Raw genomic sequence first — 54,718 nt, 5'->3', positions numbered from 1 at the left:
ACCCTTGACTGCTCTCCCATCCTCTCCTCAAACTCTGAACTGATACAATTGTAACTGAGATCAAGCTGCACTTGTGCGTACTGCACAAATGTGTTACTTTTAAGGGTTCAACTTTTTCTACCACCTCTACTCTTTCTCATCTGAAAAACGAGGCTGTATGGGAAGGTCTTGTGAACACTTTGGATGCCTTTATTGAACAAAATCCATGTGTGTGTGTGTTGACCAGCAGTCTTCTGCATGTTTACCATTGTCTTTTTTATTGTTTTTCCTTTTTGCAAATTCTCACCCATGAAACAGTGTTAAAGATGAAGGCAACCAAATACATTTGAGATACTGATTATGTCAATTTTAAACGTTTGTGAGGGGTCATGTGGTCCACACTGAAAAAACTAAATGTATTCTTGTTTTATATGCAGTCTCCAAAAATAGCTGAGAATTAGATCAAGCTGCTCCTTTTTACAACAGCTTGATGTGTTCTGAGCTAAACTTGGCAGAAAAACAGCAAAGTTTACTGGGTCAAAGTACAGTAAAGGCCTATAGAGGCAAATATACAATCTCTGTACAACTAGCAAAAAGGGCAGGCAAAAAAAGGTATGAATATCCAGGAGGTGTGACACTGCTAATGTTAAAGATATATAACTAATGACCCGGCTACAGTGTGGTGACATCAGTGGATACAGGAAACCAGCCACCCACACAGCAGAGATATGTTTCACAGCCAGAGCACATAAGTGTGATGAACACATTTACACCTCCCCCACCGAAGTTCACACAAAGTCTACAACATGAGAAAACTAAATGGACAAAATGGTGGACTTAAATGGGAAGTTCTGTCTACTCCACAAACAACACGATGTTGGGCTTGCAAATTTCAAGTTTTGTCTAGTATAATATGTCTGGAGACATCAATTATATAATCAACTTTGGAAAATATGCTACATCTAGTGGTTGTAGAAACAACTGCACGTGTAGCGTGAAAATGGCCACCATGACGACGACAGTTCCACTGTAAAAAGATTGCTTTCCTGCCCTAACCATGACTGTTTTCTAACCCTACTCAAGTAGTTTGATCTCCAACACTAAGTGTTGTTATCTTTCTACAGCCAACCAAGAAGTGACAGAAGTTATCATGTTACTGACTGAGTTGATAACTGCTGGCTTAGTCAATAACATGATAAGCGTCAGAAGTGAAAAAACATTTTCTTATGGTGGTCCCAATATCACAAGACACCAAGTGATATGTTTGAAAGTGCACTATCCGCCCCTCTTATGAGAACTTTGTGCTTTCTTAAATTAATGACTTGAAAATGAAGTCTGCTTCAATGTGGACCCCTCATATAAGTTCTATTTCTCTCTTCCCATTGGTCGAGAGAAAGATGTTATATATATATATATGTATATAGGTTATGTTATTTAAAGTTATGAACAAATTATATACGTATATGAAGATTCAATTGGAGAACAACATACGTTTTAGAATGACACTGCAGGTGGCAACCAATTGCAAATTTTGTCACAAATTATTATTATTTGGATAAATTATTGGGGATCCGGGGATCCTAGGGTCAGCTGCAGGGGGCAATAAGGGGGTATCCCTACCACTCCTCCACCATTCCAAGGTGTTCAGGGATTAAATGTGTGAAACACCAGAAATGGGTGGCGCCCAGCTGAGGTCCATGCAGTTGGCCCAAATTATGACAAAGAACAATAAATTATCTTTTTTATGTTCTTTTTCTTAGAAATTTTGAGCCTTTTTTCTGTTTAATGCAGACAAGCTGAAGAGGAGCGGTCTTGGAAGCAGGGCTGGAGCAAAATTAACTGAGGAGGGCATTTGAGCCCTTTCTATTCTTGATCGTCATCATTAATGTGAGGCACCAAACAGATTAAATGATGATGTCTTGCATGCTGACGAGGATACAAAGACAATGTTGGGAATGCAATGATTTACAAATTATATGGATGGAGAGCACAGACAGAATGGTAACAGCAAATAAGGAGTAACTGCTGTGCTTTTTCACAACAGATTGTATGATTTTAGACATGTCACTGTAAAGAAGCTCCCATGCAACCAAGATGTTTAACTATTGGTTGTGAGCTTCTTTTCATGCTGTCATTTAGAAGTTCACCTGTATAAGTGCCTGCTTTCAGTTCAGAAAAAAAGCAACCAAATGCATTCAGCGCCTCTCTGCCCAGCAGTTTGTCAGCTGTTTGTTTTTGTTGTTTATTCATTTTTATTTCATTAATTAATCTTGTTAGTTGTTTTTCCATGGTTTACATTGCAATGACATATTTTCTCTTTAGGGATTAAGAAAAGCATCATTCAGTCTCTGTCCTCCACTTGTCGCTCCCTCATACCGCTCAGTGCAACAGGCCCGCCTTTCCACCTTGACAGTATGAGGCAATGTTGCGTAATTGTGGCACGCCACGAGACATTTCCGACGTGTCAGCACTACTGTACAGAGAGTAGACCAAACCGAGGCTCACCGTCGCCGGGAGGCACATTTAGAACGGCCGTCGCACAGAAAGTTGTAAGTGTATGTCGCTGATCCTCCATCTTTTCTGCAGCTGACAGCTGACGGCATCTGACATCTTTATGCAGTGTTATTGCACAGAAAGCGAGGAAGCCCGTACTCTGATAGTCTGCAAACCGTTATCTCTGTATAATTATTCATGTTAATCCCCTCCCCTGGCCTCGTATTGGACGCATCCTAATGGGCAGATTCCTACCTGACGACCACCTCCTCCGCGCGCCACCGTTATTTAAATAGCGCCCACTCATGATGAAATTAGAAAGAGGGCAGTAAAAGTAAAGGTCGTAACTAAGGCGACCATTCATTTCCAGTTTGAGTGGGAATTGAAGATTGATTTTAGGCTGCAATAATCAACCAAAGATCACCATGGAAAAAGGTATGAGCAGAATAAGAATGTTTGACCAATGTTATGTTAAACTTTGATTGTGGGGATTTTTGAAGACTGGAGCATATGATGATGCCAAAGTTTGGATTTTGTGGAACCTACCAGTGCTGTTTAGTTGTAATTGTTCACTCAGCTGGTGGAAGTAATCCTACTGTAAGCACTGGGCTGGGTTGTGTCAGTGATGTGACTGAAGCTGCATGACCCTTGTAGCTTTGTCAGCTTCAGTATTGCCCTCCAGTTATCCCTTTTCTTTGTGTGTAACTAAGCAATGGGCTATGAGTTCAGCTCTTTTCTCTGGTTTATCACTTTTTCTTCTAAGTTTAGAGCCTCACTTTCAGCACATCATAAAATGATGTGTACTTGGATGTAAAGCAACAGAAAATCCTGGACTTTTAGAGAAAAAAAAAGTTCATTTTTGTCTCATTTATGTTACACTTGTGTTGTTTTTCTTCTCCTTAATGTGAAGTGTGCACTTCTTTTCTTATTTACTAGAAAACGACTCTTAGATATGAAAAGATATGAAGGTTCAGAGGTCTCACCACGTTTACAAAACAATTTCTGCTTAATCTCCTCCTTTTTTTAAGAGCAAATCTAAATGTGTTGAGGCAATCACAATATTGCCAAAAGCATACAAATCTTCCCATCTGTGACACAGGACATGTGTATGGTGACACTTAATCTTGGCAAATGTTTACATCACAGCGTTGTTGTAGGATTACTTAAGCAGGTCTGACTAATGATTCACTTGACTGCTTGATGACTTTTTCTATGGGGATTTACTTTTGAGGAATTATAGCGCAAAAGTTTTGTAATTATTCCTCTGCTCACGCTATTTTTAAAACGTCCTTTTAAAACCGAAGGACAGTAAAAGGAATCACTAGAGTAAACACAACCGCTAAGTTTTTACACAAAACAGTGTTTTTTACAGCTTTGATAATAGATGATTTACAGCCAGGTGATAGTTCAGTAGTTCAGATTACTCAATCATTTACAATCCATTATTCCTTCATTGTAAAGTGACATTGTCATTTAGAAGCTTAGAGTGCCATTATTTTATGTGTTATTTGCTATTTATTACTTGTTTTGTTTTGTTTGACCAGTCCGTTAAAAAGTTGCTCCGGTTTGTCGTCATCCTTAGATGGTGTTTAAATCAGAATGTGTTGATACTGGTATCCACCTCAACCATATACTTGTGTTTTTACAGTTCGTTGCAACATGACAGAGTTCTGGAAGGAGCATTCCCAGCTCGCCACAGTGGAGGAGATGATGCTGGATTCTCGTGCCAGCGAGCTGACTGAGCACGAGCTCCCAGAGATCCTCTCCATGCTGCCTCCTTTGGCTGGATACAGAGTGCTGGAGCTGGGAGCTGGGATTGGGTGAGCTACATTGGTTTTGCCTTTGACAAAATGCGGGCAAATAACAAGTGTCTAAAACAAACTGTAATCTGGACATACAAACTGTATTTCTATAAAAAAAAAAAATGAAAAAATGAAAAAACATCAAAAAAAGAAAGAAAAAGCCCACATAGTGTTTTGATCGACAGTAAAAAATAATTTAAAAATCATGTGGTGAGATGTTGTTATATAAAAAGCTTTCCATTCACATCTGCCTTTCATAGATTTAAGTTTTTTTGGTTTTTTTTACTTAAACTATTTTACATATATCAAAACTGCCATCTTTCTCTACAGTCGTTACACCAGACACCTGCTGACCAAGGCTGCCCATGTGACAGCTGTGGACTTTATGGAAAGCTTTGTGGCGAAGAACAGGCAGAACAATGGTCACCACAGCAACGCTACCTTCATCCAAGCTGATGTTACAAAGCTGGACGTCCCCGAACACAGGTGTGTGTGTGTGAAGAACTTATGAGCATGTTAAAAGTGAAGCAGTATAGTTTTTGAATGTTATAGCTGTTTTATGAATGAATGAAAACTTCAAAAAGAAGATGAAGCTGGTTCTGTTGATCCTGTTACTTTTTCCGTTGTTCCACTAACTGCATTTATTTCAGAGTATTCAACTGCTTCCTTTATTCCTCAACTGCCTTTGCTTAACCCAATCCCTCCTAATCGCAGACAATCGGGTCTACAAAAGTTGTTTTTATTAATGTCTGGTTACAATGATATATTCAAGTTAAAGTAATGAAATAAAAGAAAACTTTAGGAGCATACAATTAAATTAAATTTCAAGGTATTCACAGAAAATATCAACAAACATAAATAGACTGCTGCTGCGTCTTTGTTTTGTCATTTCAACAATAAAACCTGCCACTTAACTACCTCCACACATATTAAGGGTGATGTGGCTTCGTGACTTCTTCAAACTTTTTTCTCACTCTCATCCAGGTTAATCTGTTATAGGATTTTGTTCCAAGAGCTTATCTGTTCTGGTTGTTCTATCCTTGAGATTTATGAGCAGTTTTTAGCCTGAAAGGCTTCTAACTCAAATAGTTACTGTAGAAGAAAATAAATCCTACAGGTGTTTCCTCTCAATCACTTCGCATTAAGACACTTATTTATTATCTCCTTAGCATCGACTTCATCTTCTCTAATTGGCTGCTGATGTACCTGAGCGACGAGGAGTTGAAGTCCTGCATGGAGAAAATGCTCAATTGGCTGCAGCCTGGCGGCTTTCTCTTTTTCAGAGAGTCCTGTAACCACCGGTCAGGTAGTGGGCTTCTCCCTGTCATCGATTTCTCTGGTTGATCACTTATTTATCACAATTAAATCTGACATCAGAAGGTTTTAAGAAAGATTGATGGTATATAAAATTCAGTTTGATCAATTTTCAGTACAAATTCAGTTTCTGCTGTCTATGTGAACCATATATTGTTCTGTTTCTTAAATGTTTATAGATATTTAGCCACAGAAATCAGTGTAACTAATGTTTGATTTTTACTCTCTTTGAAGGTGACAGCAAGAGGGACTTCAACCCCACTTTATACCGCAGTGAGGCACAGTACAGTCATATGGTATCTTCAGTACAAATGGAGGCGCCAGATCGGAAACAACAGTTTGGTTTCGAAATCGTGTTGAGAAAGAAAGTCCAGACCTACGTTGAGGTACTGTAAGAGTCAGCCTGTGGTATACACAACCATGTGTCCTCGTCCCACCTGTCAACTCCTCATCCTCCTCCTGTTTCAGATGAAGAAAAATCCAAACCAAATCTGTTGGCTGCTGCAGAAGGTTCCCCGCTCCTCAAACACTCAGAATGGCTTCAGCACCTTCCAGCAGTTTCTGGACAACCAGCAGTACACACGACGAGGCATCCTACGCTACGAGAAGATGTTTGGGGCTGGTTACGTCAGCACAGGTGGCCCCAGTACCACCAAGGTAGGAAAAGAAGTCTGGTAGACACAGAAGAAAATGCCTGAAAGGAATCAAGTATTTGTATAAAAAGATGCAACAAAAATACAAACCAAATCCTTCAGATTTTCATATTGATGTTTTTCAGGGAAAGTCCTCACATCTGTGGTTGATTCCAATGAACTTTTCGATGTCCATCAGTCTGCAAAAATAGTGGCTTTTCCAGATGCCTCAGAGTCATGCATTTGGTAGCCCTGTTGTTGGAAAAACAGTTGCTGTATACTATGTCACGTACAAATGAAGTGGCCTTTATCGTGTCAGCTTGATCTCAGGAAGCTCTTTGACCCTTCTGCTTTCTCCATTCTCTTTGAACTATCTACTATATTTGTGTTTGACAAGCTGCCCTGTCTTTCTGTATGGCTCTTTCTCTTCGTTCCAAACAAATAGGCATGAGCCAGAAGAAACTTTTGACCTCGGAGAGATTTTTCCAACATTATTATCTAAATGTTTACAGAAATGTCAGGGTTGAATATTGATCTTTTTCAAAAGCAGCAAAAAAAAAAAAAAAACTGCCAGTGAGCCAACACTAACACAAAATAAGTAAACTCTTAAAATGTACTGGATGGAATGCCAAAACAAACACACATGTTAGTGTAGTCTCTCATCCATGTTTTTCTCAGCTGTACACTTTGTTTAGCTGCTTCAGAGGGTGTTCAGACCTGGTCACTCTGCATGCTCTGTAATGACATAGATTATATTTCAACTGAATAAAATCTGTAAATTTCCTACTTGCTCCCCTCAATCTGGCCAGGTTTATGTTGCAGGCTTATGATTGATCTTGAGACGTGTATAAAACCTGGCAGCTGTCCTGCTGTGGGAAATCAAGTGAATTTGGATGCATAAAAGGAGATATATCTACAGGTGGAATCCACAAGACAAACAGCAAGTCAGAATCAAAACCATCTTCTGAAATCCTCTTTAGACCTCGACAATGAAAATGTAAAGGGGCATAAATCAGGGCAAGAGTATGACACCATATCACCTGAAAAGTCAGATGGAAGTTTGAGTTAGCTGAGCAAGAAGGGTATTGGTCAAATAGCTAACTCATCAGTCACTCTGAGTGAGTGAGCGTTTGTGCTGGTTAGTTGCTGTAAATTCTCCTTTTTCCAGACCTGTTTGCAGTTTTCCACTTTCTTCTTGCTGTTGCAGATAGGCTGAGTTGAATGCGGTATTGATTATCAACTCATTAGAGAGAACACAGCAATTTCCACAGTGTACTTTTTGAATCACATTTCTATATGATTAACAGGCTTGTTCATAACTTCAGGACTAGATGGTGAGGAGAGCCTTTATGTTTGAATCTGGTTTGTTGGAACAGGGCAGAGACTCATTATGAATGCAGCAAAGCAGAGTATTTTTTTTTTGTTTTAATTTATTTAAAAACCTTCTGCTTAATCTGGAACTGGAACAGTGTTTCTCTTTTAGACATAACAGTAACTCGAAAAGAGTCAAGACAAATCAAGAGTGGTTAAGTGGTTAAACATAAACCAAGATATTAACTCAACAAAACTTCTCTGGAGCTTCCTGTCCATTGTGATTGTGTAATTTAGAATGAAATCAGAACAGAAAAATGCACAAAAAGTATAGCTTTAATGGAATCTGATGATTAAGAAAACTAATTGTTTATGCTACCAGGAGTTTGTGGATCTACTGAACCTAAAACCTGGACAGAAGGTTCTAGATGTTGGTTGTGGCATCGGTGGAGGAGACTTCTTCATGGCAAAGGTAACAAAATCTGAGCTAGCTGGCTCCCTGCTAATGCTAACAACACTGAGATTATACATCATATATTAAACATAACAATTACAAGAATCAAATGTAGTTAAGGATTACATTATTTTTCAGACATTTGGAGTGGAAGTGCTTGGCCTGGATCTGTCCGACAACATGGTGGAAATTGCCATGGAGAGGGCAATAGCTGAGAAACTGCCATCAGTATGTATCTTGTTATGTATGATCCCTCATCATGTTGGTTTTAACACCAGTCCTTTTGATTTCATGGAATCATTTCTCTGTTAGTTTGTCAGAAAGATCTGTAAAGACATTTGCTTAACTTCAGGTGCAGTTTGAGGTGGCTGATGCCACCAAGAGGACGTTTCCTGAAGGTTCATTTGATGTGATCTACAGCAGAGACACAATCCTGCACATAGATGACAAACTGGCCCTGTTTAAACGCTTCCATGTGAGAGGTTTCTCCATGATTTTTACTGTAGCATTGAGTTTAACTTCTCATTTCATAGACATTTCATCCAGAATTTGTTGTGGAGTAAAAGTATATAAAAACTTATTGTAGGCCATTTTTTATTTAATTTTATTTATTCATTTGTCACTTTATCACTTTCTTTGCATCCAGTCATGGTTAAGACCAGGTGGTCAGCTGCTTATCACAGACTACTGCTGTGGGAAGAAGCCCTGGACACCAGCGTTTGAGGCTTATGTCAAACAGAGAGGCTACGTCCTCTATACACCATCAGAGTACGGCAAGGTAAACCTACAGTAGATCTTGATCATTTCTGAACAACAGTGACTCATTGAAGTTCAGAGATTTGTTCATCTTTAACCCTTTCATGCTAATGCAAACCCATGTTGACAATTTTTAGTTAATTCTTAATAGCCAATTCTGTGTAAACAGTGCTAAATGCTTTGCTTGTGTTATTGTTACGTTTGTTGGAGGCGTTCAATGCACCAAAGCGTCAGCTTGCTTAAAAACCACAAATGAAAGGTGAACAAGTGAGTGAAGAGGCTCCCCTTCAGCTAAAAGTTCAACTCTGTTGATTTGCTCAAATTTAGAAACAATGGGATCCAGGTAATACAACTCTCCTGAATTCTTCTAATTCATAAATGCCAAAAATGTCTTCAATTACAAAAACTAACCTGATGAATCCACATCAGGTGAAACTTCATTCCATCCTTTTTATCACCTTCTTGTTTGCCTTTCTTTTCATGATGTAAACCTCACAGAAAGTTTCAGTATTTATTTATCTCATTATAAACTGAAAGTATCAGTGAAAGGTGGAGTTGAGGAATGATAAGAATAGGAGAAACATTAGATCATTTCAATTTCAACCTGTGAAAATTTGGAGAAAAAGTTTTAGTAAATTGGCTGCCAGACCACGTCCTCAATAATATCGAAAAAATCATTAAACTGGAGTATTCCATTTTTCACCCCCAACAGAATTAAATGACAGACTTAAAAGCTTCATATTAAATTAACCAAAACAAATCAACCTGAAATAAACCATGTCACGTAAAAATAAAAGACGATTAAGAACCGTTCTGAGTATCACCAATAACAGAATTAGGAGTGAATATGTTTTTTTGTTGCTAATGATGAGTAAGTTTTTACAACCTTTCTAATGTGCTGCTGATATAAATTAGATTTTACTCATTAAAAAAAGGATTACGTTCAAATGATGTGGTTCTATCACTATGGTCGCAATTTGACTTTAAATATGAAGCTATTAAACTTTGCAGAGTCGTTGCAGAGGTACTTTTTATTGATTGAGCATGGGTAATCAATGTCAACTTGATAATAACTTGTCAATTATTATGTCAACTTAAAATATCTCTGCATCTGCAAAAAATAAGTCACGGCACCTCTCGCCTTTTTCGTCGAGTGACTCCATACATGGCCTTGGACTAAACTGAGTTGGATTAGGCAGGTATAAAAAAGGGAGTTTAACAATGACACAAGCAGCTCGTGTGAATTGCATTGTTCGCAGGCAAAGCATTTAAAAATGTAGGCGGCATTGGATGTTCAACATACATTTTGTTTAGCACATACAGAACGGTATAAAACAATGCCATTAGGCCGTACTATTAAAGTTGCATTTTTATTTACACAACTGATTGCAGATGTACGATACATCATGCAGTCAATCATGCAGTGTCTTCATTAACTTGTTTGTGCACCTCGTGTTTGCACTGGAACCTGTTTTATCTCGTTCCCCATCACTTCCTTGCACGTGTGCTTCCAAAAATATAGCAAACTGTGATTGTTTTACTGTTTGGCAATCCTGTTAAAACTAATATAAATCCACAGAGAGTAATTGAGTTTGGCAGATTTTGTTCCTTTGAAAATTATGTGCTTTTTGCTGAGTCTTTACTGTCGTTTGCCAAGCCCTCAAATAAGCCTGACATGTTGGAATGGGTGTAAAAACTGAAAAAGCTGTGAGACATCTATCATTCAGCTTGCCGGACAGATATGTCAAGGGCTGACTCCTTTACGGTGTCGATGAAATGACAACTTTGTGATTTACATTACTGAGTGACTCCATAGGACAGAACAGAGAGCCCTGCTCTGTAAAGGTGCTGCTGATGCATTACTACGACCCATCAGGAGGTGGTGCTGTTTCCACTCTGACTCATCCTCAATCTGTCTGTCCATGTAGTTCATTCAGGAGGCTGGTTTCTCCAATGTTCGAGCCGAGGATCGGACTGCCCAGTTCATCCAAGTGATTAAGACAGAGCTGCAGAGAGCAGAGGCCATTAAGGATGAATTTATTAAGGTTAGCATGCACAAGTGCACATACCTTCACAGACAGATCATTTGTACCATAAATGGTCATTAAACATAGCATGTCGCTGAGACAGAACTTTTCCTTGAAATCTTGTTTCTGTTCCCTTCAGGAATTCTCTGAGGAGGACTATTCAGCGATAGTTAATGGATGGAAAGAAAAACTGGAACGTTCCAACAGTGGAGACCAGCGATGGGGACTTTTTCATGCAAGAAGAAATTGAGTGTTGTTTTTTTTTTTTTTTCAAAGAATGAAGGAGATAATAAAAGGATGGAAATGTTTTCTTTATCTATACTTATCTTAGATAACAAACGTTTGTTTGTGTCGGTTTGCTCTGGGACTGAAATTAAAGATGCTCAATTTCTCTTAAGTCAGATGATTTGCAAAAGATGTTTATCTCAAAACAAAATATTTCTTTTAGCAGAACATTAGTTGTTCGTATAAAAGCGAGAGAGATCCCTTAGCATTTAGGTCCAGACTTAGGGCAGGTCATAGAGTAACTCAGTGTTGTTTCTTGCGAGATTTTCCCATGAGATCTGAGCTACAATGCTCTGGCATTGTCACCCTGGACAACGGAACCTCATCCAATTTGCTAAATGAAGAATTAAATAGCTGGAACCGGCTTTTCATTGCGGTATCTCTTTCCATTGCTGTTTGCAGGCAACAGTAAATATTTCATTCTGTCCTTGGGACACACGAGTCTGACCACGGCCAGACCCCGAAACGACCTCTGAGTTTCAGTGTGATTCAGTCAGATGTGGTCCTATGTAGACACGTGTGCAAGATTTCATTTGAAGCGTCCTTTCATAGCCGTGGACACCCAAATCTGTTGGAGAGTCAAAGGATTTCTCAAATCTCTTAAGGACTGGGCTCTCTATATATATCTTGAGACAAAATGAATGTTTTCCACAGAAGTGAAGCAGAGGGTGGAAAATCACCTTATGTTTATTACACTTTTTCCTTTATCAAGATATCAAAACATTGATATTTAAAATATGAACCTTTTGATTCTTTTATTTCAAAAACTCCAGTTGCATGTATTTAGAGTGAGATCTGAATGTACAAAGTCTAGTCTGCGGGCGCAGTGGAAAAGTTCAAAACTTGTCCGTCTTGTACCTCCAGCGAGCGCAGTGCTTTTGGTCCCACCCACCGACACACAACCACCACCACTTTCCATAAACACGCCTCCTTGTAAGTTACACAGCAGCACAGTGTGAAAAAACCCTGCTTGCGAATCATAGTGCATCTCACATGCCATGTCCTGTTTAAACTAACGTGTGCCTTTGGACTTGCTGTCTCCATTCTTTTAATCGATACATGATGTCACTGTGAAAACGTGTCACAGGTCTTAAGCAATGATTTGACAGGGAACTCACTATAAAATGTATTCTTTGTTTCTCTGTTTGCAGCCTGAACATGGTCAGCAGCTCATAATTTGTAATATTAAATGGAATGAGTCACTGACTTTGCTCTGAGTCTTGCATTTTTTGTTTGTTTTCTTTTCAAATAAAGTGAACACGTGTGTGACGTGCAACCATGATGTAGTGAACTGGTTACACATCGTGTGTATGGCGTGTATATGTGTGTGGTTGTTTGTCTGTGTTGGCCTTGTGGTAGACCTGTCCAAAGTGTTTCCTGCCTCTCACCCAACAACAGAAGGAGATGGGCTCCAACCTGACTCAAAAATGGTATAAAGCGGGTATAACATGGGTGGGTGGGTGGCCATGTAACCTTTAGGGCTCTCTATCTTTTTATTATTATTATTATAATATTTCTGAGTCTGTAAGACCGCTCCCCTGTTGTTTCCAATGTGGCAAACAAATTAGTGAATGACCTTTATCTTTTCTAAGCAATACAAAGACATATCTCATTACACAGAAGTCTTTGTTTACTACTGTTTAAGGAACTAACTGAAATAAATCCACAGTCCCAGTTATTAAGGTGAGGATCCATTCTGTGTTAACAAACTCTACCAAAACCTTGCATGTATTTCTGTAGATTTCCTCAATTCCGGATTAATTTTATCATTATTATGCTTCTGGCCAGCACTGAAGCAGTGGAGGTCATTCTTATCATTTGATTTTGAACAGCTCATTTGTATAGACTATTTATCACATAAAGTGGATGGCTGAGAATCAGACACAGTCTGTGTGTTAGGGTTTCTTTTGAGACCTTTCTTACCAGAAATCGGAAAACACGCGTGTCAGAGAGAGCTGTATATGTCGCTGATCGGATAAATCCACCGATTTGGTTTGTCCTCTCCGAAACATGCTGTCAGCTTTAAGCCCTGCAGCCGCGTCTAAGTTTCAGTGCTCTCACTGCAGACTCAGTCTGACTTCCTCTGGCTGTGACCCACAGGACGCACCCACTGCTCAGATCTGAGTAGTTACGTACCTGCGCTGTCTGAGCAGACACTACATGAGGCAAAAAATATTCAGCGACAAAACATGGCGAGGTTAAGCGAGCATGGGATTCGCCTGAGTTCCGTAAGTTTTTCAAATCTTATACAACTTGGGAGTGCTTTCAGCCACACTTAGTTGCTTTAAAAATGTATTTTTCTTAAACTTAACAGAATGACACGGAAACATTGCCTACTGGTTATTTCTGATTGCTTTTACAGATGAGTCCGTCCTTCCTGAACAGCAACTCCACAAGTCACACCTGGCCGTTCAGCGCGGTGGCAGAGTTAATAGGTGAGTGCGCATTAATAAGGAGATCCCATGAAAATAATGCGTGGTCTGGTGGTGCACCTGCACTCTGTTGTCGTACGCGTGCACCTTTTCATGGTTTCATTTCGCTCGCTCTTCCGCTATCGCACACCAACTGAGCGGAGGGTTAAAACAAGACTTTGTGATTGTGCTAAAATGGACCGATGGACTTCCTCTTTCGCACTCGCAAACGGCTTCACCGCCGCACGCCTGAAACAGTCTCTTATGGCTCCTTAACTGCGTGGAAGACTTTTTAAAGCTGCCCAAACTATGTTGTGACGTATGAACAAGTGGGTTTTTTTGGGGGGGCTTAATGTTGTTCTCTAGCTCCCTTCACTCAAAAGAGTTTCTCAGCGCTTCCGTCTTCTGTCCACGCGCCACAACATTCCTCCCTTGTGTTGAACTGTATGTTGAAACCAATCAATCAGTTTGATCTGCACATAGATAACCCGAGCTTCCACGTGACATAAACCGTCAGTGTCTGTGCTGTCATTACTGCTGTTCCTCCACTCTGTGCGCTCTCATTGGCTCAGGAGTGACTGCCTTTGTTGCCTGATGGGTTTGAGCAGGAACTGACTGTACAGAAGATGCATCACTGAATGCCAAAGCTCTGCTGGCTTGTGTTTTCAAACCTACGTTCCCACATTCTCGTGCGTCACCTCGCAGAGTTGTGGAGAGAGCATATGTGGAACGGTGTCAAATCATATCCAGGCCCGATTGAGAAGCGTCGCTGGCATTTTTTTTATTCCCAAATTCTGCACGTTTTCGAAGTAGCACGTGCAGTAGTTCGTTATCTCCTGCGATCATTTATCCAAAGCAACGTTCCAGAGAGGCACAGATTTGGGAGTTATTCCAGGTTGTGTCTTGCCCGGTGACACTTTGACTGGGGGAAGTAGGGGGTCAAATCATCAACCTTTTTATTGAAGCTTAATATCTCTACCTCCCGAGTCACAGCCGCCTGTGTGACGCATTCAAACTAACAGAAAAACAGTGATTCTGAAAGCAAAAGCTCTGAAACCCACCAGACAATAATGTCTTAGCAGAAATTTTGAGCATAGTATTCCTTCCAGTGTTCTTTTTTGGTTAAACACGGCACACTATTTGGTCTGAGCATCAGTATGTCACCAATATTTCAATTCGTTAACTCAATAGTTTTCATTTTTTTCAGCTCAGGGTTGAAAAAGAGACAATTTTAATTTGGATTTGTGTGTTTTGGAGGTTGATACAAAGAGCTCATTTCAAAGCATTTAATGTTTGACACTAGGTGCCATCAAGGAGAAAATAAATAGGCTTTGTGCTAACACCAACAAGCTTCTAGGACTTTGTAATGAGAAACGTTTCATACATTCCCAGAATATTCAAATCTGTACTTACTGCTGTATTGCACATGCACAATCACATAGGATTTACAGCACCAGCTGCTCCAAAGGTCTAATTTCCCCTTTGCCCATCTAATATCTGCAGTTGCCACAGGTTTTTATCGAGGATCAGGGTTAACAGCAATGTAAATACTGTGTACACTATATACAGTGCAACAAAATGTAGCTGTTGCCACTGTGTTGTTAGGTATTCAAGATTTTCTGCAACACATCATTTGTGATGACATAGTTCTGCCCAATATTGGTAAGAATTCGCTACATACGTTTGAATATAAAATGTTTTACATGGAAAGTATCACAAACAAAACTGTCTTTCCTTCTTGTGCCTTCCTGACTTTAACATTTTTTCTGTCCATCGTGTTCCAGACAACGCCTCAGACCCCGGTGTGTCTGCCAAACAGATCTGGATAGATGTTCTACATGAAAACGATCAACTCTGTCTGACTTTCACTGATAATGGCAGCGGTATGACCCCCAGCAAACTGCACAAGATGCTCAGGTGAGTCACAAGCATGCAACCGTGAAGTGCTCACATAAGAGAAGAGCCAAGACAAATGTCATGGCATGTCACACGCCAAAGACATTTTCCCAACCTCAGAAAATTCTGGAAGAGTTTTTCTCTTTTTCTGAACATTTAATGTTCTGATCAACAGTTGATTAGTGAGTCGTAAGAAAGTGGATTCTATAGTAAAAGTAGTTACTATCAAAACAGACACACGGATGCTATTTCAATGATTATTCACCTTTGTGTGCAGCTTCGGCTTTACAGAGAAGGGCTCGGGTAAGGCCAGCCTGCAGGCCATAGGCGTTTACGGGAATGGCTTCAAGTCGGGCTCCATGCGCCTGGGCCGCGACGCGCTCATCTTCACCAAGAACGGCGGGTGTCAGACTGTGGGAATGCTGTCTCAGACCTACCTGGAAAATATCAAAGCTCAGGCCGTCATCGTTCCCATAGTTCCCTTCAACCAGCAAACCAATATCCTAAGCAAATGGAGAGTGAAAAGAACAGGAATATTTAGACATCCTACGTAGTTGTGTGTGTTTGTCCTCCAGTGTTAGTCTGTCAGAGTGTGAATGACTTGAATGTAAATGAGCAAATCAAGTTTGAAGGCTGTGACGGGAGGTGTGTGCAGGTTCTGTTATGTTCTGACCTTAATTTGGCATCACAGTCACTGGTTGTGACTGAGGACTCAGAGGCCAGCCTGGCAGCCATCTTCGAGCACTCCATCATCAACTCCCAGGAGCAGATACATGCTCACTTCGACTCCATTCCATCCAAAAAAGGCACCAAGATATTAATCTGGAATGTCCGCAGGTAAGAAACATTTGCTCATGCTGCATTTTAGCTGATAAATTTATGATTAAATCATCTTCTAATGACTGAAAACAGGCTTTAAAAATACTTCTTCTGGAGAGTGAGGTGTTTATTTAGTTGTAGTTCATTCCAAACGTCTTGGTTTAAGTGTTGGATCCGTGTAGAGCTCAGTTTAAATGCACCCGGTGACATTGGTGAGCATGTAGTCACAGACAAACAGTCAGGAGCAGACTCACATTTGTTTAGGCATTGGTTTAAGCAAATCAGGGGAGAGCAACACATATTCAAAATCAAACCTACGTGATTATTTGACACTTTACATCTGAACAACTGAAGTTTTTTCTTTCTCATTTGGTCAGAAAAAAAAACTGGTCTCCAGTGAAATTGTTCAAGTTTCTCATACCTTTTTGTTTCACTTCCTCTTCACCCTGGAGACTAAAAAAAAGCCACCGTGTGATCATAATTACCTAGTACTGCAAAATGCACTTCTAAACATGAAGAGTAAAACATTATTTTGTGATCCAAACGTGTTTCCAATAAGCTTTTAAATATCTATTTGAATATCTGGCAGAGTTTCACTCTTTTGAAGTAGCCTGAAGTAGCGCATGCAGACAATGTGTCGCGACCTGTTCTCACAACCGTTTTCTTTTCCTTATCCTGAAGAGCCAAAGACGGTAATACGGAGATCGACTTTGAGAGTGATGACGTTGACTTTCGTTTGCCTGAGATTCAGTTTGAGGACCTTAAGAAGGGTCTGAGGAACAGTGGATCCTTGAGACCGGAGCAGAATATCCCAGACATGTATTACAGTCTCAGGGTGAGTTGGTAAAATAAATATAATCTCAGCCTTCTTATATCCCACCGTCTTCCTGTAAAAATGAAGTTTGCTAAGTTGTTGTAAAGGTGTGAATGTTCGTATTTCTACTTGTCTGATTAAGAAACATTTATCTGAAATGGCCCAGTTTCCATCCAAGCATTTTGACATGACTGAACAGATTTTAAAACTGTTAATTTAGTCGAACAAATGAGAGATTTTAACAACCTCCTCAAGACAAAACGTAATCCTTCAAGTCGCTGAAAAGCTCAAAACCAATGATCTATCTAATGTTTTGGCTCATTAGGAGACTATTCTACAGTGAGAAGTTAAAGGAGCTATATTTAAGTGCTGCGGATTAAAACAGAATATGACTTTGTTCCTCACGAGGCAGTGGTGAGTCAGTTGGATTGTCATCAAGAATGCGTATATGCTGCGTTTGTCACTGTCCAGCAAAATATGCAACGTGAGATTTTTATGAGAATTCAGCCTCCAGGTCAGTCTGCAGAGACAGTATAACAAATCACATTCTTTGTACACTCAAAGACTCGGTTGTTTCAGCCTCCATTTTTAGACTGCAGTGCAGAATCCATCAGACTCACTAAACTGCGGCAAAGTTCTTCTCATAGGTCTTTAATGGAAGTGTGGACCTGCAACAACACCGATGGGGGTCGAGATGGGTGCTGCACTGACGTTTATTCTGTCATCCTGTATGAAAAGATACATGTTTTTGTGGTGACATTGGAGGAAAAAAAGCAGCCTGCTGTACTTCCTCATCGTGCTTTCTTGCTGCCTGTTTTTTATTTAAAGAAAAAAAAGTGCATATCACAAACTGTCCTAAAAGAGGCCCTATAGAAAAACCTGAAGCTGACATCATGTACCAATTCGCATAGACACCAAAATGTATTCCCGCTTACTCTGAGGGCGTGCACATACTTCAAATTCTGACTTCAGGCGATGTCTCTTCACTCAAGCGGTAGGATAAACCTCTGAACATACCTCAGTCCATAACTACTGCTCATTACAAATGATATCTCTCCACTGTAACTTAAGAAAATAAGAATTCTATCCATTTTTAAGATTTAAATTCGTCGTTGTGATCAATATAGTGACTTATAAATACACTGCATTAGACTTATACACTTAGCACACTGTTGAATGTATTTAGAAAGTATCACAATTCGTTTACAGTGAATGGAAGTCCAGTGGCCGAAGGAAAAAGGGGTCGGATTTGGCGGGGCATGAGATTTTGGAACAAAATGGGCTTATTGCTACCTTCTCTTTTGGGACAAAAAATAACCAGGCAACAATAGCAGTGGGCAAGATGTCGCTCCTGACAGAGGAAGCAACAGGACGGTACGCACTTTTACAGTCTCTGTGGGGGAACTGTCCACAGTCGGAATATACACAAAGGCTGGATTTGCTCTTGAACATCTTGCTTGTTCCTGCTTGTTCCTGAAAGCAAATTGTTAGCGACAATGATCCATTTTTAATAGTCTAAATAGGTAAGTCGTCCTACCTTGTTTGCGAGTAGCCCTGCCTCTTCTTATCCTTATGCTGGACTGACTAGCATAAGGTCAGTCTAAACAGGACGGGTTGAAGCCTGTTGGTCTCTGCGACATAAGACATAGACGTTCAGAGCATAATGTCAAAGATTATATTTCACAGTATTTTGAACATCTCAGTGTATTTTTGAATGTTTCAAACAAGCCAAATAAAAGCGCTCTCATATAGCTCCTTTAAGATTAGGTGAATTGCACACGCAGACAGTAACGGATGCAGTGGTTGTGGTTTGGTCAGGGTAAGCCCTAAAAGTGCTGCATGTGGGGGGGAGGTGAGTGTAGCTTGAGCTCCAGTCTCGAGCACAAACCGAAAATCTCTCCACCACTGCAAAACTTCTGTGGTTTTGTAGTAACACCGTACGACTTTCTCTTCAAAAGCAATGCTTAGTGGCTCGTTAAGTGTTTAAACTTCTCATTGTAAGAATCGATTTGTGTGTTTTTTTTTCTGCGTTACAGAATGTACCTTCAGGTTATTAACGATGGTGTCACGCCTAAAAGTATATCAACTGTAGAAATTTTGCGTGCAAAATGTGTCACTTCTCTCGTTTGGTTTTTGTTCATCTCAGGCCTACCTCAGTATCTTGTACCTGAAGCCAAGGACACAGGTCATACTGAGAGGGAAGAAGATTCTGGCCAAGCTTGTTGCAAAGAGGCTTATTCACATTGAGCACGACGTGTACAAGCCCCAGTTCAGTGTATCCTTACACTTGCTGCACATGTACTGGAGTATACTGAAATAGAATTAGGAATTGAGAACCAAGTGACTTTTTTGGGATGAATTAAGCTATGCAACTCACTGGAATCGAACAAGGCAACAGATGTTCGAGGCTGAAAATAAGAACATACAAAAAACTGTTTTTGTTGATTTTTGTTACCATTTTTAAGAATGGACTTTTATCGTGGACTTTTATTCCACAGCATACATTAAAAATGTTAATACCCACCAAATGCAAGATGGTGATGAGGCAGAAAAGACTTGCATTTGCAAACTGTTTCAACAGCTAACGTTAATGCTGAAAAATGTTAAGTTTATGGAAAGATGATGAGACATTCTCCTCATTGTTAGAGTGGTGCTGAAAGCTGCCAAGTGACAAAAGATAGTTTTTAAGTCTTCATTTCAATGTTAGCGTTTTGTAAAGGAGTATTCTACTCAGAGATAATGTGATCTCTTTCTGATTAACCTCGCAACATCTAGTGCTGCTTTCCTTATCTGCCCGTCAGAAAGAGAAGGTGAAGGTGACTTTTGGGTTAAACCCTAAAAACAAGGACCACTATGGCATCATGATGTACCACAAGAACCGACTCATTAAAGCATACGAGAAAGTGGGCTGCCAGCTTAAGGTAAAGTAAAAGACTCGTACTGCGCGCGCTCGACCCTGGCAGGTGTCTGTATTGCCTCTGCTCATATGTCGTTCCTCGCAACCCTGCAGACCTCGGGTCAACGAGTCGGGATCGGGGTCATCGGCATCATCGAGTGCAACTTTCTCAAGCCGGCTCATAACAAGCAGGACTTTGAGTACACCAAAGAATACAGGTTCAGCACACACACACACACACACAACAAATCTGACACACACCTCTGACTTCCACAGCTCTCGTCACCAAACATTAGCTTTTTTTTGACAGAGGTTGATCCCAGCCAGACAAAAATGATGAACGCTATTAACTGCCGTTTGCCTTTTTCTGCTCTCAAGACTCACCCTCGGCGCTTTGGGCTTAAAACTGAACGACTACTGGAAGGAAGTGACGGAGAAGAAAGCCAGAGAGCGCGAGTTTCAGGCTGTAGACAAAGATGACAATGAAGACGAGCAAGAAGCCGACGAGTGAGTAACAGACATAATAGACATTCTTCTCCTCGCTTGCAAGTGTCGTCATAACTTGGCTCCGGCGTGCCTCGGCGATCTCTCTGTCTACACTCTGCGCTCAGACAGTAGAATCATTCCAGAGTGTGTGTTGTGTGGGACAGAGGATTCACTGCTGCAGCTTTCTGCAGCCCAGCTCTGGACTTGAGACCAATCTTTTTAGCGATCATGTAATAAAATTTGTAATTTGAAAGAATTTGAAAAAACATCCTTGAAAATCTGTAAAAGAAAAGTATGTTTTACTGTTGTGCTATTAGTGTTCAAACGATGTCATCATTGATAGTAAATGAAAAGGAGGAATTCTGGTTCGGCTGAAACACTGACATGTCCACATTCTGCTTCCCTGTAACGGTACCGATACCGGAAGATGTGGGTCACTCCCTGTTGTGCAAAAACGTTTTTTTTTTTTTTTCAAAAATTGGTCAATTTATCTTTTCAAAGCTTGAAATCAGAGACTTAAGACTCTTTGTTTAGCGTAACTTGAACTACTGAGACGATAGATCATCATTGATGATTGAAGATCTGCTTTAATTCTCCTACTTACGGTCAGCTGTCATATGGTCGCGTTTACAGGGGCCCCATGTGGTTACAGTGCGAAGAGTGTCTGAAATGGCGAAGCGTTCCCACAAACCATTATAAAGTCACTCCTGAAAGTTGGAACTGCAGCCAGAACCCCAATCCACGTCACAGGTTCGTCTTTGTGTTTTTCTGTTGTTTTCTCTATTTTTCTTAAGTAACACCATTTGGGGGCAATGTTTATGTGAAAAAATGCAGACGTATGTTCACCACCATCACAGCAGGCAGCAGTGTTACGGTGTTTTAACTGGGAAAAATGAATGATTACAGGACATTTAATGTGTTTTTTTTTTCTTTATTTGTATCTGAAGTCCTTCGGCTCTTTATTGCTACACTTTGGAATGTACTTTCTTTTTGAGGTCACGGCAGCAAACATGACCTTTTTGTCCTTATAATGAGCAAGAGGTCGCACATGTCTGATTGAGCTGTGAAAACCTCAGTATCTTAAGCTATGGCTTGAATCAGTGTGGGTGTGTTTTGGTGGCTGCACTGTACCTAAGCTGTAGCTGACTGGCTAAGTCGGGCGTCTTTATCTTTGCAGAAGCTGTTCATCACCAGAGGAAGTAGAGGAGAGAGAAGAGCAGTTAACACCGAGCTACCAGAAAAACCACAAGAAGCTGTAAATTCCCATTTCTCTACACCTCTCACATTTTGAGTTTTTTACAAGCGCTCATATGGACGAATGTTTCCTTCAGCTTTTCTTCCTCTTTGCCTGTTTGTGTCCGTATACATGGCACGCTGTGGTTTCCATCTGTCAGTTTCATGCACTTATTTCTGGTTGTTGTCCATGTGACAGAGCATGTTTGTGACATAGAGAGACTTTTTTTGCTCGCACTATTGGCCATAGGTGTTGAGTTGGACTGAAAAGAGTCAGTTTTTCACGACATCTTTACCCGTGAATGAATGAGTTTTCATATTGTTGATATCAATGTTTTTGCACATTCTGAAAAAAGGCTGTTAATGTATCAGTTAGAAATTACTGAGTTACTACTAAGCTTGATTTACATAAAGCTTTTATGTGATATGGTGAGCATATGTTAAAATGATCTGCTTCAGACTGCTCCAAATAATAGATATCCAATTTTTTTTTTCTGCCTTCATGAGCTGAAAAACACAGCATGCCCATGACATACGGGCACAGACGGCTGTAGGAGAACATGCATTGATTTATGGACTACTGCTTTTGAAGCCTTGACATTTGATTGTCACAATTGCTTTTGTTTTGGTTTTGTATTTTTGGAGCCAGAAGTGAGGGACGAGAGCTTCAGCTCATGCCATGAGGTCGGGTAAAGGCGTGAGGGAGAGTACATGAGACCGAGAAAAAACTATTGCATTAAGCATGCTTACGTGACACCAGAACAAAAACCAATGATCGCGTTTGTCCAACCAAAACCAGACGTTTAAAATGCATGTGAACATGTTGGTCCAGTGGAAGTCATACAAAATCAAAGCTCTCAAAGCCGGACGAGCACACCAAAAATGATGTTGTTGGGGATCAAATCACTCCTGCATGTAAATACTAAACAAGACTCACATGGGCCAGGGTGTCCCGCTCATGCTCAAGTGTTCCATCCTTTCAGTATCTTTTTAACAGTGTAAAAGTGCAAGTGTATGTTCATTCAGCCATATCAAGCCATAACAGTAGCTCCGCTCAGCTGTGCATGTAACCGTGCTCAGTGTTGATGAGAGTCCGACTGCACTTATATGATAATACATGGGAGTGCTCCGGTAAAATAGATAAATAAAATGATAATGATAGATGATACCAAAACAGAGCACCAGTTATTTGATTCTTGGAGAACGCTTGTGAACACGAAGTCTTAATAGATCACTTTTCAGACCCATTTTTACATTTCGAAAAAAAAGTGAATAAGAGCAGCTTTTTTTGTATTTGGCCGTATTAAATAACAGTGCACGTGAGAGTTGAAGAGAAGCAAGCAGATGTACAGGACTGGTGCAAATGTTCTAATTAGCATATTAGCATACAGAGACATGTTTTAGCTCTTTTAGCATGCTTAAGCTACATTCCTTTGAAATTAGTGGGCAGTAGTGATTGTGGGATGGCACAGTCACCTCTCCTTGCATAAAGAATGTTTCAGTGTTCCAGTGATAATTCCAGGTCATTTCACTTAGTCAAGAAAAAAATGTATGAGTGTGTGAGTGCTAACAGTATAGTTTACGAACACAGACCGAACGTTAATCCAAGCCACTGTGTCTTGGACCACTGGTTTTGTAAACTGCCGTTTTGAAGAGCTGAGCTTGGCATTTTGCCTTCACCATCTTAGTGCATTTTGAATGGGTGTCTTTTGGAGCAGCGGATGTTTGGAAACGGGTTGCATGGTGATGTGGGAGTTTGCATATTCTTCCCGTGAATCCGTGGGTACTCCAACTTCCTCTCACCATCCAAAAAACATGTTAGGTTCATAGGCGATTCTAAATTGACCCTAGGAATGAGTTTTAGTGTGTGCGGTTGTTTTTCTCATTTGTCTCTTGTTCAGGGTGTATTCTGCCTTGCGCCCAATGGCAGCTGGGATAGGCTAGAGTTGCCTCTCCAGGAAGGAGAGGACTATTTTTTTATTTCCTAATTTGCCTCGTGTGTCCAACCCACTGAATATATCAGTCTTTAATATACTGGCTATGGTGCTGGCCCTCAGCAGGCTTCCAGAAGCTGGCCGGTCAGTTAGGGAGGGGAGAACCTTAAAGAGACAGGAACTATGACATTTGTTTCAGACAGAGGATAATTAACTTAGGGCTCAGCTGAATGGAGAAGCAAATTTGAGACGTAAAAGGATTTCATCAAATGTAATGAAAGACCACCCAAATCGGTTTTCAGGAAGAATATAGAAAACTAAAATGGCTGATCTTGAATTAGCAGCTGAAATGATTAAGTTAGCCTACTCGCTTTACTAGCTTATTGTTCATAAGTAACTGTTAGCTTGCTGCTTGCCAAGACGGATAGGTTGCAAGGTCATAAAAAGCAGACTAATGAACAAGCATGTCTTCATATAGGTTAATTTGTGCATAACCGAAATAACTTTGTTACATGTGACTGGTGTGTTTGTGAACCACTGTCCAAGTTCTTCTATAGTGTCCGTCACCGATAACCCAACTAACAGGCTCAACATTGGTCTGAAACGTATTAATGTCACATTTGTTGATGATGTGTAGAAAAAGTAAATTTACATCCAACTACTCTGTGTAGGAGTGTTTGGACTAAAAAGCAGCATGATAATGTGCCTTTAATATACAGCGATAACCTGCAGATGCTGGAAAGATGCTGCAGTTTTTGACTGCCACATGCGTGCTCTCCATCTTAGTTTACATGTAAGCATGTCAGAAAGCTTACACAATCCTGAAGAATGTTAAAGTTTATGTTTATGTTTTGTGGACTTGATTGCAGTACAGAAGAAGATAAATGTTTTATAGCAGATTTACGTCCTCTTATTAAGTGTATTTATCATGGTCTGGTTTCCTTGCAGAGAGCAATCCAAAAGTAGAAAACGAGAGAAATCGTTAGAGGTATGTGGTGGTTTTTTTTGGCAGTTTTGCTCACCAACATTTGGAGATATTTCATAAGTGTTTGGTTGTGTTGCAGGTGTGTTACTTCCAGGAAGAAAGACATCAAATCTTGTCACGCAGTACATCAGAGCCTCTACAGCCTACCTCCCAGTCCAGACACGTACCCGAGCATTCGGCCTCAGCAATGAGGTGGCATTCTGAGGAAAACACACTTCAACGTGAACATGATGACTTAAACACACAGAACTTCACAGATCACCATGCAGACAGAGACACAAGTGATAATGCAAAGACACAGCCATTCAAACACCCACAAGAGAAGCTTATTGAAAGAGACACGGTCATTAAAGATAAGACTGAAGTCATAGAAGCACAAACACATTTGGAAAACGGTGAGAGGCTTGAAAACAAGGAGAGCGACAGAAAGAGAGACACGTGCATGGAAACAGAGGAGAGAGATGATCAGCACATAAACACTTTAAGGTGGGTATGTTGTATGTCAATTCAGATTCAATAAGAGCAACAACAGAATCCCCACAGGGTGGCAGTGCTGCATGTTAAAAGACACAGAAACAACATACTGGGATTCATGCAGATACACTAGATTGGCAAAAGTAGTCGCTCATCTGCCTTTACACGCATATGAACTTAAGCGACATCCCATTCTTAATCCATAGGGTTTATGATGTCGGCCCGTCTTTTGCAGCTATAACAGCTTCAACTCTTCTGGGCAAGCTTTTAGCAAAGTGTAGGAGTGTGTTTTGGGGAATTTTTGACCATTCTTCCAGCAGCACATTTGTGAGGTCAGACACTGATGTTGGGCGAGAAGGCCTGGCTCGCAATTTATCCCAAAGGTGTTCTATCGGGTTGAGGTCAGGACTCTGTTCAGGCCAGTCAAGTTCTTCCACACCAAACTCGCTCATCCATGTTTTTATGGACCTTTCTTTGTGCACTGGTGCGCAGTCATGTTGGAAAAGGAAGGGACCATCCCCAAACTGTTTCCACAAAGTTTAGCTGTATGAAATTGTCTGAAATCTCTTGGTATGCTGAAGCATTCAGAGTTACTTTCACTGGAACTTAGGGGCCAAGCCCAGCTCCTGAAGAACAACCCCACACCATAACCCCCCCTTCACTAAACTTTACACTTGGCATAATGCAGTCAGACACCGTTATCCTGGCAACCGCCAAACCCAGACTCGTCCATCAGATTGCCTGATGGAGAAGCGTGATTCGTCACTCCAGAGAACACGTCTCCACTGCTCTAGAGTCCAGTGGCGGTGTGCTTTATACCACTGCATCTCGGCCATGGAAAACTATTCCATGAAGCTCTGTTCTTGAGCTAATCTGAAGGCCACGTGAAGTTTGGAGGTCTGTAGCGATTGATTCTGCAGAAAGTTGGCGACCTCTGTGCACTGTGCGCCTCAGCATCTGCTGACCCCGCTCTGTCATTTTACATGGCCTCCCACTTCGTGGCTGAGTTGCTGTCGTTCCCAATCGTTTCTACTCTGTTATAATACTACTGACAGTTGACTGTGGAATATTTAGTAGCAAGGAAATTTCATGAGTGGACTTGTTGCACAGGTAGCATCCTATCATGGTACCATGCTGGAATTCACTGAGCTCCTGAGAGCGACCCATTCTTTCACAGTTTGTAGAAGCAGTCTGCAAGCCGAGGTGCTTGAATTTATACACCTGAATTTAATTATTTGGATGGGTGAGGGAATACTTTTGGCAATATAGTGTAATTAAATGTAGAATATGTTTTAACATCTGGATGGGTTAAACTGGTTCAGTCTGAAACAATAAAGCCAAGCTAAAAACATTCATTTGAAGGAAGTTGGAAATTGTGTAAAGAATCTACAATTTGATAAGAATAAATATCGCGAAAACGTGACTAAAATTAACTGACTACTCTTTGTTTTCTGTAGCCTCAAAAGGAAGTCAGAATCTTTATATTACTGTGTGATTAAGAAGAAGTACGCCGATGGGGAGCAATCTGACTCGGGACTCGCAGAGGATTTGCATGCTGCCAAACAAACAAAAACATTCAGAAAGAACAGCAGCAGCCAAGTAGAAAACTCAGAAACTTTGCAGCAAACCCCGACCTGCCCCACCAGGACCCAGTCACTCCCAGCCACCCAGACCATGGTGGTATCGCCACTGAGCAGAAGAGAGGGGCCACAGAGCAGGATGCAGCCTCCAGAGGGAGGTGATGGGGAGGCTAAAGCGCTGAGGCTGGCTGCATTGGAGAAGGAGGTTCAGAAGCTACGGAGCATTCTTGGTCAGGAGGTCATAAAGACAACTCAAGGCACAATGACAACTGATGATAGCAGTGCTGAAAAGCCTGATCAAGAATCAGTGACACCAACACCATCCAAAGACGTCGGCTGCCAGACTGATCTGGCTGAGGTCAGTATAGTTTCTTACAATGAAAATACATTTCAAAGATTTTAACTTAATACCAATTAGCCATTCTTTGGACTTGTGTACAACTTTGTTTTTGTCTTAAAATGGCAACAAAAAGCAGCTGTGAAACATTTCTTTCAAATTGTTAATAACCCAGCTAAAGGAAATGCATTCAAGTGATACCACAGAAGTATTTGAATTGCTTATAATTGGCCTATTTTATGTTATGTTATGAATTTATAAAATTTACATCAGATGAATCACTGAATTTAGCTCATAAAATGTCTTCAGTGCAAGTAGACTGAAGAACTTGAAACAGACTATTGAGTCGTGCTGATTTATTTTCAGATCAATGTCAGGACAAAAGTCATGTGACCAAAACAAACGAATATACACGCAGAGCTTGTTTAAGAGAAATCTTCTGAGATACCATAGCATGCTTTATTTTAGGCTATCTAGAAGCAGACTTTGATAATCCTTTACTGTTCATCAGTGCTCCACATCTGCCACTGACCTGGCTCAGGCTGCAGGGCCTCAGGAGCTGCTGGTCCAGAGTCAGAAAGCTGTGTGTGATTCAAAAGATCAGCCTGAGCAGAACAGGTCCAGGTGGGAGAGGACAGAAGGTCAGAGCAAGATGACGGCGAGTAACAGCGAGGCCAGTGACAGCAGGTGAGTGTTCAACGTTGTACACAAGAAAAAACCCTCTTTGTGATACATGTTTGTTGTTAGATTGATTTCCCTAACAATGAAGAGGTGGTAATAGTCTTTTCAGATGGCTTTTTCAGCTTTTATCTTTTTTTGGAGGAGGAGGAGGGGTCTATTTTAAGGAGTGTCTTTTTCCACATTTAAAAATGAAAGCTGAGCCTTCGTGGCTTCAATAATGAAACTGTTTTCCCATCAGGTCGGTACAGCAGAACCTGCGAGACATCCGTAATAACGTGGTGGTGCTACTCACGGCCCTGCTGCCCCAACTGGACCTGAATGGCATCAGCATGGAGACGGCAGACGTCGACAACATCCTGCAGCAGATCATAGAGGTTAACTCGCTGAAACTATGATAAGTACTACTGTAAGTCCTGCAGATGGCTGCAGATGCAGATTTTCTGAAGTTCATGTGAAACGTTTACGCTGTTGAAACTATGTCATAATAAGTAGCAAATGGCAATAATCCCGCACTATGGGAAAGTTGTGTTATTCTGTTATTATTGTTTCATTACTGGAGGTGCTGCCAGATACACTTAGTAATATCAGATAAAAGTTCAAGTTTCTTAATTATACTATGATTCTGATGATTTCTATCCATGTGGTAGCCTTGTTGGTTTTCAGTCCAGATTTAAACTACATTCTTGTAACTCTGTGTTTCAGATGACAGTTTTGATGTATAAATGCAAAGCACCAGCTCTGAACATTATACCGCAAATCCATCTATTGGAGCTGGTATGCTATTGCCAAGATGGAATTCTTCTTGTTCAAAACGCTGTGAATAGAGGACCCAAAAAAATGACACACTGGTGTGGAAGAGAACTAGAAACAAGAACAGTTGCAATGTAATTTATACTCTTAAAATTAACGATCAGGGATTAAACACCAAGTTTGACTCCCCCTAACTGTTATGCTTTATTGTACATATACCATGTTGCTTATTTGATGGCAGTCTGTTGGCAATGTATAAGACAATGTTTAGTCCGGTGCTTCTGACTGTTTTAAGAAACTTTGTTGTTAGCCTGTCTGTCATACAAATGTGAATCTTTTCACCTGAAACAAATTTATCTTTTCTAATACGTGTGATGTAAGCCTCTTGTTTTTATTTACTGTTTGTACTTGATGCACGTGCGGTCAGTGTATTCTGTAAATGAGTGACAGCGTTATTTGTTTTGTTTACATACCTTTAATAAACAAGACTTGATATTGGCAATTCAACTCCGAAACCTTTATTGTGCTCAGCCTTCTCATTTAAAAAAAAAAAATGAATGCAAAATGCAGTCGTTACGTTTTGCCACAAGGTGGCAGTAAAGCTCAGCAATAAATGCACGTCTCACACACGGTCGCGTGTGGGGCTCGTTGAGCGATGAGTCCTCGGAAATCCTGTTTATTTGACCTTTTTAGTTGTTTGTTTATCACACAGCCATTAGGGTAGTTAACTTATTAGTGATCTTATGGCATAAAAGCTTATTTTTATGATGTGGACAATAAACTGTAAATTTGGTTAATACATTGAATCGAGGTACATATTTTTTGTCTTTTGCATGTATTGACTGAAATGGGCCGCCATGCACAGGCTCTGGGGCTTGTGTTCAAGGAGTTTGGTTCCCACGGGTTAAATCCACAACATATCCCTCAAAAAAGACAAAATAGCACAGATGAGATGCAATGACCACAACTGAATCCGAGATTTTTTTTTTTTTTAAAAGCCTTTAGGAGACACATAACCGTGAAAAAGATGCTAAAAGACCAGAAAAATACCAAACTGTGGTGAGTGAATGTGAGACACAACATTACCCTCAATAAATGGCAAACAACGACATAGTGATATTAAATGAGCAAAAAGAAAAAGACCAAAACGGACATAAAATTATGCAAAGATTTTATATTTGAAGACGTAAAAGAACCAATAATGAAATGTATGGTTCGTGGTCGATCTCCTTTAGTCTGGTTGTACTGTTATGAATGGATGACTTTTTCACGCTCGTCCATTTTGATGAAGAGCTTCTTGGCTGCTGTATAGCATCACGATTATAATCTTTAAATCTAGGCTAAAAACCTACTTATTTAGGATGGCTTTTAAATACCGATGACACTTTTATCTTATCTTATTCGATTTTGTTGTATTTTATTGCTTTTACTGTTCTTTTATTGTTTTTAATTGTTTTTTACTTATTTTTTTCTTTATTTATTATCTGCTGTAAAGCACTTTGGTACACCGAAATGGATTGTTGTAAAGGGCTGTATAAATAAAGTACATTTACAACAGTCACTTGGCTTTTTCTGTGTGATCATAATTCGCAATTGTCGGGACTTCTACCAAACGTGCAGTTAGACACCCCAGCTGTAAATGCATCCTAGATCTTTTTTTTTAACCTTTATTTATTCATCAACCCTCTCTTTGGAGTCATTGACCTGATTATTTGTGTTGAATCCAACACTACTTTCAGTCTTGTTTTATCTTGGTCCACCACCACGTGACCCCACGTGCTCAAACTTCCCTCCACCTACAGTACTGACCTCCCTCCACACCCCCTCCCTTTAAATATTTCAGCGCACAGGATGAGCACCAGAACCCTTCCTCTGTTAAAGTGGAGCCCACCAAAGCGCACACGGAGATGAGAGCGACACTTCTGCTCCTGCTGCCGCTCCTCTGCTGCCCCGTCGGAGAGGCGCAGCAGTCCGAGGCTGCTGTCAGGGAGTATCACATAGCAGCTGTGGAGATCGGCTGGGACTACGTTCACATGGATGAAGCTGACCGAGCGTCCGACCTGGGGTAAACGTTTCTCTGTGCTGCAGTTCAGACAGCAGGCTCTGATATGCCATCCAGAACTAGCTGCCAGTTTTGAAAAAATAATGAGTCACTATAGGCTGTATAAAATCCCTACAAGTTAAGTTACTTGTAAAGTTTTACCTGAGTTTTCATAGTTTTGATCTATGAAGGGTGCTGTAAAGTGTCTCCTGTCAGATTGCTCATACTTAAGTCTTCATTTAATCTTTTTAGAGGGAGATCCAAAGCTATTCCTCAAAAATACATCAAGGCAGTTTATAGGGAGTATACAGATTCCACGTACACCATCCCCAAGCCGAGACCAGCCTGGACAGGTAAGTCTCCTCTTCAGAAGTATTCTGTCTTATCAAATTTTTAATTGTTTTCTCGATATTTTAGGTTAAACTAATTAGTTTGCCAATTATATTGTGAACAATCAGCTAATTTCTTGAACTTATCAACAAAAATGGCTGATCAAATGGCTGAATTCTTAAGGAACGTCGTGTTACGTGGTTGTAGGTATTCAAGGCCCGGTGATCGTCGCCCAGGCTGGTGACAGAGTGGTGGTCCACTTTAAGAACTTGGCGTCTCAGCCCTACAGTATAAGTCCTGTGGGGATCACCTACTCGAAAAAGTCTGAAGGTGAGAATCTGAATGCAAGAAACTTCTGTGGCCTCTCAAATATGATGCGGTCCAGCACGAGCAACACGTTAGTCAGCAGCATTCTGTTCTTCTTGGTCAAATAGTGAGCAAGAACTTGACTCAGGTTGTTGACTCATGATCTATTTTCAGGTGGAATCTATGTTGCACTTAAGATGATACAATGGAAAGAACACGCCCTGAATATTAGACCTCCACGTGGTTTTGCTTAAGGTTGAAACTGCTTTTAAATGATGTTAATGTAAATTTAGTCTTTTAACTCCCAAAAATGAACTATTACATAAAAATAAAACTGCAGTCTTTCTTAAGTTACTCAAGAAACAAAGTCGGAGGTCATTTAGAAATTCACAAGAAAAAAAATTGCCTCCTTTTTCCTCAGAAATTATTGAGAGCAACGGTTCCCATTATCTTGTGTGTACAGATACTGTGGAGCCCGTTGGGTGCACAGCAGTCAGACTTCAAAGTTCTTTTGTCCTCAGAGAATATTCCACACACGAGAAGCTTTTGATGGTTAATCCCTTCCATGGAAAGCATTGGCATATGTTCTAATGCTGCTGTGGATCCCCAGCAGTCGCCTCCTGTAAGTGGCTCACGTCTTCCTGCCACAGGGCAGATTCCAATAACTGAGCTTATCATAATCTGAAAAGCGGCTCTTGTCGTGTGCAGGAATGAGCCTTCATGAGGCAGATGTAATCACGTCACTGTGTGTCATTCAGGGTGAAGAAAAGGTTGCCACCTGTGTGCTCTCGTGTCTGAGCACATTTCCGATAAAAGTCTTTTTAACTGTATTTTATATATAAAAGTCTGAATCAGCAGAATCAGGCCAGAGACTGATCCAAGCTTTTAAAACTGACAGGTTAGACTACTGTAATGCTCTGCTGTCTGGTTACCATAGATTGCAACAATGAGCTACCGTTAATACAAAATTGTGCTGCATGACGAGAGCACATGCTACGCGTTCTTTTAGCCTCAGAGGTTATCTGTTAACGTTCATGTTGACTTCAGAATTATTTCATTAGTTCATTAGATGATACACAGCTTTTGAACCAGAGCACCTCTCTGAAACGCTAACATTTTATTAGGAAAGACTCTGAGATCCTCCAACTCCTCTGTTTTAGCTGCGCAAAGCAGAACAGAAACATCTGGCTATGCTTAGTTTTATACTCTAAGCTCCTGGAACAAGCTCCCAGATGACAGGAGAGGAGCTGAAAATATCGATATCTTTAAATGTGAAGCAGAAACCCATTTATTCAGTTTGGCTTTTGCGTTATTGGTGATGATAAAAAAAAACAGGAAAACGGAAACATTTGTGAGAATTTTTGTCATATTTTTAGTCGTTATTTTGGATGCAATTCTATTTTACTATATTCAAATAATTCCTCTTTGTAGTTACATAATCTGTTTTTAATCTTTTTTTTTATATATTATCATGTGTTTTAGTCTCTAAACTTCCTTTGATAACAAAAGTTTTTCTCAATTTAATTGATTTATTATGTTTCCTATAATGTTACATGACAACAAGGTCTTTAACTGAGGTAAACAACATGTTTTCCTACAGTTGCAGCAGTTTCTCTGTTTCAAACTACTTTGGTTTCAAAAAGTCAGAGAGTAACGCTGTGTCTTCTCCTTCCAGGAGCTGGGTATGATGACTCATCAGCGGGTCAGGAGAAGGAGGATGACGCAGTCTCTCCAGGAGGATACTATGAGTACGTGTGGGACATCAGCCCTAAAGACGGTCCCACCACCAGCGACCCTGACTGTCTCACCTACTCATACTCGTCCCAGGTGGACACAGTCAGAGACATGAACTCGGGACTCATCGGTGCCCTGCTCATCTGTAAATCAAGTCAGTGAGCTGAAGTTGAATTATTCTCGTAAAACTTTCTCCATGTGACGCAAAAAAAAAAAAAAACAGGGACAGACGATTGTCTTATCTTGTAGTTGCATTAGCTGTCGATGCAGGCTTAGAACAGTCTCACCATTTAGTGTCATTTCCTATAATCTCATTCCAGGTTAGAGATGCCTCAAGTCAAATATATTCCATTACTCAAATTTAGCCATCGATGTAAGAAAGAAAGAGGCTGTAAATAAGACAGTGTGGTCGCTACAGGACATCAAAACAGTCACCTATCTGTAGTAAATTAGTTTAACAGTTCAACGGTCTGTTTTTCATGCATCGTAATGCAAATGTCTATTTATCACTGCCATCCCTAAAGCCACACCTTTTAATAAAGGCCAAAATTCATCGATGGAGTGAAGCAAAATGAGAGGATTATGCTGATGTACTCGATGCTCAGGTCAAACATCCACGCATCCTGCATCACGTGCGTTCTGTGTGTTCTGTGTTCCCTCAGGTGCCTTCACAGAAGACGGCCAGAGGAGACAACAAGCGTTCGTCCTGCTCTTTGCAGTTTTTGATGAGACTAAAAGCTGGTATGGAGAAGTGGGAGAGAGGATGATCAGAGACAAGTTCAAGAGGGGCAACGGCAGGAAGGAATACCACACCATCAATGGTTATGTCAACTCTACTTTACCCGGTAAAGAAGCAGTCTGCCTCAGAGAGGTTGTTCCATGATGATGCCATGTGTGCTGTAATGTTAAGTGCTGCTAACACTGTGTATCAGCTGCGGCATTGTATCTGGTGTGTACAGGAATTTGGCCCATTTTCCCTCTCTCTCCGTTTGTTTGTGCGTGTGTAGGTTTGACAGTGTGTCAGGGCCGTAATCCCGTGTTTTGGCATATGATTGGGATGGGCACAGCTCCAGAAATCCACTCCATTCGGTTCCAGGATCACTCTTTACAGGTGAGTCAAGGTTTCAGATGAAAGACATGCACGACAAATTTAATTAGGGACTGGCTGGACTCTGGGGAGCTCTGAGTAAATCGTCAAAAAAGTATTCACAAGAGTAGAAAGCAGAACAGTCGCCCCAGGCAACTGTTAAATGTATTAAAGTATTATAAATGTATTTTTCTGGGATGATTTCTGCCCGACATATCAAATCAGTTCGTCTTTGGATCAGCAAAAACAACTAGAACTAATTCTCTGCTGTTTTCTTCGTTACCACGGTGACAGTTTGTGCACATAATGTTTCTGCTTTGTTGTGTGGGAAGTACCAAAAATCATGAGTGCAGCAATTTTACTGTCAGAGATCCCAGAATCTGTCTCCAGCGTTAAATTCCAAATGCAAGCAGAAGCAATGATTGGCAAAATAGAGCTTAGACAAAATTTGAAATACGGAACCTGAGAACTGTTATTGTTTTGTGAAAATCATATTTTCATTCTGTATTTGATGACAGCAATGCTCTTTAAAAAAGTTAAGATGGGGGGGTGTTTACCTCTGTTAAGAAGTTTTACCTTTAACGAATTGCTGCCTCAGAGGATGAGGATCACAACCATTTAATGGTTTTTCAAGCTTTGTAACGTACCTAGAGATTAATCTGCCATCATTTATTCATGTCATGAATGATAAATGATGAAAACCCCATTTTTTAATTGCAGTTTTATGGTGAAAAAATGCTATTGACTCCATATTCAAAACGTTGGGGCAGTGGTCTTTCACACAGTTTTGAACTCCCCCTCAGTCCTTAAACACTCAGTGGGGATGTTGCAACATATAACTCACTTATGATGATATCATGACTGATTTTAGCTGATAAGACATAAAAAAGATATTGATGGCAAATTTGGGTTTTTGTAAGATTTTTACAGTTCCTTACCTCCTTTTGAGTGTAATTCACCTACTAAATAAAAGCAGACAAAGACCAACAAAACAAAGGTGAATTAGTTGATAGTTGATGATTAGTTTAAATATTTTTTCTTCTCTGATTTGCAATAATATCGTGATTGTGAATGCTTTTGTCCGTGATAATTGTTGAGTGAAATTCTGATATCGTGACAGCCTTATATCCAGTAAATTGGTGTTATTTTAGGTGATGAACCATCGTAAAGTCACTGTGGAGGTGACCCCGATGACGTTTGTCACTGCAGAAATGAAACCCACCTCTATAGGCCGCTACCTCATCAGCTGTCAGATAAATGCTCACCGCCATGGTAAGAAACACCCCACCAGTCCCACGTAAATCTGTTTTACTAATAACCTTAATTTCGTCTGGAGTTGTGCGATAACCGCCGTCACTCGTGTGTCCTCTGCCTCCCCCAGATGGCATGAATGCATTCATCACAGTGGAGAAATGCCCCGACCCCCTCCCTGTGCCGAGACCTGGCCTGCGCCAGGTCAAACATGAGGATTACAACCAAGCCAGTGAGGAAGATAGTGATGAAGATTATGATTATATGTTCAACACCATAAATATTCAACCCAAGAAGCCCCATTTCCAAGTCAGATCCAACAGAGGGCAACAGTTCCAAACATGGACACATTTTATTGCCGCTGAAGAGGTCACCTGGGACTACGCTCCTCATCTCAAACCCAAGGACAGGTAGAGAAAAGAAGGGATGAAGTGGAAGAAGAGGAAAAAATGTGAACTGCTGAACTGATTGTTTCATTTCTCTTTCCTGCATCAGCGAGTTGCAGTCCAGATATTTTCCTGCTGGTCCCCATCACCTCGGCTACAAATATAAAAAGGTTGTCTATGTGGAATACACAGACGGATCCTTCACTCAAAGGAAAAGCCCAGACAGGACACTGCTGGGTCCATTATTGAAAGGAAACGTCAACGATCAGCTCGTGGTGAGTGATTCAAATGTCTGAGGACTGTGTGACAATTAACCTTGTGTGCCTCAAACAAAAAAAAATTGACAGAAAAATCATACGTTGACAGAAGTGAACTTATTTAGCAATTGTTCAAGCTCAGGTTCTATGTGTGGCTTTCCATTGATTAAACTTTGGTTTGAATTCTTTCCAGATCACCTTTAAAAACCTGGCCAGTCGCCCTTTTAACATATACCCAAATGGCCTCTCCAAGATCTTTCCATTGCAGAGATCCTCCAGTGGTAAGCTTAAGCGTGGACATACACCAGCAGAATAATAAAGCCACATTTTGCCCCAAAATATCCAGAACTTTTAGGACTACAACTCACCAACAAAGCAGTGGCACATTGGTGAAAAGGCTGAGGTGTGCTTTAGGTGTGGTCATACAAACTGGCAAAGTGGCACATCCCTGCAGGGCTATGCTAAGGTGTGGTTGTTTTTCATTGGGTTTTAGAGCAGAACTGAACTAGAACAGAAATTAATGTGTTACTTGGTTCTCCTCCTGTCATTCATTTGTAGGCCTGCTAAACTATCCCAGCTCTCACTGCGATGCACCTGACACAATGAAACAGGATCGGATCGATTGATTTGCCTTTATCCTTACAGTCAAAATCCAGATTTTGATGTTCTGTAGTCAGAAAGTTTTTCCTTTACTAAAAACTAAGCACAAATGTTTGCAGGAAAAACACTTTGCTTAGATGGCATAGCTGAAACTATACAGCCTTTGTGCCTTATTTTCCTCAGGAAATCCCTTGAATATATATAACTTTAAGTAATCGACAAAATGAACAAATGTGCTTGCATGGAAAAAGAAAAAACTTACACTAAATGGTTAATGTATAATTCAGTCAGTGCAAAAGTAGCAGTGGAAGAGTTATAACTACAGCTGACTTTTCCCTGTCTTCAGAGACTGGCTTTAACTACTAAATGTTGTCATTCAGTGTTTGCCTTCACCCACCTGAAACAAATCTGCCCAAATCTCTTTCAACAGCTGCGGAGAATGACTTGCGCTCAATGGCAGTTCCCCCCAATGGCACATTTAGCTACATTTGGAAGCTGACAACAGATGACGGGCCCTTGGAGGGAGACCCCCAGTGTCTGACCCAGCTGTATCAGAGCACCATCTCCCCAGAGAGGGACTTGAACTCTGGGCTGGTGGGCACCCTGCTCATCTGCAAGTACAACGCCATCGATACCAGAGGACAACTGGTGAGATGTTGTGTTGCTCAAGCTGCCGGCTTACTCATACCTTTGTTTGTTTGTTTTCTATATTAAATCTCTTGTTCCGTGCAGTTGGGACCCGATGAGAAGCTGAACCTCATATTTGCTGTTTTTGATGAGAACCAAAGTTGGTACTTCAAAGAGAACATGCAGAAGTCCAGCCAAAGCTCCTTTAACACCACAGATGCTGAATTCTATGAGTCGAACGTCATTTACAGTGAGTTCAATTTCCTAACGTTTGTGAGTGGACCAGCAACCAGCAACCAGTAACTAATATTGCAAAATGTATGAAGAGTCAACAAATTAAACAAAGGCACACTTTCTTTGAATTTTCCTCCTCCTCCAGGTATAAATGGCATCATGTTCAGCGGGCGTCAATTTGTCATGTGTCAGACCGCTGTCCCCTTCTGGCATGTGGCCAATGTGGGAACCCAGAGTGACTTCCTCTCTGTCTATTTCACTGGAAACTTGTTTCAGTACCAAGACCTCTACCAGTCTGTTCTCACCCTCTTCCCCATGACCGCCATGACTGTTCCCATGGAGACCGAGCTGATTGGTGAGGTCAAAGATTTACATACACCACAATTTTTTCAAAGAGAGAGATGTTCAGTGCTGAAGAGGCACAGAAACGTAACTGTTATATTGCTGGTAGCCAAACTTTAGGTAACTGTATTGGTTTAATCAAAGAAATAAGAATCTAGGCACAGACATATCCCAGTTTGGGCAGTGATACATACTTTTGGGAGCATGGAGGCTCCCAGTGTGGCTTAAGTAGGAACCTCCAGATGTGGATGTTGTATTACATGCTAAATGAGTCATACTTAGTCTGAGCTTTCTCTTCCTGTAGGTGAGTGGGAGATCAGTGCTTTTGACAGCAGCCTCAAGAACCGGGGCATGAGTATCCGTTACACAGTTCGTCCATGCAACAACGGAGACTTTCCGCTAGTTGATCATGATGTGGATGAAGATATCTCTGACTATTTTGATGAAATAGCTATGCAGCCAAGGGGCCTGAGACCTACAAATGGCACAGTGTTGGTGAGAGTGTGCAAGAAACCCCTCACCAACCACTCTAACGGTCAAAATGTCACTATGGACAAAGGGGAAGATTCTGGTGCGGCATGCCAGCTGAGGAGAGTGCCAGTGATGTCACTGGAAAGCGGAAAGTCTCCCTCAGGGGGAGGAATTCCTGAGGACATTCTGGACAAAATAGGGAGAGATGGGGACTGGACAGCTTCTCAGAATCAGACTGACAGTAGGGAAAACAGAGGTGGCAGACAGAGAAGACAAGCCAGTGGGAACTGGACGAATGGAGACGCACGGTTTGGAATCTGGGAAGATGAAGGAACTACGATAGAGATTGTTGGAGAAGATGCAGAAAACGTGACCGACACAGATGCAGAGGTAAAGATTGAAGAGAGGAGCGAACTGCTTGGTGAAACAAATGGTAGAACAATAGAACTTGAAAACAGCAAAGACATTTCTCTGAGCAGCAAAGCACCAATGAGCAATGAAGCCTCAACTGCAGACTCAAGCTCTTCAGGGGACATAGATCAAAACTTAGAATTACAAACTCACATGGATTCCGAACCAGAAAGGCTTATAAACGATCTGCTGGATATGGAATACAACTACACTCAATACGACAACACAGCAGAGCTTGATCTGTCCCTTGATTATGATGACTACAGTCACGAGGTACTGTTGTCTGTCTGTGGGTCTCATTGAGTAGAATTTCAAATACTACAAACCTGAACCCCCCATTCACCAGAATAAATCTTAAACTTTATGTGCAGGTCAACAGGACATCAGATTTATTTGGTTCTGATTATATGAACCCACGTTCTGGGGGAGTCTTACCTCGTCACTACTACATTGCTGCAGAGGAGATCACCTGGGACTATGGTATCAGAACACCACATCAGCTCATCAAACCCAGGTAGAAACAAGACTTGATACAAGTTTCCATGCAGGAATATAAACACATTGTTACACATTCTGAGAAATGTATTTTCTGTCTTGCCTTATTACCATTTAAGATTAGATGAAAAGCCTCTTTATAAAGCAACAACACTTAGTGTAGAGATTGGAAAGTGGATAGAAGCAGCTGTCCTGGCTGCACTCTTAAGTTAGAAAAAGTCACTAATCAACTATGAATGGATTGCAGAACAACAGGTCTGCGGGGTCAGGTCTGTGCAATCGCTGGTTGAAACAAAACACCCACAAACCATGCTGAAACAGTCTGTGGGTGTTGTTTGTCTCCAGCTTTGGTTTCCGGTCCATTCCAGTGCTAATTCACACGCAAATAAGACAACAACCATGCACGCCTACATTCAGAACCACAATAGATTTAGAATACCTATTAAAGGGATATTTTGTTTAATCTGAAGTCTGAAGAAACTTTTGGTAGGCAGTGTCTTACCTGCTGCAGACAGCGGTCAGAGCACCCTGTTTTTAGAGATTCAGAAACATATTCTGAAGGGTGAGCTAAAGCTAAAAGCTACTCCGACGGGGGCTGTAAGGGGAGCTAATTTTTCACCATCTTAAACAACTCAAACCTCAAAAGATTTATGGCAGTTCATGCAACAGCTTTATTGTGGGTTTTTACACCTCGTCACTTCTATATCAGACACTTAAATGGACAGAGTCCAGGTTGCCACGTGGTGTAGCGACCGGCACCGTATTGAAACAGACCGTGGAGTATCATGCAGTCGAGAAAATGTCAAGGCCAAATAAACAACTGCCCTCAGGAAAAAGTGACAGTGTAAAAATCCACAACGGAGCTTTTGTTCGCTATGAAATTTTTACGGTTTGAGTTTAGTGAATTTAGTGAAATTAGCTCTTACTGTGGCTCCCTTCTGAGTAGCTTCTAGCTTTTGATCCCCTTTCAGTCGCCAAACTAAGAACGCTCTGACTGCTGTCTCTCCGTATTGCTGTAAGACAATATCTACTCATAGGTGCTACATACAACCCCACACACCAATACCCCTTCAACCTAAGATTTATAGCTTTCGGGCCCTTTAACCTGTGCCTTGCAGACCCCATTCAGAAATCCTTCTATGCTAGCAGAAACTCTTAATTTTAACATTTTTTATTTTTTTGTGCCATTTGTTTAATTTGTATGCAAACAGAAATCTAAACACCTAAAACTGTCACTGTCACCCACAGTTGTTATGTTATGCTGTTAAAATGTTTCATGTGATGCAGTCTGGGCTAACGGAGGTGTTAACTCTTGCTCTCTTCAGAGAGATGCGCCGGGGCATGAGGAAGTTCTTGCCTGAGTATAAGAAGGTGGTGTTTCGAGCTTACATGGATAAAGACTTCCAACATCCTGTAGGCAGAGGAGAGCTTCAGGAACACTTGGGGATTATGGGACCTTTCATCAGAACTGAGATTAATGATCTCCTCACTGTGAGTGTTTCTGTACCCTTTTGGGAAGGAAACCGGCAGTTTCCTGTAGAACTCTTTACACTTTCATAAGGTTCACTTACCCTGGATGTTTCTAAAATGTACAAACAAATGTGGCGATTTCATTATCAAAACCGTTGCGGTTCGTTTAGCTCAGTTTGTCGTTTATTGTCTCAACTCAGGTGACCTTTAAGAACAATGCAAGCAGACCTTATTCGTTTCACCTCCATGGAGTCTACGACCGAAGCCAGGGGGCCGGTACAGCACAAACCAGTTCTTCCTCTGCTCCGGCCGGGGTTCCCGGAGAGCCTGTTCCTCCTGGACAAGCCCGGACTTATAACTGGAGAATAAGCAAGAAACAGGGACCAACCGACCCTGAATTTGACTGCAAGACCGGAGCTTACTACTCCACTGTGGACAAGGTCTGCAGCAGTCTAACACAGATACAAAGCATTTATATTCCTCTTTCATAAAACATTCTCTGTATGGAAACCTTGTCTGTATTCAAATGACATGGAGAAAATGCATGTTTCTTTCCAATAATCTAGGAGAAGGACCTTCACTCGGGTCTGATCGGACCGCTGGTGATCTGTAAGACTGGTAAACTGCAGACTCGGCAGAACAAGCAGCCAGACATCCAGGAGTTCTCTCTGCTCTTCCACACGTTCGATGAAACTAAGAGCTGGTACCTGGAGGAGAACCTGAAGCGATACTGTGCACCACCCTGTCAGGCCAACACTGAGGACCCCTGGTACCACACCAGCAATAAGTTTGCAGGTGGCTGATTGCTCACGTGATGGTTTCTGCTCATGTCTTTTTGCCACAATTGATTTCTCAGAAGTCAATACCAGTGTTTCGTTTTTTTCCCTCAGCAATTAATGGGTATGTGGCCGAGACTCTGCCCGGTTTGGTGGTTGCCCAGTACCAGCCAGTGAGGTGGCACCTTCTGAATGTGGGAAGCGACAGAGAGTATCACGCCGTGCACTTCCATGGGTTGCCTTTCACTCTTCACACTAAACAGGAGCACCGTATGGGTGTCTTCAACCTCTTTCCTGGTAAATACACCCACACAAATTTGCTTTTAGATATTTGAATACATGAAACCTTTCTGCATAAACATGAACAGGCTTACACAGCAGATGCTGACAGACAAACTACAGTCCACATGGTTGCTATTAGACAGTATGTTTTCCCCTAAAATGATTCAGTTTAATGTGGCCTGTTTATTTTTTTTCCATAGAATTGACTTTTACTTTTATCAACCAAATGCTCACGAATTTCTCTATTTAAAAAAGTGATGTAAAAAACTCTAAAATAGAGCTTTAAAAAAGGCCTTAAAGCTGCGCAGTGCAACATAATCTTTGCATCACATGCTGTGTCATGAATTACATTGAGCTTGTCACCCACTTTTTCCTGAAGGTGTTTATGGGACAGTGGAGATGAAACCCCCGACAGTCGGAACATGGCTGGTGGAGTGCACGATAGGGGACTACCAACTGGCTGGCATGAGGGCTAAACTTTTGGTCTATAATCCACGTAGGTGCACATGTCCCATGTGTAATACTGTTTATAATCCAGTTGGAACTATAGTGTCATAGATAATCAGAGCCATAAGATTGTGATTGATGTTTGTGGTTCTTGGAACTGAGGGCTCATGCTTTCCCCACATGTATCCTAAAATGATATGAACCTAATATGGCATTTTCTGAGTGGTTCTTCTCTATCTCTTTATTGTTTGTTTTTTTTATTTCATTTTGAGATTTTGTCTCTTTTCACCTTGTTTGGGTGTGTTTCTTGGTCTCTCTGTGCTTGGTTTCCATCCATTTGCTGTCATTTTGAATTGAATTGAATGATACTTTATTAAACCCTGGAGGGACATTGTCTTATTGCAGTTTAGAGTCTTGAAAAAAAAAAGAATATTCAGATGATTTGGAAAATAGATCAAAATCTGCAAACTGATGGAAAGATAAAGTGTTGCGGAGAGAGAAAAGTTTGGGTAAATGTTTTGGCTCTGTAAAAGCATGTGAAACACAACAGAATTGGGCTGTAGCTTGGGGACAACAGCAGGTCACAACTCCCTGTAGACAAAAAGGAGCAGAAACCTGCAGCCAGCAGGCAAACATCTGAGGTGCAGAGACACTCCTTCTTAATAACAAGGATTACGCCATCTGTTACAGAAAATGTTGCATTTAACATCAATGCCTTTGTATTCCATAAAGGTGATTATATCCCTGTTTGAATTCAAACTGTTAGAATCTTCTTTTTTTCTTTTCTTGGTTCCCTTCTGTTTCTGCCCATTGTTTCTTTTCTTGCCTTTGCTAGCTTCATTGTGCATCCATTGTTCTCCTTTGTGTGCCTTTTTAGTTCATTTGCACCTCTTTGTAGTCAGTAGATGTCTGTCTTCCTATTGTCATTTTGTCTTCCTTTTGCTTATTTTTCATCTCTTTATAGCCTTTTGTATCTATTAGTTCTTTTGTATAATTTCTCTGTCATGTTGTTTGTCAAGGCAGTGAATTAATTGGATTTGGAATTATTTATTTGGGTTCATTTTGCATTTAATCTTATTTGTTTCTGTCCCTTTGCAGTCTGTTTGTTTCTCTTACTGCTCTTTTTGTGTCTGCTGCTTTCATGTCTGTGTGGATTTTTCTCCTCTTTCATTGGTTTGCATCTCCATCTGGGATTCCTCTTTGTAGATGTTTGCCTTTTTGTTAGCAGTTCATGACTCTGTAGTTGGTATGAGTAGTTTTGTGTGTCTTTGGTGGTTTTTTGTTTTATGACTGTGGTTGTTTGATTGGCTAGTCTACAAGAAATATGGGCTTGTGACTCTTTTGGCCTCTTGGTCAGTGCTCAGTTGGCCAATTCAGGAATTTATCCATGGCTCAAGAAATGTTTTGCCTGTTTTCAGAAACAGACTTGATGTATAAGATCATATGCTATTCACAGTAGTTATATAGTGTCTAGGTGTAGTAATCATAAAGCCGAAATGGATTTTAGCGATTGATTGTGCGAACCTGCAAATCTGACACGCTTTACTGAGCTTATTTTTTGATGTACTGACATGCAGGGTGTGCTTTTCCCTTGGGAATGAAGTCAGAAAGGATTGAAGATTCCCAAATCACTTCTTCAGATCACATAGGTAAGAGCTGGTTTTCTGTTTTTGTTAGAAATGGAGGCAAACACGCCAAAAGGAGGAGAAGAGGAAGGTTTTATCACAAATACTCTATCCGTTTGAAATGAAATACCTTGTGTTTATGAAAGGATTATGACCATGTTTGCATCTCTGTGTCCAGATAACTGGGAGCCAAGGTTAGCGAGGCTGGAGCAGTCCGGTTATATCAATGCCTGGATGGGCAGAAACAGAAATTCATGGTTACAGGTTAGAGACACAGGTTTCTGAGCTTATGTGCTGTGTACGTTATAGTGTGTCATGATGTACCTAAAGAAACGTTCCAAACACTGATGTAAAAATCCATTTTTATCAGAATTCTCTCCAAATCATTCAAAAGTGAGCTTAACGTCATGTGTGTCTTAAGGTTGATCTTCAGAATCCCACCCTGCTGCATGGTGTGCAGACGCAGGGAGTGAGGTCAAAGCTGAGGGACCACTACATCACACTCTTCACTGTCTCCTACAGCCTGGACAAAGAAACTTGGACCACTTACAAAGGAAACAGCCTCAGGAACGTCAAGGTAAGTCCATATATCTGTGCACATATACAGCAAGTTGGCATTGGGTACCTACGTTGAGATTGGTTCTGCAGCTTGGCTGAACCAAGAACACAAGCTGTCAGCAATTCCAGTCAAATCTCTGCAATACAACATGATTCAGTTCGGTAACGTGGTTTGTTGTACGAAACTGCAGAATAATAACCAGCTTGAGCCCGTAAATCCGAGCTATAGTGTTTGTGTGGCTCTGTTTTAGGTCTTTCATGGCAACCTGGACAGCTCCAAGGTGAAAGACAACAGCTTCTCTCCACCATTTGTGGCCCGCTACATCAAGATTCAGCCACACGGCTATGTGCAAAAACCTGCTCTCCGACTGGAGCTACTGGGATGCGATCTCAACAGTAAGTTATCCCACTAGCTGCAGAATTGTTTTTGAGCATGTGAAAGTGCCAAGAATGACTCCACTCATGTGTTTCCGTGTCGGACCAGGCTGCTCCCTGCCCCTCCTAGCCCAGCTGAGGCTTCCTGACAGCAGCTTTGACGCCTCCTCGTTTTATTCACGCCTGCTGCGAAGCTGGAAACCCCACCTCGCCCGCCTTCACCAGAGCGGAAGCACCAACGCCTGGAGGCCAAAGGTGAGCTCACATTCAGTCATGCATACACAGAAAGGATATTCCGCATGCAGTCGAAATATATCTCACTAACGAGGACAGTTTGCCCTCCAGTCGACTCACCTTGAGCTGGTTCTTAGCATCCAGAGTAAACATCTTGGCTAGATTATTGATCTAGTGAGTAAACATTAGCAAAAGGTTTGACAACTAATATTGATTTAATGAGTGTTGTCGGCTATGGTCACGGTCTTTCAGTAGTAGAAGTGGGAATATGGAGAAATAGATTGAGTTGCATTGGGTTGCACACGTTTAAATCATTAAAGGTATTGACGAAGAGGAGAATGATAGAAAGAGAAGCAGCCTTGGCTGCTTGGCTGATCCCTGACATAGATGGTCAATAGCAATAGATATGAAGGCTGGATCGTCTGCAGCTGAATTTGACGATGTGCAATCTTATGCTTTCATCTGATTACCAAAACTTTCCAACATGACTACGCCCAACATCCATAGTGAGTAGGAAAAATGGCGAGAAATTAACAACTGGAGGACAATGGAAACTAGATTCTTATCTGTTGGCCAGTTTATTCACTGTTGTAAACAGTGAATTAAGGTATAATAATGTTTGAATGACTCATCAAAATTTACTTTAGAATTGTGATGATGTTCTTGTACGTCAGCAGCATTGTTTGAGCTCTATCACAGTGTGATGGGAACCAGTCTTGCAAATAATAAGGATAATGAACCTTTCTCTCTTCTGTTATCATGCTTGGCTGTGGTTTCTCCTTTCCTCTCCTTCAGCTTATCAATTTCACACTTTGCAGCACTGAACTGTGGAAGTGTGAATTGTCCTTCTGGCAAACTGTTGACCTGCTATTAAAGGTTATGCACAATGCTCATGAACCATGAACAAAGGTCACACACATTTGACTTATATATGATGAGCTCTCCAATTTTGTTTCTGGGATATGCTGGAGCCACTTGCCTGGTTTGTAGGTGATGGCTCCATGTGCTCCGACTGCCACTGGCATCACTACCCACGTCTTTTCAAATGTCCTCTTTCAGCCCTTGTTTTTTGTTTTTTTTAGCTTCTCATTTTCCTTCTTCTTCATGTTGCTGTCGCTTTGGATTGCCATTGGTTGGCCATTTCCAGTTTATCAGTCTGGGTATGGGAGTCCCACAGGATCTTCTGTCGTTCTCCATTACCTTTAGAGGCATCTTCCACGTTGACTTAGGACTTCCAACCCATACTTGGAACTGTTGTTCCTGTACTCTATTCTTGCTGCTTGGTTAAAGCGTTCCATGCATGCCGCACCTGCATTCCCTGCATCTTCCAACTGCTGCTATGTGCTGCACTGTCTCTGAGGCCTCTTTGCACAGCCGGTGAGGCACACTCTGGCTTCTGTTGTTCTTGTGTTGCCATGATAAGCGCTTCCGTGCTGTATTTCAGACCAGCCTGAAGGGACTTCTCGATATCTGCCACTTATCGGGGCTTATCCTTGCGTGATGGGTGCTCCGCTTCATTTCAGATGCCTGGGGCCATCTTCCTGATGTATTCCTGTGAATCTTTGCTGTTTCAGCCTGGGTAGTGGCTGGGACACTCTCTAGCCCCAGGGGTTTTATCATTGTTCATGACATATTAATATTTATCACAGACAGGAATACTTCTATCAAATCATTCTAGGATAGAGATTATTACTTGCCTTTCTTTACTTACATACTGTAAAACTGAGGGATATGGCTTTCAGGTTAGCTTTTAAACCTTCGAGCAAAAAAAGTGGGATTTTGGTTCCCTTTTCTTTATTAATCAAAACCTTAAGTACTCCGTGAATGAGGAATACAGGAACTGACATAATAACCATAAAAAAGCCTTAATACAGCTTGCCAGAGGGGAGCAGTGGAAAAAAAGATGCACTGCCAAACACATTTTTCTGGTTTATAAGTCTCCTGGTCAGAGTAATGCTGAAGTGAAAACGGGGTGGTGTTCTTTCATCCGTCTCCACAGCTGTTTCTTTGTGTTTCCTATTGGATTAAAGTCACAGACTCACACTATCATTCTTATTCACAACATGTAGTGTAAACTACAGGAAATGGTGCATGCTTTATGTATTTCTAGAATGTTTACATATATATAGTCCGTACAACAGACCTCAGACCTGAAGAGGCTTTTAACGATGTGAATGCTTTGATGAAGTGCTGTTTTGAGTAAATATAAAATAAATCCTCCCTCACGTCTCATTATCAGGTAGAGGGCTACTTTTTGCATTGTTTTTGACGTCTGAAGGTGTTTCTTTGTGATATCTAAAAGAGTTTCCTGTCTCTTCTTCCCCTCAGAACAACAACCCCCACGAGTGGCTGCAGGTCGACTTGGGGAAAATCAAACGCATCACGGGGGTCGTCACCCAAGGAGCCCACTCAATGCTGACCCAGATGATGGTGACCGAGTTCTCGGTCACCTTCAGTCAGGACGGGCGTTCCTGGAGCAGTGTGTTAGAGAAGAGCTCCCAAAGGGAAAAGGTACATAGAAAAGTGCACAAAGGACTTTCCATTAAAACCAGACCTTTGTCCCTGCTTCCAGGGAGTCAGGTAAACCAGTCGTGTTTCATTTATATCTTCACCATTTTGTGAAATACAATAATCCATCTCACAGTTTTCAGGATCAGCATTTTCAGACCTGAAAAGCTGTTTTTATATTTTACTGACTCACAGGGTACTGGACGATTGTACAAATCTTGGAAACCCTGATCTGCACCTGTAGAAGTCCTCCATACAGGGCTTTATTGAACGTATCTGTAGATTAACGTTTTCAGCATCAATTTACCAAATGGATTGATCTGAAAATCTGTTTCTTTATTTCTCTCCTCCCTTTTCCATTCTAAGATCTTCACAGGAAACAGCGATCCAGACGAGGAAGCTACCGCCAATTTCGACCCTCCTGTGTTCGGCCGCTTCATTCGCATCCACCCGCGGGGTTGGATCAATGACATCGCCCTCCGCCTGGAAGTGCTGGGCTGTGACACACAGCCAGGGGTCTGACTCCACCGGACAAACACGCCAGCAGCATGCAGCAGCATTTTCGTGGTTTTCTTCAAATGAAAATGATGAATTGTTCAGCAGAGCACTTAAGTTATATATAAACTATCTGAAGCTATTTCCTCTGTAGCCACAACTTTGTTTACATCTGAATGACTTTCATTTTTTTTTACCGGTGTGATATTTGATTGCTTCGTCACTGTATCTACAGTTGCAGCTGAGAAATTATTTTTATCTGATGAAGGTATAGTTATGTTTGAAGTCATGTTGAAATGAATATAATATTTTGGAAAACAATATTTAACTTTGCAGCACACAGCTGTGCTGAGAATGTAAGAGTGTGTAAATATCTTGGACCCAAATGGATGTATACTGTTTGACTGGTTGTATATCATTGGAAAAGTTTGTATTTTTGTGCTTCATTTGAGACCTTATAAACTGAGAATTTAACTGAGTCTGAGTCTGTGAAGCCCTCCAACTTCAGTGCACACAAACACAAAGGCAAAAACCAGCCATGCTCCTCCATTTTGTTCTTCCTCCTTTCCAGAACTTTTTCCATTTCCTTTTTTTTCATTCCATGTATCTGTTCAGGCCAGAACTTTCCTGAACTTTGGGTTGGGGTTAGGGTTACTTTTTTATGGCTTATCCTCCTCTACCAGGCCCTCCTAGCAGAAACAATGAACAGCTCAGCTCCAGCATTGTTCTGTTAAAAGTTGAACTATGCAGTTGCGTTAAACAGAGGAAGAACTAGTTGGTTCACAGACAAAAAGACCAGGTCGGGGGAATGCGAGGGAAATGGTAAGATCAACAAGGTGCTGCTATCAAAAAAGTATGCTTTGGTTTCGAGTGTTGATTGCCGTGCATTTGTATTGCAAGTCCACACAATCTTTATCACCTCGTTATCAGTCAGGAAGTTTCCAGCAGGGAGGTGGAGGAAGTGTGTGCGCGTGTTTTGTTTGGAAGACAGAATGATGCTGGACAGGACGTGCATTGGCAGAGATGTGGCAGTAGCACATTGTGCCTGGCTGTCACACTTAATCTCTCCAGAAACAACAACATACCGTCTGTAATCTCAAAAAACAGACAGAGAACCTGTCTCGATCTCCTGCTAAGCGATGGTATAGACACACGAGGCAAAGCGGATGAACAGGAGAGCAGAGGCTGTGGCTTGCTGCCCAGGTATGATCACCTATCAGCCGTGTTCACAGCGTGTGAAAGCAGCAACAACAACAAATACAGGTCAATCACAGGTATCACCTTCATGGCTGCTTTTGGTGTAGTTTATTGCTCTGGAGAGTTCCCAGCACAGGGAATCCTGTTGTTTTCATCACAGATTAATCCCTGTTTTTTTATTTTTAAAGGCCTGCTGTACTTTGCAAAAGTCTTGAGAGTGATGTGTTAAACCACTTAACACTAACCTTTGAATCACTCAAGCATAAAAAAAAATGTATTTCTTCATCTGTCGGTCAATTGGTGCATCCCTATTACAAATTAACATTTATTATGCCGTTTTAATGCAAACAATTAACCTTTATACAATCTGCAGCCTAAACCAAACTCCAGGGATGAGCCGGTGTTGTGTCTACACATAACGAACAACTTAAATCAGAAGCAATTGTCTCAGTCACTTAGTTACTGGCAGCCTGTCATAGACACATTATTTGTTCCCATTTCTTTAGTTGCAAGATAACACACTTAACAGACATAAAAACAGTATTTTTTCACCGTGAAGGTGATTCCTAAAGAGCTATTAGTTTGACTATATATCGGCATTATGTGCAGTGTGTCCTTAAAAGGTTTGAGGAAACTGGACGAGTGGAGGACCAAAGAAGAAGTCACAGGCAAACAAAACTATCTACAACAGGACCTGAGAGATGCATCTGGACCTTCAGTGGATCCCTCTACTGTTCACTGAAGCCTCATCAGAAATGGTCTCCATGAAGGATGGCTGTCAACAGAGCAACACTTAAAGAATGAGGTATAACAACTGACACAAGAAGCGGACTGAAAATGAGCGGCAATGGATGAATCCCCCCCACAGCCCGGACCTCAACATTATTGACGCAGAGTGGGATCATCTTGACAGAAAACGGAAAACATCCAAAGAAGAGGTTTGGAATGTCCTTCAAGAGGCCAGGAGAACTGTTCCTGTTCCTTGTGTTGTACAAACAGTTTTCGCCTTAAATGCTTGCAGATGTTCCATTAAATTGCCGCACCTATTTTCTGTTTAAATGGCAAAACATAAGAAAATGAGGGGTTGCTCGAGACTTTACCACAGTACCATAGAAGCCCAGAAAACATGGGAGAGTTTGTGCCTTCAGACTGGTTGTCTCTTCTAACCAACATGGCAGAAGTGTCCCAACAATCCCCAAAAAAAGGAAGAAAGAAACAGAAGCTACACCTCGTAAATATTAATTTAAACAGTTGACCAAAGTGAATATTCTCAGATACCCGAGTCCTGAGACCTGTTTCTGAATTCTCTAGAACATGCATGTTCACTCGTGGTTGTAAGTTAGTTTACTCTAAGTTTTGTGCTTCAAGCGAAAAATTAGGCAATCAACCACTAAAGTATTTTAAAAGATGCCACCCTTCAGTTTCCTCTTTTCTTCTTTCAAATTGCATCAGCACAAGTTGGAAACTACTGCTTATGGATGATGCGTTTGGCCATGTGGTAAACAGAGCTTTTGAAAGAAAATCAAATAAAAGGAATGATGAAATTCTGATGATTTCAAGATGTGTCATCAAAAAATGTGCTGCTTTTGTGAAATGAATGTACCAATTTTCTCTGAAATTTTAACATATTCTAATAAACATTTAAATCCTCACATCTGCCGACTGCCGCCACCCACAGCAAATCGAAGAAAAAGAAATTCCAAACATAACCAATCTGTCATGAGTCATTTTCAGGTTCTCTACGTTGGGATGACTGTGGACTCCGATGGACGATCGCCACACTGCCTTTTGTTAGAAAACTGTAAAGGAATTTACCCTTTCTGTGACCTGGTTTTCATGAAGTGGAAAACAGTGTGACACAACTGAAGAAAAAAAAATGACCAGAGTTTTATCATTGTTTCTTACATCACTTCCTGCCTTGATAGCGAGGGCCCCGAGATGGATGAGAAAGCAGAAGTGCTCTCTTCTTCTTTGCCTTCGGCTTTGTGACAATAACGACACAGTTTAAGATAAAGGCATATTTTAGATAACCGCTTGTCTGCATATTTTGTTCTATTTTTATTTCCAGATATCACTTCCGGTGGAGTCAGACCCCTAAAAAAAAAATCATCAACTGGACCTTTGACCCCCAGGTGACATCCTATATAGGAGAAAACATGCCCGTACACTGCAACATCTTTAGTCAGTGACTTGACGCATGAATTGATCGTCAAACAGATATGAATCATCTCCACGGTTTTGTTTCAGCTTTTCTCGTCATTTTCAAGAATTGCTCTCAGGAACTTTCGGTTTTTCAATTCAAGCTGCGGTACAGTCGATCCTCCAAATTTCCAAAGTAATGACACCAGTTAGCCAAAAAAAGAACTCCTGAAAGTAAAACCATTTCACAACACCACAAACCCTCGTCATTAAACTTCACGAGATATCGAAATAGGAACACACAGAAGAAATACAAAATGAATCATATGATAATAATTATAGCATTTTAAGGATATCATTATATAAGACTATTATCAATTATAGGATCCACATACACATATGTATTTAGTAATATATGTTTATGTATTTAGCAGACGCTTTTATCCAAAGCGACTTACAAATCAACATATAACAAGCTATACAAAAAGCTAACAACCGAGTTGTGACATAATCCTGAATCTCCTGTCGTATCACGTAATTCAAAGGTCCCGTGAGCGACCAAATCTTTTCTTAAGTGAAGCACATTCATGTGGGACATCTTGAAGATAAAGTCAGTACAATACCTCAGTCGTTACAGCCACCTTCTCTCTAAGATGTGACAGTGGGGACCCCTACTGGAGAAACTGTCACATTACACTGCAACAACACAGGTTTGGATCGTATGGAAGCATCCGGTGGTGAAAAAAACAAAGATATGTATATATCTCTGCTGGGTAAGCCTGCAATACAAACACAAAAGTGGACCATCATTAATGAAGGTTCCATATTGTTAGTAAACAGCAGAAGTGTGTTTTCATTGATTCATTCATTCACATGATGCATACAAAATGATTAAGAGCAGAGTTTTTGTATAAATGTTTGAACTCGAGGGTATTATTAAGTGAGAATGGAAATGTCACAATAATAATTTCCTCTGAAACAAACTCGTTTCACGTTTTTTAGTCTGATGAGCTGACAGCAGTGGAGGAGGTGCTCACATTCTTCATTTTAGTAAAAAAAAAAGTACTGAAAGAACTCCAGTGCAAGTAGATGTCCTGCATTAAACATGTAACTTCAGTAAAATAAGAATTTAAAAAAGTGTTACAGCAGAAGATACTTAAAACATTCCAATTAAAGGTATCCAAGCAGACTAAACTTCCTGTTTACACTGTATCATTGCATTTATATGAGTGGTTATCAAAGTAGCTGCCAGTTTCAAATGGTTTTGCTTTAGTTCAATGACAGATTAATCCACTTAAGCAACTCTTTCAGCTATACTTAGAACACTTAAACTCACTTCAAAGTCATTCATATTCCTGATTTAGCATCAAAATCTAAGCTTGGAAGGAAGGCAAATAGGGAATAATGTTGCCAGACGGTTACAGTGAGATAAAAACTGCAACATTTACCTGAGTGGTGGAGTAGAAAGTACTTAAAATGTGTGCTGAAGTACAGCACTTGGGCTAAATGTGCGAAATCATCTTCCATCGCTGCTTGTTAACGTCACTGGATAAGTATCAAAGGCAAAAATACTTGCTTGTGGAACTTCCTGTTACTCACAAAATAACTTCTACTCACTTTTAACACTTTTCTCATTTCAGATACTTTTGGGACAAATATGTCATCTTTGGTGAAACTATGAACAAGACGTGCGAGTCTTTTGGTTGTGAGCCTGAATACTAAGGAGCCGCTTGTTTAATATTTAACATTGTGCACTTTTTAATCATTTCTAACTCTTGCGTGTTACATTTTAATCTGAAAGATTTCCGCAGCTGTCGGAAAATGTAGTGAAGTAAAAAGTACGCGTGCTTCTTCCCTTAAAAAAAGCAGATAGAATATATCATATTTAAATATGATTTAAATTAAATAGATCATAGTTCAATATATAATAGTTATGGAAGATCAGTAAGAGAGCCGTCTCATGGTTTAAAGGGAGAACTTAAGATGCACCGATGAAATATCCATTTTCATTGCGTTTACACCTATTGGCAAACAAAAAAAATAAAAAAATGGCCCCGGGCTCAGAGTCGTGCTCAACTGATTATTCTTCGCTTGTGACTTGTACACAATAGTTCCCCTGTGTGTACATAAAGAGCTCTGCTTCCACGAGCCGATCCAGTGAAGCGTGGCCTTTACGACTCAGCAGGATTGGGTGTCTGAGTGTGAAATGCTGAGGGGGAACTGGGAGCCGAGGGAGGACTTAATGCCTGACTGAACTCAGCCGTGTTGCTGTGGTGATAATGAGCAGATTAAAACATTTGAGGGCACAATGAGTGCAACTCTGAGCAAGAGCACGGCTTTGGATTCCTCTTTCAAAACCCACGTCTTCATTTGTTCCAATGGGTCTCAGGTAAAACCTGGAAGATGACTGAAAAAAAAAAAAACAACACCTGGCCTGAGCTCACACAGGTAACAGAATGAGTGGCAACGATGGCGCGGTTCGTCATTTTACATCTTTATTGGTGGTTTAATAAAAAAAAAAAAAAAGTTATTCTTTTAATACAGATTCAAACAGAAACACAAACAGTTACATACATTTTTTTTCTAGCAGCATGACTTCATTTCAGATCCTGTGATGTCACTGGCCGTGTTAAATCAACTTGTAAATTGAGTGAAACTAAAATATGCATTTATACCTAATAAAAGGTAGAGCTCGTGTGGGACAGAAGCTTGCAGCTTTGATAAGTGCGGAGAGGCAATAAGGGTTTAATTGCAGCAACCTACAAGAGCCTAGACTAGGAGAGATTAGCAGAGTTCTGCACTAGAGTATTATGCATATTTCACCATGTAAGGCTGTCGGAAGAACTGGACTGAACATTGATACGGGACCACAAGTGTGAACATGATCCAAGGACACATTAAACAACTACAATTCAGACAGTGAACACAGCATTAAAACAGTTTGCAGAAAACACAGAAAGGTCCGTTCAAAGTCTGAGCAAGCGCAATAGAAAGATCCTTTACAAAAATGAGAAACTTTTTACTGGCAACAGCACAACAGCGGAATGTCTTGCTGGAAGTCTTGCAGTCGACGAGGTGTTTGTGGCAAATCATGGCTCAGCTTTCTACCGATCAGACCTTTAGCCATCGTGTTGCTTCACGTGTTGTGGGTGTGGTTTCAGATTTAGGTAAAGCACACCAGTTCAACAGTAAGCAGACCGAGGTCAGAGGAGCAAAGGAATGGCACGCTGCACAATAACAAGGGTTGGCATTGCAACAGTTTGGACTGACTTCAAGCCAGTGGATTTTGCTACCAGAGGAGGCTCTAATGAGATGAGACTCAAGAGGCCAAGTCCTGTCTTTCTGGCTGATTAAAAAGAATAAAATGTTTCGTTTTTTTAATACGCACAGTTCAAACACTTTTTTTGTTCACCTGATCTGCTTTCCGTGGGTTTCCAAAAATACCAGAATTTGTTTTGTCATGTCGTGTGAAGCTGTCGCCTGCAGCAGAGAAATATATAGTTTTTAACAGGGAAACGGCCAGAAGTCAGGTAACAGCTCAAAAACCTTGTAGTCGGCAATAATATTAGGTAAAGCAAGTAGTAGTGTGAGTAGCCCGTTAAGGCTAAATGCAACGGACTCTACTGTAGGTTTAGCTGTTCCTAAACTACTGCCGGTGACAGCTTTGTGTTTGCAGGGGACAAAATGCAAA

General features: G+C 40.9%; 3 protein-coding genes across 5 annotated transcripts; all 3 read left to right on the top strand.

Moving 5' to 3' along the window:
* The first annotated feature begins 2,807 nt into the window (after positions 1-2,807).
* pmt (phosphoethanolamine methyltransferase) lies at positions 2,808-12,259 on the top strand. 2 transcript variants are annotated; one of them, XR_011917810.1, is made up of 13 exons: positions 2,808-2,907; positions 4,121-4,292; positions 4,605-4,760; positions 5,444-5,580; positions 5,823-5,974; positions 6,057-6,245; positions 7,914-8,003; positions 8,124-8,213; positions 8,338-8,460; positions 8,632-8,763; positions 10,670-10,786; positions 10,908-11,229; positions 11,279-12,259. XR_011917810.1 is itself a non-coding variant. In XM_072395617.1 (12 exons), exons 1-12 carry the CDS (start codon positions 2,898-2,900, stop codon positions 11,016-11,018), a joined length of 1,479 nt encoding a protein of 492 aa, XP_072251718.1. In that variant the 5' UTR covers positions 2,808-2,897; the 3' UTR covers positions 11,019-12,259. The 2 variants fall into 2 exon arrangements, 1 of the variants encoding a protein (XP_072251718.1); XM_072395617.1 differs by having other exon boundaries at positions 10,908-12,259.
* Positions 12,260-13,128: 869 nt separating this feature from the next.
* On the top strand, positions 13,129-28,851 carry LOC140318014 (MORC family CW-type zinc finger protein 3). 2 transcript variants are annotated; one of them, XM_072395611.1, is made up of 18 exons: positions 13,129-13,281; positions 13,416-13,488; positions 15,249-15,381; positions 15,638-15,859; positions 16,051-16,197; positions 16,861-17,014; positions 19,140-19,268; positions 19,795-19,914; positions 20,004-20,107; positions 20,268-20,396; positions 21,009-21,125; positions 21,553-21,630; positions 24,491-24,530; positions 24,607-25,013; positions 26,459-26,939; positions 27,430-27,605; positions 27,838-28,005; positions 28,302-28,851. In XM_072395611.1, exons 1-17 carry the CDS (start codon positions 13,243-13,245, stop codon positions 27,992-27,994), a joined length of 2,706 nt encoding a protein of 901 aa, XP_072251712.1. In that variant the 5' UTR covers positions 13,129-13,242; the 3' UTR covers positions 27,995-28,005; positions 28,302-28,851. The 2 variants fall into 2 exon arrangements, with proteins under 2 accessions (XP_072251712.1, XP_072251711.1); XM_072395610.1 differs by having other exon boundaries at positions 27,838-28,851.
* Positions 28,852-30,231: 1,380 nt separating this feature from the next.
* f8 (coagulation factor VIII, procoagulant component) lies at positions 30,232-48,169 on the top strand. The gene is made up of 27 exons (XM_072395609.1): positions 30,232-30,414; positions 30,643-30,743; positions 30,928-31,050; positions 32,702-32,914; positions 33,423-33,605; positions 33,768-33,871; positions 34,999-35,119; positions 35,229-35,508; positions 35,594-35,759; positions 35,935-36,022; positions 36,772-36,989; positions 37,074-37,218; positions 37,348-37,562; positions 37,854-38,699; positions 38,798-38,940; positions 40,247-40,412; positions 40,592-40,831; positions 40,958-41,186; positions 41,282-41,464; positions 41,829-41,945; positions 43,474-43,545; positions 43,700-43,785; positions 43,943-44,098; positions 44,331-44,475; positions 44,564-44,709; positions 47,017-47,199; positions 47,563-48,169. Exons 1-27 carry the CDS (start codon positions 30,257-30,259, stop codon positions 47,716-47,718), a joined length of 4,983 nt encoding a protein of 1,660 aa, XP_072251710.1. The 5' UTR covers positions 30,232-30,256; the 3' UTR covers positions 47,719-48,169.
* Positions 48,170-54,718: the final 6,549 nt, after the last annotated feature.

Source organism: Leuresthes tenuis, unplaced genomic scaffold, assembly GCF_036924035.1.
Source record: "Leuresthes tenuis unplaced genomic scaffold, fLeuTen1.0.hap1 SCAF_11, whole genome shotgun sequence".
In the NCBI taxonomy this organism is placed as follows: domain Eukaryota; kingdom Metazoa; phylum Chordata; class Actinopteri; order Atheriniformes; family Atherinopsidae; genus Leuresthes; species Leuresthes tenuis.
Note: the sequence above shows the minus strand (reverse complement) of the source record. Positions and strands in the feature narration are given on the sequence as shown.

Bases quoted from the DNA above. Each gene is read 5' to 3' on its own strand.
- pmt (XM_072395617.1), top strand. The intron at 5,975-6,056 runs GTACTGTAAGAG...CTCCTGTTTCAG, and splicing joins AAGTCCAGACCTACGTTGAG to ATGAAGAAAAATCCAAACCA. The intron at 6,246-7,913 runs GTAGGAAAAGAA...TTATGCTACCAG, and splicing joins GTGGCCCCAGTACCACCAAG to GAGTTTGTGGATCTACTGAA.
- f8 (XM_072395609.1), top strand. From the start codon at position 30,257: ATGAGAGCGACACTTCTGCTCCTGCTGCCGCTCCTCTGCTGCCCCGTC. The intron at 33,606-33,767 runs GTAAAGAAGCAG...GTGCGTGTGTAG, and splicing joins TGTCAACTCTACTTTACCCG to GTTTGACAGTGTGTCAGGGC. The intron at 36,023-36,771 runs GTAAGCTTAAGC...CTCTTTCAACAG, and splicing joins ATTGCAGAGATCCTCCAGTG to CTGCGGAGAATGACTTGCGC.
- LOC140318014 (XM_072395611.1), top strand. From the start codon at position 13,243: ATGGCGAGGTTAAGCGAGCATGGGATTCGCCTGAGTTCC. The intron at 20,108-20,267 runs GTTCAGCACACA...TCTGCTCTCAAG, and splicing joins GAGTACACCAAAGAATACAG to ACTCACCCTCGGCGCTTTGG. The intron at 26,940-27,429 runs GTCAGTATAGTT...ACTGTTCATCAG, and splicing joins GCCAGACTGATCTGGCTGAG to TGCTCCACATCTGCCACTGA.